This window comes from Impatiens glandulifera, chromosome 2, assembly GCF_907164915.1.
Source record: "Impatiens glandulifera chromosome 2, dImpGla2.1, whole genome shotgun sequence".
NCBI classification, from domain to species: Eukaryota; Viridiplantae; Streptophyta; class Magnoliopsida; order Ericales; family Balsaminaceae; genus Impatiens; species Impatiens glandulifera.
In genome coordinates this window covers 60,634,450-60,686,511 of record NC_061863.1, presented here as the reverse complement: position 1 = coordinate 60,686,511, position 52,062 = coordinate 60,634,450, and the positions used below count along the sequence as shown (strand labels likewise).

General features: G+C 28.3%; 7 protein-coding genes across 8 annotated transcripts; 4 read left to right on the top strand and 3 right to left on the bottom strand.

Moving 5' to 3' along the window:
• Positions 1 to 6,290: 6,290 nt before the first annotated feature.
• On the bottom strand, positions 6,291 to 7,202 carry LOC124925118 (zinc-finger homeodomain protein 10-like). Its single transcript, XM_047465090.1, has one exon. The coding sequence runs from the start codon at positions 7,200 to 7,202 to the stop codon at positions 6,291 to 6,293; it is 912 nt and encodes a 303-aa protein (XP_047321046.1).
• A 14,344-nt stretch (positions 7,203 to 21,546) lies between these two features.
• Positions 21,547 to 22,735, top strand: LOC124928060 (amino acid transporter AVT1I-like). The gene is made up of 2 exons (XM_047468592.1): positions 21,547 to 22,157; positions 22,220 to 22,735. Exons 1-2 carry the CDS (start codon positions 21,672 to 21,674, stop codon positions 22,733 to 22,735), a joined length of 1,002 nt encoding a protein of 333 aa, XP_047324548.1. The 5' UTR covers positions 21,547 to 21,671.
• Positions 22,710 to 24,336, bottom strand: LOC124928059 (pentatricopeptide repeat-containing protein At2g36730). Its single transcript, XM_047468591.1, has one exon. The coding sequence runs from the start codon at positions 24,322 to 24,324 to the stop codon at positions 22,798 to 22,800; it is 1,527 nt and encodes a 508-aa protein (XP_047324547.1). The 5' UTR covers positions 24,325 to 24,336; the 3' UTR covers positions 22,710 to 22,797.
• Positions 24,337 to 25,260: 924 nt separating this feature from the next.
• LOC124923680 lies at positions 25,261 to 26,233 on the bottom strand. Its single transcript, XM_047463646.1, has 2 exons — positions 25,510 to 26,233; positions 25,261 to 25,409 (listed from the first exon to the last, which is right to left on the bottom strand). Exons 1-2 carry the CDS (start codon positions 26,170 to 26,172, stop codon positions 25,335 to 25,337), a joined length of 738 nt encoding a protein of 245 aa, XP_047319602.1. The 5' UTR covers positions 26,173 to 26,233; the 3' UTR covers positions 25,261 to 25,334.
• A 13,018-nt stretch (positions 26,234 to 39,251) lies between these two features.
• On the top strand, positions 39,252 to 40,142 carry LOC124925117 (E3 ubiquitin-protein ligase MPSR1-like). Its single transcript, XM_047465089.1, has one exon. It carries the CDS (start codon positions 39,252 to 39,254, stop codon positions 39,873 to 39,875), a length of 624 nt encoding a protein of 207 aa, XP_047321045.1. The 3' UTR covers positions 39,876 to 40,142.
• A 1,376-nt stretch (positions 40,143 to 41,518) lies between these two features.
• Positions 41,519 to 42,915, top strand: LOC124925116 (amino acid transporter AVT1J-like). The gene is made up of 3 exons (XM_047465088.1): positions 41,519 to 41,669; positions 41,741 to 42,321; positions 42,400 to 42,915. Exons 1-3 carry the CDS (start codon positions 41,519 to 41,521, stop codon positions 42,913 to 42,915), a joined length of 1,248 nt encoding a protein of 415 aa, XP_047321044.1.
• A 2,057-nt stretch (positions 42,916 to 44,972) lies between these two features.
• On the top strand, positions 44,973 to 47,434 carry LOC124925953 (cyclic dof factor 1). Of its 2 annotated transcripts, XR_007098327.1 has the most exons (3): positions 44,973 to 45,186; positions 45,428 to 46,697; positions 47,285 to 47,434. XR_007098327.1 is itself a non-coding variant. In XM_047466101.1 (2 exons), exons 1-2 carry the CDS (start codon positions 44,977 to 44,979, stop codon positions 46,580 to 46,582), a joined length of 1,365 nt encoding a protein of 454 aa, XP_047322057.1. In that variant the 5' UTR covers positions 44,973 to 44,976; the 3' UTR covers positions 46,583 to 46,928. The 2 variants fall into 2 exon arrangements, 1 of the variants encoding a protein (XP_047322057.1); XM_047466101.1 differs by lacking the exon at positions 47,285 to 47,434 and having other exon boundaries at positions 45,428 to 46,928.
• The last annotated feature ends 4,628 nt before the right edge of the window (positions 47,435 to 52,062 follow it).

Genomic DNA, 52,062 nt, shown 5'->3' with positions numbered 1-52,062 from the left:
GCTCAAAATACCAGTCCTAGGTCTTGGTCTTGACTCAAGAACATCAGTCATTGGTCTCAGTCCTATATCAATTTTCTCGGTCCTCGGTCTTTGTCAAGACCGAGGATTTTTGTCATGTTTCTTGGTTTCAGTCCAAGAACCTCAGTCCTTTGTCTTGGTCCGAGGACCGGGTGTTCTTGAATTGATCAAGAATTGCAAGTACCATATCTTTTTATATAGATCATAAAATCACGATTTGTATGTTGCAATTAACTCATATGATTGTAATGATTAAAAGCCCTAACCCTAATCACGATCAATCGATCTCTACTAAGATCAATTTCTCAAGACCGTTTTTAGGTCAAAATTTGGAATCTTTTGAATATTTTTGGAAACATAATAAAAATTATATTTATTATTTTAATTTTTGGGTATTTTGGGATATTTATTTAATTATTTTAAAGCATAAATTATACATAATTTATGTTTAAAATTATATTTAAATAATTTTAACCATTTTTTGGATTAATTTGAATAAAATAAATACAATATTTTAATTTAAATTATTTTTGTATTTTTAATTAAGATTTCTAATTAAGATTTAATTAGCGTAATAATTAACTCATTTGATATATAATCTATTTTTGGGTTAGATTGAATTTAAAATTTTAAAAAATATTTATAATTTAATAGTATTATTTATAAATTATGTTTTGTCAAATTTTCATTTTTACGACCTTTTGAAATATATATATATATATATATATATATATATATATATATATATATATATATATATATATATATATATATATATATTAATTTAAGAAATTAACTTGTTAAAATAATATTTTTGTTTTTTAATTTTTGAAGTTAAAATGTCACGCTAATATTATTTTTTAATATATGAAGTTAACATGTTAACCGATATTTTTTTAATGAAAATCGAAATGTAAACAAATCTCTTAACTTTGATCGATTCTAATCAGTAGTGTCAAACCAATATTTTAATAAAATAGATAATATATATTAAAACTAGTTTTATTATATTTCATTTTATCAACATCTAATTGAATTACAATTCTATAGTTTTTTCAAACATAAAAAATAAATTATAATTAAATGTCAATTCTCATTGAATTAGAATTGGAATTTCATTGTCAATTTCAATTCCATTCATCCAAACATACCTTAAAAAAATAAATATATGAAAAATTACATATATTCCAATATCATTAATTTAAATGAAAAAAGAATTCTCATAATCATTTAAAAAAATGCAATTATTCCCTAGATGAGTGATTCAAATATGTAGATAAAGAATGAGATTTTGTCAATATAATAGTAAAATATTATTATAGCTTAGTTAGGTATATTTAAAAAAATATAAGTATTCATCCTATCATCAACATAATTAGCGAAAAAATTATCCGTTGCTATTCAATAAAATAAATGAATTATAGGGATAATGGGTATATTATTTCCTATACATTTAACTATGTTTTAAATATCCTCATTTACATAATTTTGTTTGAAATTGCTCCGTGTTTGAAATTACCCATTTTATATTTACTTTTGTTTGAAATAGTTAAAAAAAATTAAACACTACAAAATTAAAAAATATAAATTTGATTATAAAATTTATTATTCTATAATCTAAATTTAAATCTTCTTGATAACCAATTTAAAATCATCGACCGCCTAACTATATTGTGTTTTTTTAGAGTTTGATTAGAACATATTTTGTCTAATAAACTAATTTCATTTTCAAATTAAATTATATTCATTCTCATTAGAATCACTAGAAGATAACCGCAATTTTAGTGCAAGTCTTGTCTAGCTAACCGATTCAAATATATTACAAATTTTATATTATAATATAATATTTTATATTTTGTAATCTCTATCCTATTATTATTTATATTTTAACTATATGAGTATAGAACATTTTTTCTCTTTTTCAATGTCAATATTTTTATTTAGAGGTGATTTTGAAAGCACAACACTAACACAATATGTAAATTTTTTCATTGACTTGGTCTGAAACATCATTGTTTGGAAATGAACACAGCATATACGTCATCGTTTGAGAATAAAATTGAAGAAATCATCTCAAGACGAAGGTGAAAATTTTACTTGTTTTAAAACTTAAAAAATAAAAAATGGATATATCAAGTGGAATTTGTGTATATTTTAAACACAAATTAAGGAATTTCTAATATTTTAAAATATTTTAGATATTTATGATATAAATTCAAACAAAAATAAATGTATAAGAAGTAATTTAAAATAAAAATAAATGTATAAAAAGTAATTTTAATCAAAAATAAATATTGAAAGAATAATTTTAAACAATATCATTTACCAAAAAAATGTATTTCAAATTTAATTAAATGTATAATGAGCATTATACATATGACCCAAATTATTGTTTGGGAGGAATAGTGACAGAAACAAACGTTGTTATTACTATCATTACAGTCACTACATATTATAAGCGCGACAATTGGAGCAATCACTATATATTAGTTATTTGTTGTTACCAAAATTTTGATAAATATCATTTTCAAATTATATATTTGGTTGAGGTAGTAAGTGGTCATTGTGTTATAGAAGAGTTCATACACTTTAACAATATACTCAGTAAAATCTAAATAATTTCAGTAAAAAGTCAAATTAAAAGATTTATAAGCATTTTTTCAATTAATCAAACTTTGATATATATATATATATATATATATATATATATATATATATATATATATATATATATATATATATATTTATATATATATATATATATATATTGATAAATATATTTATTTATTTATTTATACAAGATATGAAATGTAGTTAAATTTTCCAATTATTTATTTATTTTTATATAAATTTTACATTTTGAGTTGTTAAAATATATTTGTTAAAGAGATTTTACAACTTTGTAATATAATATATATTATTAAATTTAATATATTTTGTATTAATCAATTAAGAGATTCATTCTCTAAATCTAATTTTGAAGTAGTTAGTGTAATAATGAAAATGCGATAAATGATTGATAAATTACTCAAATCACCACAATCATGGATATTTTAGTCTTTGATAATTAAATCAACTAATTTTTAAAACTTGTATGCAAAACTTGTTTTATGTTTCCATCATTATAAAAGTGAATCTCCTTTTATAAAAGTGATTATCTATACATTTAATATACACGACTAAATCGTTAAGTGGAGGGCGGATGGCGGATGTAATTTAATACAAAAATGTGCAAATCATTTATTAGAATACTTTGTCCATTCAAATTTAAGATAATTATAAATCCAAATTATTTATGAACTAATCCAATATTTTTTTAAATAATATATATGAACAACTCAAGTTAGAAATGTCTATGAATCATATTTTTATCTTAATGATTTTGTATATGTTTTACAAATAAATAAATTGAGTGTTTGACCTAAAAAATAATTTTGAATAGTGATTACACTCAAAAGATATATGATCAAAATGACATATATTCCCAATATCATTAATTTAAAAGAAAAAAAATGACTCACAATATCATTTGCAAAAGAATGCAATTATTTCCTTATGTGATAATGGAGGTTTAGATGAGTGATTCACCTATGTGGATAAAGAGTGAGATTTAAGAAAGAATGTTATATAAAAAAAAATACGTATCTCATATACACTTCAATATAAATTTAATTTATCCCACCACCAAGGGAATTAGCGATGTTGAGTAATCCGTGGCTATTCGATAAAATAATGAATAATAGGACAGAAGGAAATCATGACGAAATTAAAGGTCGCTAAAAGTAAAAAGCGTCGGTAATTGAACCGATTGTTATAAATTATGTGGCTTCTAATTTTCTTGTTGTTCCCTGTATTTGGATAATTATATTTTCTTCAGTCAATGTTCAATAACGACGTACATGAAGAAATGTTTCTATTAGCACTTTACCAATGAATAAGTATAAAATGACTAATAGTGACGATTCAATTACGATCGCTATTATACAAAACATATATATGGACGGGATTAGTGACAGACAAAAGCGTCACTTTTCTCAAATTACCCAATAAATGTTATTCAGAATATTTTTAAAATGAAAATGATTGTATTGTCATGAAAATACTTCTAGATCAATGGTTGCTAAAATGTTTGAGAAAATTATTATAACAAGGTCTTGTGTAAGGTGACAATTTGAAACCGTTCTACGGTAATCAAATCTAATTGTTTTGTTTGAAGCGGTTTTTTCCCGGTTTAACTGGTAGTTGATCGGGAATGATATTTGTGTTTCCTACCCAAATCTCACTCTAATTTTTCCCAAACACATAAATACAATTAAATATATGAAATCACAAATATATTTCTCTATTCATTATATTTTATAAAAATTTTAAGTTTATTTATTTATAATATAAATTTTTAATACATTACAATATATATTATATTAACAAATCTATTTATATTTTTTTTAGAGAATATATATTAATAAATCTATTAAAATAGTTGTATTACAGTTAATCGTTGTTGTATGTGTCACGAAAATGTTGAATCGACAATACACTTACTTTTGTATTATCGATGGATGACTAATATTTGGAGTCTTTTGTGCAGTATGACTAGTGTCGGCTCTATGTTTTAGGCTGCCCAAACGAAAATATAAAAGAGGTTAATATTTTTTTATAAGAATTTTAAGTTTATTTATTTATAATATAATTTTTTTAATACAATATAATAAATTATATTAACAAATTTGATTATATATTTTTTTTTTAGAGAATATCATATTAAAATAGTTGTATTATGGTTAATCGTTATCGTATGAGTCACGAAGAGGTTGTATCGACAACACACTTACTTTCGCATGGTCGAGGGTGACTAGTATTTGGAGTCTTTTGTGGAGAATGACTAGTGTCATCCCTATGTTTTAGGCTGCCCAGACGAAAATAGAAAAGAGGTTAATTATTTATTTATTTTTTGCTAAGAGTGAGATTTGAAACATGACTAAATAAAATTTAAAAATTTCCTTCTTTAAAAATCACTCTACTATACACTATAATGTTTGAAATGCCAAATACAATTTTTCTTTTTATTAAATGGGTTGCCCTGAGAACTGGGCTGTTTAGCCCGTGGGCTTGCTGGGCTTACCTAGTGTCGGCCCTGAGTATGACTGTCATTAACTGGGTGATGTCCGAGTCTTTGGGTAGTTGTTGAGAAGTTTTTGGATGTGACTGATATGACAGACCTACATATTTTTGTTATCATCCCAATTATTTTTTGGTAGACTGTCTAATTGGAGATAAATTATCGAACTTTTAATTATCGTAATCGATCGATGCGTATTATTCATATTGTTATTATTATAACACTTTTTGAAATTCGTTCAGGAAAGTTAGTAGAGTCTGTTAAGGAGTTGATCGTTTTTTTTTTTTTTTGAGGATTTACGTACGTACGAGCTCGATAATTGATTGGGTACCATTTTTTAATTTTTTTTCGAATTTTATTTTAATGTACATATACTTTTTAAAAAAAATATATAATTCAACCATAGAATGATACATATATCGGCGCGTGGAGACTCTTCACCAAAGACTCCCGCACTATGTAAGAAGACTGAAGAGTGACCTGGCTTCTATAGCCATTGTTTTCGACCACCTCACTTCAACAAACCACTTACTAACCTGGTTGCTCAAAGAACATGTGCTACAATCTACAGGGTCTTTCCATATTGATGGTATGATAATCGGATAGTGTATAATTTATTATTATTATTATTATGTATATATATATATTTATTTGATATTTAAGTGAATGTTTATATAAGTACTTAATAGAGAGGAAAATTTGTTGTCTCACAAACAGTCTTCATATGTGTTCCACACTTCAAAAACTTAATTCATTTTAGAATTAATTTAGGTCACATATCACATTTAATGAGTAATTTTTTTTAAGTTTTCAAAGTGTGGAATACATAAGGGACTGCTTCTCCGACAGCAAATCTGCTCCACAGAAAAAGTTGTTATTTTACAGAATTTGACCTCAAAAAATGTATATTTCCCTCAAATCATTCCTACTGGAGCAGATGAGCAGAGAAAAAAGGATATATCTGAAATCAAACACAACGTTTGGAGATTATCAAAATTCTCTTGTTCTAGATCAGATACATGAGATCCTACACTTGCATAGTAATTGGGAAAGACAAATGAGCAACTATTACATCTACTATTTCATTGTTTCTTTTTATTATTCCATTACTTCCTATTACCTAATATTGCTTATGCCATGATAATAATTTGTTTTAATGCTCAAACGAAGAAGACGAGGACCCATTAGCGACATTTTCATGATGAGGGCTAGTAATCTCATCATTGTTTCCCTCGATCATGAGGCTGTTGGTGATTTCAGTGCCCAAAGCCACACCATTTCCAGCTGCACCTCTCTTCCCCAATGTGGTCTTATTGTTATGCATCCAGACCTTAAACACACTCCTCTCCACACCAACATCACGACAGAAATTTTCGATCAGGTCCTCCTCACTCTTCTGCATCCTCCAGTCCAACTTCTCAGCAAGTTCCTGCATCTTCTCTTTCTGCTCACAGCTGAATTTCGTCCTGTGCCGCTTCCTGCTGCAACCGGCGGAGAAACTAACAACCTGCACGGGCACCGCCACTTCAGATGGGCGGTTATCAGTAGGACGAGCAGAGTTAAGAGACGGAGCAGTGTGAGGGGCCGGTGGGTGGTGGTAATAGGAGGATGAATTAAGCGGAGGAGGAGGAGAGTCAGGGTTGGGGTTCAGATGACTTCCGTGGCTACGCAGCGCCGCAGGCTGGTGGTGGCCAAGGAAAACATACTCCGGCGCCGGGAAGTCATCCTTTTCACATCGGTGGAAGTTACGGTGGCAGTCACAGACCATGCATTTCAGAGTGATGGGGTTTGATGGGTCAGCAGAGAGGGGTGCAATGTAACCACCGCAGCCGTCCAGGGAGAGGCCGCCCATGGCAGCGGCGTGGTTCTTCTGGCATTCCTTGTAGATGACTTCGTCGGCAGACCTGGGCAGCAGAGATGGCGACCGATGACGGAGAGAGATAGACGGGAGGCGTCTGAGGACGCCTCTGTTGATTGGAATTGACCTGCTTGGATGGGACCCGATCGGAGTCTCTGTTTCAGAATCAGGGGAATTGACAATGGTGGGGGTCCTGGAATTATCCATGGCTGAATGGTGAATGAAGAAGAAGAAGAAGAAAAGACTGGGTTTTTTCTTGTGATTGTGAATGTTTACCACTAGTAATTTTCTTTTATAACCAGAGATGTCAAGACTTGGGATAAATTCATGACCCCAATGAGCGTTGGGGGTTTACACTTTTACACCTTTATGTCTTTTACTCATATTTTAAGATTATAAAATATTAATAAACATGATCTTAATATTTAATGTAGTTATTAAAATATTTTTCTAGATCTATTTACATAATTTATAATTTTTTAATCACTTTTAGTTTATTTTCAAATATTATATTAATAGTTCTATACTCAAATTAGATAAGTATATAAAAAATATATATATATTTAAATGAATTTTATGTAATCTCATTAAGGAAGTACGTCATTCTTATGAGATTATGTTAATTTTTTTCCCTAAAAACAATATTATATTAAATAAAGAGAATTTAGTTGATACGTCTTATCTCTAAGCGTTGACGTATTTAACATAAATCTGTAAAATCTCAATAATCTCTATAAGAAAGTTACATATATCAATTTTAAAAAAAAAATCTTCATTTAATTCAACTTTTAAATATATTTATAAAATATATAAAATATTGTTAAACTTTCTAATTATTTAACTATTTATCTCTGAAATTTACATTTTAATTTTGATTTGTTAGAATATATTTATTAAAGAGATTTTACTATTTTGTAATATAATATATATTATTAAGTTTAAAAAATATATGACTATAAAGGGAAATTTGACGAAAGGACCCTACAAAGGAACTAAAATGAGCGGTAACCAACGCATAATTTTAAATGCGTTGGTGACCGCTTCATATTTTTTTGACGAAATTATTCCCAATATGAGACGCAATCGGCGGTTGCCCTATTAAAAGTCCATGATTCCCTGTGAAAATTCCACAATCGTGAGACGCAGCCAGCAATCGCGAGACGCAAAATATTTATTTTTTTTGAATTTTTTTTAAAAAAAATTGCGTCTCGCGATTGTCGTTGTTTCTCGCAATCGGGTTGTGTCTCGCGATTTGTGGACTTTTCACATGACATCCAGTTGCGTCTCGCGACAGGGACAATTTCGTCAAAAAATATAAAGTGGTCACCGGTGCATTTAAAATTATGCGTTGGTTAGCAACTCATTCACCCTATTATGAGAGTCATTTCGTCAAATTTCCTATTATAATTATAAAAAGTATAATATATAAGTATATTTTTTATATTAATCAATTTAGAGAATCAATTCACTCAATCTCGTCTTAAAGTAGTTTGTGTAATAATGAGAATGCGATAAATGAGAAATTACTTAAATAGCCTTCAAGAAGTTAACAATGTCCTATAAATCATGGATATTTTGGGCTTTTATCATTAAATCAGACAATTTTTAAAATTTGTATGCAAAACTTGTTTTGAGGGTGGTTTTATAAAAGTGACCCTTCTTTAATATGAGTGATTATCTATAAACATTTAACAAACACGTCTAAATTGTTGAGTGGAGGTGGAGGACGGTTTTAATTTAATACGAAAATATCCAAATCCTCACTTGGTTAGTTCAAATTAAAAATGTTTATATATCCAAATTATTTATGAACTAATCCCAACCTTTTTTAAAATAATATATATATACTATTCAAGTTAAAAATGTCTGTAAATCATATTTTTATCTCAATGATTTTGTATATGTTTCACAAATAAAATGAGTGTTTAGCCTAAAAATAAATCTTGGATGGTAATTAATTACACACTATATATATATATATATATGAAAAATGACATATGTTCCAATATAATTAATATAAAAGAAAAAAAAAAGAATTCTCAGTATCATTTCAAAAAAAATGCAATTATTTCCTTATATGATAGTGGAGATTCAGATGAGTGATTCAATTATATAGATAAAGAATGAGATTTAAGAAACAATTTAATTACAAAGATGGTCAATATCATAGTAAAATATTATTATAGCTTAATTATGCATATTTAAAAAAAATATTCATCTTATCAGCAACAGAATTAGCGACAGTGAATTATCCGTTGCTATTCGAAAAAATAAATAAAACTATAAGAATAATAGGTATAATACTCCCTATACATTTAACTATATTTTAAATATCTCCTTATATATTATTTTGTTTGAAATTGTTCCTTTTATATTTATTTTTATTTGAAATAGTTAAAAAAAATTCTAGCACTACAAAATTAAAAAAATAATTCCATGTATAAAAAAAAAATATTCTAAGATCGAAATTTAAGTTCTCATGATAACCAATTTAAAATTATCGACTGCATAAGATTCCAACAATATTTTGTTTCTTAGATTTTGATTAGAACATATTTTATATTAATTTCGTCTTCAAATTAAATTACATTCAGATAACCGTCTTTTTTTATAAGTGTTGTCTAGCTAATCGATTCAAATATATTACGAATTTTGTATTAAAATATAATATTTTATATTTCGTAATCTTTATCATATTATTTATATTTTAAATATAAAACTATCGAACATTTTTTCTCTCATTCAACGTCAATATTCTTTATTTAGAGATGATTTTGAAGTCACAACAACACTAACATAATATGTAAATATTGATGAGACGAATGAGTAACAACTTGGTCATCGCCTTAGTTTGAAACATTGTTGTTTGAAATTGGAACAAAACATATGTGTCGTCGTTTGAGAATAAAATTGAAAAAGTAATCTCAAGATGCATGTGAAAGTTTTGTCCGTAGTAGGATTTAGAAAAATAAAAAATAAATATATCATGCATAAGATGAATTTGTGTATATTTTCAACAAAAATTAACGAGTTTTTAAAATTTAAAATTATTTTAAATATTTGTGATATAAGATTAAACAAAAATAATGCAGAAACAAAATGTTGTTAATACTATAATTACAGTCGCTATAGATTAAAAGCGCGACAGTTGGACCAATCACTATATATTAGCTAGTTGTTGTTCCCAAAACTTTGATAAATATCATTTTCAAATTATATATTTTAAATGAATACTATGTAAACTGATTGAGGTAGGAAGTGGGGGTTTAAAATTAAACGAGGTAGTTTTATAATTAAATATTTATTTTTATTATATTTTTTAAGCCTATTTTGTCAAATGGTCATTGTGTTACTTTTCTTTCATAAATAAATTATTAGATTTGAAAAGAGACAAATAGTTCTTCATGTACTTTAATCTAAAAGATACATAAAAAGTTCACATTTTGACAATAGAATCGGTATAATCTTCAATAATTTCAGTAAAAAGTCAAATTAAAAGATTTATAAGCATTTTTTCAATTAATCCAACTTTGAAATATATGTTTATACAAGATATGAAATGTAGTTAAAATTTTCAGTTATTTATTTATTTATTTTTCTCTGAATTTTACATTTTTAGTTGTTACAATATATTTGTTAAAGAGATTTTACAACATTGTAATATAATATATATTATTAAATCTCAAAAATGTATGCATTATGAAAATTATAATATATATCTATATATTTTGTATTAATCAATTAAGAGGATTCATTCTCTCAATCTAATTTTGAAGTAGTTAGTAATAATGAAAGTGCGACAAATGATTGATAAATTACTCAAATGACCTAAATTGTGAATAATTTGTTCTTTGATCATTAAAAATCAACTAATTTTTAAAACTTGTTTTAAGTATCTGGTTTTATAAAAGTGATTATCTATACATTTAATATACACGACTAAATCGTTGAGTGAAAATGGATGGAAGTTGTAATTTAATACGAAAATATGCAAATCCTTTATTAGGAAAACTTTGTTCATTCAAATTAAAATTGTTTATATATCAAAATTATTTATGAACTAAACCAACATTTTTTTAAATAATCTATATGAACAACTCAAGTTAGAAATGTCTATTAATCATATTTTTATCTCTATGATTTTGGATAGTATTTGACCTAAAAATAATTTTGAATAGTGATTACACTCAAAAGATATACGATCAAAATGACTCTCAATATCATTTGCAAAAGAATGCAATTATTTCCTTATGGTGGAGATTTAGATGAGTGATTCATGTGTATATACTACCGCCCGGAATAAGCCCATCAAACACTCGAATTAGAGCAGCTTATTTATTAAAATTCTAAGATATTTAGTTAAAAAATATATTGATTTTTTAAATATAAAATATTAATATAATGAATCAAGATAAAAACTAAGAATTTTATTTGGTTTGGATTCAAATTAAAAAAATGATTTTGTATCAAATTTTTAAACAAGATATAAAAAAAATCCAACTTTTTTTTAATGAACTGGGACAGACTCTGCCTATATGGATAAAAAATGAGATTTAAGAAAGAATGTACTTACTCAAAGAAGGTCAATATCATAGTAAAATATCATTATATCTTAATTATGCATATAGAAAATTAGATATAAAAAACATATGTACTTTCTCATATCCACTTCAATATAAATTTCATTCATCCCACCAGCAAGGAAATTAGCGACGTTGAATTATCTGTGGCATGATATAATAGGACAGAAGGAAATCACGACGGAAATAAATGTTGCTAAAATTCAAAAACGTCGGTAGGTAACTGGACCAATCGCTATATATTTTGTCGCTTCTAATTTTCTTGTTGTTCCATGTACTTGGATAATTATATTTTCTTCAGTCAATAAAGACAACAATGAAAAAGAAGAAAATAACTAATAGTGACGATTAGATTACCCGTGGTATTTGACTAAACAAATATAAGGACATAATTAGTGACCGAGAAAAGCTACTGTCAATAAATGTTATTCAGATTATTTTTAAAATGAAAATGATTGTTATCATGTGCATATATATATACATTAGATCATTGGTTGCTAAAATTGTTGATTAGAGAGGTCTTATGTATGGACCAAAATTTGGAATTGTAACTTGGTAACTTAATCGAATTGTTTTTTTTTTTGCGATTTTCTACGGTTTGAAGTTTGAACAATAGTTGACCGGGATGGTATTTTTGTCCTTATTCCCGATCTGTCTCATTCTCACCAAAAACACTATAAACACAATTAAATATATAAAACTATTAATATATTTATCTATTCATTATATTTTATAAGATTTTTAAATTTATTTCATTATAATAATATAAAATTTTAATACATTACAATATATATTATATTAAAAAATTCGTTTATATAATTTTATTATATATATATATATATATTTATATTTAGATAATATTATATAAACGGTGCCACATGGGGATTCTCAAAACTGAACGGGCGAAGATGGTAATAAAAAAAACTCTAAAGCAAAACGAGACGGAAATGATAAATATATTCTCCGCCCCAAACTACCCATTGCAAACCCTAGTCAGATATCTGCAATTTTCTTTAAAAAATAATAATTTGAAAGTTAAAAATTAAAAAATAAAGTTAACGAACTAATTGAAAATATAATACATTGTTAATTTATCTTATTCATGAACAATTTATACACTACTATTATTAATTTAAAAAGATTGTGATACATAAAAGAAAATTGATAAGTAATAAATATTTTTTAGTCTGGATAAATCAAAAAAAATCTGTTCTTTTTGTCCTCACTCATAATAATGCAACAAATATGTTTGGATCCCTTGTTATAACAATTGAAAACCAAATTATAATTATTTAAAATATAACATCTTAACAAAACTTAAATTATCAAACAATTTTTTTATACAATATAATTTATTATCGGTAAATAATTAATCTATTTAAATTTATAAAATAAATAATTTTAAGAAAATATTTACAATATATTATTTGTAATATATATATATATATATGTTAGGTTATATTCTCAATATTAGGTGGTGATTACTTATTAGTGTTTGTTTAAGTTTATAAATATTACTTGTTTTATAAATATTATTTGTACATAGATATTGGTTTGTTTAAATTAAGAAAATGGACACTTAGTGTGGTGGTATATGTTTGGCAAAGGTTTTCTCCGAGCTTGCTTCTATCTCTATTTGTAGAGATTCATCGGTCAAATATATGTTTGACATTCGGTCTATTGGTTTTTCTAATCGTATCAAATATAGAAGAAGATTGAACAATGATGAAAACATGTCCAATGATAGACTTTTGTTAATGGTTAAAAATAAATGGTTAAACCCATCTTCTCGAGATTCTATGCGGTGGCGTGATTTGAATAACTTTCATGTGGGACATTGTTACACTTTGTTCAATAAGGTTAGCTCGGTTGTTCTTTGTTGGGAAAATTTATGGGAGTCTAAAATGCCTACTAAGATCTCATTTTTTGGTTAGAGTGTTATTCACGGCGAAATTCTCACTGACGATGGATGTATGAAAAAAGGCATGATTATTGTGAGTCGTATGTGCTTTAAAGAGGTTGAGACAGTTTCTCATCTACTTTTACATTGTCACGTTGTTGCAAGTATATAAAGTCTTTTGTGAAATTTGACTGGACTACAATGGGTTATGCCGGAAACTATTAATGGCTATTGGGAGGCATGGATTGGGGCGACTAAAAATGTGAGACTTAGAAGATGGGTCTCTATTCCTATAGTTTTCCGGTGGGTTATCTAGTTAGAAAAAAATCAGAGAACTTTTAACAACGAAAGTAAGCCGTTAAAGATTATTTACAATGACATTATCATAACAATGTCGGAAATTAGATCTGAAAAACTAGTGGATTTGTGTGAAAATCTTATTGCCCTTCTTAAAAATCTTCGAGTCAATTAATAATGTAATCAATTTGTACATAACTTTTTTTCATGTAATGTTGTTTTATCGTTGTGCTTAAACGATTTTTTATTAAATGGAACATTTTCAAAAAAAAAAAAAATTTAAATATTTAAAATATTTGAGAATTAATATTAAAATATTAGAAAATCAATAATAATATTATAAATAGTTCATTTGTAAGTCATCAATTATTAGTCATTCATATATATAATAAATTAAAACTCATAAAACAATCCTACTTTTATTTACCCTCACAAAACGGAGAACTTAAAACATTAATATATATATATACTTCAAGTTTTGAGAACGGGTCATAAGTAATCTAACAAGATGAGACTCATTATTCTAACAAAATAACATGATTTGAAATTGTGTACTAAAATACACAAAATAATAACTCGTCCCTCGATGCAAGAAAATTACAAATAACCTTATAAAAAGACGTGTGTTTTCTTAGTCCGACGCTTAAAATTTACTCGAATTCATATATGCAAAGGGCTCGGAAGGAACGAGTATTTTGTTGGTCTTTGTCAGCTTTTTATCTTTGGACAACATTAATGCTTTAGGGTTTAGACAATTCTTGTAAATCAAATTATTTTTAAAAAACACAAATAATAATTCAGAAGCTATGACTTATCTTAAGTTTAGTTCTATTGCTTTTTTTTTTTTTTAAAGACATGTTTAATCCCTAGTATAGTTATTTTCCTAACTAAATTAGATATAAATAGAGATTAAATATCATAAAGACTTCGTCCCATAATAAAGTTTACTTTTTATAGGACATAAGTAAATCTTCCCGTTTAAACACGTCATGGGTTGGCAAGATATGAATAATATTAATGTGACACATTCCTAAAAATATATTAATATAATATATATATTGTTAAAATTTAAATAACTTTTCAAATTTCAAGTCTTAACAACCATTATAATAAATATATTATTTATAAAAAATAAATTCACTTAGAATCGTATATACTAATAAAATGTCATTTAAATATATGTACTATCAAAAATTGACTCGCCTCTTTAATAAACATAATTAATTTTTATTTTTAAATTTATATATTTATTAATAAAATATTAATAAATTTTCTCTTTCTTTCACGTAATTAAACCAGGTAATTTATCTCATTCTTAAACTTTTTATTATTTTTATATTAGTTTCTCTTTTTTATTTCATCTTCCAGTTTCTATTTCTCATTATTCTTAAATTCACATTTTAAAAAAAAAAATTAGCAACTTGTTTATAAATTTTATGTTTTCCTGAAATATTTTTTAAAAGATTTTTATTTAATTTAATATAAACGAAAATAAAATTAATAATTTTTTATTTAATTTTTATTCATAACTTATAGTAATAGTAAGGAACATTATTTTGTCTAATATTTGATTATTAATCTTTTCTTTTGGTGTTTGATGAATGAGTTAATATTATTATCCAAATATTAATTAATTTATTTTTGTGTCGAAGAATTTTTATTGTTGAAAGTATAAGTCATTATTATATTTGAAGCCAAACAAATTTAAAATAATTAATAATAAATGTTAATATAAGAAAAAAACATAAAAATAAAAAAAAATATAAAGTTAAAATAATTAACGAGTAATGCTTATATATATATATATATATATATATATATATATATATATATATATATATATATATATATATATATATATATATATATATATATATATAAAAGGGCAAATTACATGGGCGGCCCTCGAACTATCTCGATCGATCACTTTTGGCCCTCAAACTAATTTTTGAAACAAATCGCCCTTCAACTTTTATAAAGGTCACCAGTGGCCCTTCCGTCAACTTTTTTAAAATAATTTTTATTGTTGAAAGTATAAGTCATTGTTATATTTGAAGCCAAACAAATTTAAAATAATTAATAATAAATGCTAATATAAGAAAAAAACATAAAAATAAGAATAAATATAAAGTTAAAATAATTAACGAGTAATGCTTATATATAGGCAAATTACCTGGGCGGCCCTCGAACTATCTCGATCGATCACTTTTGGCCCTCAAACTAATTTTTGAAACAAATCGCCCCTTCAACTTTTATAAAGGTCACCAGTGGCCCTTCCGTCAACTTTTTAGTTAAACCTAATAGTTTAAGTTTAAAATATTATTTTTTTATATATTATCTTTAATCTTATATTTTATATTTATATATATAATTATTAAATCGCTTATATAATATATATATATATATATATATTATTAAATTTTATATAATTATTAAATCTTTTATATAATAAATAAATAATATATATATTATTTATTTTTATCTATATATATATAATTTATATATATTATCATTAACTAATTTATATATAATATTTATATAATATATATTTTAAAAAATAATTTAAGTGTTAAAAGTATTTGAGTAGTTAGAAGGTTACAATTACTTTTAATAAATTATTTTTAATATATATAAAACAAAGTTTAAAAATAAATTATATGGATTATCCTAATCATTAATTATATATATATATATATATATAAATTTATATAATTTATAGAATATATATTTTACAAAATAATTTGAAAAATTAAAAGTAATTATAAACTTCTAACTACTCAAATACTTTTAACACTTAAATTATTTTTTAAAATATATATTATATAAATTAGTTAAAGATAATATATATAAATTATATATATAGATAAAAATAAATAATATATATTATTTATTTATTATATAAAAGATTTAATAATTATATAAAATTTAATAATAATATATATAATATTATATATAAGCGATTTAATAATTATATATATAAATATAAAATATAAAATTAAAGATAATATATAAAAAAATAATATTTTAAACTCAAACCGTTAGGTTTAACTAAAAAGTTGACGGAAGGGCCACGGGTGACCTTTATAAAAGTTGAAGGGGCGATTTGTTTCAAAAATTAGTTTGAGGGCTAAAAGTGAGCGATCGAGATAGTTCGAGGGCCGCCTAGGTAATTTGCCCTATTAAATACTCATATAAAAATAATAAAAATTTTTATGAAAAATATAAAAATAAAGAGTTCATTTATTAAATGAAAAAAAATGAGAGAGAAAATATATTAATATTTGATTAATAAATATATATATAAATTAAAAAATAAAAATTAACCATAGTTTACTAAAACAAGTTAAATAAGCCAATTTTTGATAGTTACGCATGTTTATTTGAACGTTTATTATTACATACATATTATTTAAACATATTTATTATCAAAAATTGGTTCACTTAGTTTCTTTTAACTAAATTTTTATTTTTATTTTTTATTTATATATTTATATATTTATTAATTAAATATTAATATATTTTATTCCTTATTTTTTTCATTAATTAAACTAGTTAAATTTATTTTATTCTTAAATTTTTTATTATTTTTATATTAGTTTCTCTTTAGTATTTCATTTTTCTTTTTTTATTAGTTTTTATTTCTAATAATTCTTAAATTTTCATTTTATTTTTCCAAAAAAAAAAATTATTTTTAAAAAAACAATTAACAATTTATTTATGAATTTTGTGTTTTACTTTAATATTTTTTTAATGATTTTTTTCTTATTTAATTTAATATAAATAAAAGTATAATTAATAATTTTTATTTAATTTTGATTCATGACTTATAGTAATAGTAAACAATGTTTTATATAATATTTGATTATTACTCTTTTTTTTGTTTGATGAATGAGTTGCTATTATTATCTAATTTTTTATTATTAATTTATTTATTTTGTGTTAAAGGGTTTTTATTATTTAGAAGATAAGTCATTGTTATATTAAGACCAAACAATTTTAAAATAATTAATGATCAATTTAATATAAAAAAATATAAAAAAAAAGAAGAAATATAAAATTAAAATAATTAATAATGAATGAATATATATATATAATATAAAATAATTAATAATAAATACTTATATATTAATAATAATTTTTTATATAAAAAGAAAATAAAAATAAAGAGTTGATTAATGAAAGAAAAGAGATAAAATATATTAATATTTAATTAAAAAATAAAAATTAATATTATTTTATTGAAAGAGGTTAAATGAGCCAATTTTTTATAATACTTATGTTTAAATGACATTTTATTAGTACATACGATTAAGTGAGTTGTATGTGAGTTTTACTCTCATATATATATATATAGATATATATATATATAGTGCAATTATATAAATAAATAATATTTTTTATTTGTGTTTTAAAATTTTGATATTCTTAGTTTTAATATTATTTATTATTTATAAAGTTATGAATGTTTTTCAACTTTTATAATTTTATAATTATTTAATAATTTATTATTCAGTTTTTATTTATTTTGTAGTTTTTCTTTCGTTTTCAACATAATAAAGTTGACATTTTTTTTATTTTTATAAGATTATTCAAGAAGGAGGTGTATTTATATTTTTATAGTATTAATGAATTTATATTATGTAGTATGAATAATTAATTGTCGGAAATTGGATACCCGGCGAATCATGATGGGCATATAAATATAGATACCCGTCGGGTTCGGGTCGGATAGTAAAATGAAGATCGGGTTCATATCCCTACTCTTATCTTGTGCTTAAATAAAAAAATAATAATAAACATGGATTTTTTTTTAAATATATATAATTCAGCCAACCAAGTCCTCCCGCGCTGTGTACAATTTATTATTATTATTATTATATATATATATATATATTTTATATTTAACAGAATATTTATATAAGTACCGAAATAGTTGTTATTTTTGGGAATTGGACCTCAAAGAAAAAGAAAAAGTATATTTCCCGCGAATCCTTCCTATTCGAGTAGATGAGCAGAGAAAAAACGATATATCTGAAATCAAACACGAATAATCAAAATTCTCTTCTTCTTCTTCTAGATCAGATACATGAGATCCTACACTGGCGGACAACATATCGTCACCTCTTACAGGCTCGTCTCTCTTTCTCTCTTTCTCTCTTGCATTATTAGGCTACCATAAGTCATCAATTCTTCGTTCATCACTTACGATGTTGCGTTTACCTGCTACGAAATTGAATCGGTGAAACTATTACAGTTCTCTCTGGCAACAAGAGCATTGCAATTATCGCTATGATCTTCCTATTTGAGAAGAGAGGGGAAATATGTAAGATCTTCCTTTCCTTTCGTTTAGGTTTGCCTTCATTTCTAAGCTTATGCTTCATTATTGTTACATCGATTATATACAAACGTGTTCACGTTGAATGCGCGTATAGAATATATCACAGGAAATCATTGTTTGTGCCTAAATTTGAAACCTCATTCATTAAGCTAAACAGAGTGATTGCAAGTATGTCGTGATATCTCACCGTCACAAACTGTATGGTAAATCAGTGAGATATCATATATACATCTGAGCATTTATAATATTTTCTCTTTTTCATGCATTTAACTCTGATGAAAGTAGAGAAAGGAGAAAAGGTTAGTTAGATCCTTAAAGGCCAATTTAGCATTTTAATGTTTCCGGAAATGGAGATCAGGCATGTGCCAAAATACTAACTATTAGCTATGTAGGAGAGCAATGGATCTATGAAAGAATGTCTTAATTTTAAATCCTCTGGTTGTCGAAAGTTTTCTTCATTCTCGAAAGGTGGTGATCATACATATAAAGTTTCCTATTAAATGATTTTGTCCGAAGTCTAGTAATTTGTTTTAGTGATTAGGCGCTAAGCAGGCGAGACCCGAGGGACAATTTGATTAGTTTTTCTGCACGATCTTTGAGTTTGTAGATGCTACAAAACATCTTTTATATGAAAGCTACTCCAAGGATTGCGTCTATCTCACATTCTGACTTAGCTTGATGGTAGAGATGTAGACGAACTTATATTTATTGGGATTTTACACACGAACTTGCAGCTAAGTTGAACTTTTCTAGAGCTAATGCAAATCCCTCAAGTGCAATTATTTTACCACCAAAGTAACTAAAGCCTCTCCCCTTCAAGAGACTTTATTGTCTAGGATATTCTAGCAGCCCAATTTTTGGCGTCATTGGCTTTGAAGGTAGAGACTAAGGCATTGAAAGGTCTTCTGTTTTGGATACTAGCAGGATCTGTGATAGGCTTATGATTGAGTCTCATTCATTTCAAGAATTGAAGTAATTTAAACTTTTTTCATTCTAGTATGCAACCAGTTGTAGATTAGGTTTTTTTGTGGTAATTTCCCTTTTATCTCCTTTTGTCTTCTATTGGTTTTATGTCGCATCCCGGTGAAACATCATAAAAGCCTGAACTTAGTTTGGATTTTTGCTGATTAAATTGATTTCGCTTAAAATAAATATTTGCTATTATCTGTTTTCTTTGTGGGGTTATCAGTAGCTTATCATGTTATTCTAATATACACCATATATATATATATTATAGTGCTATGATTCATCTGAATTTAATAGCTCAACCTGATAATCACCAGAAAATAGTAGATTGTCTAGTTTCTGTTCTTATTTCTTCTCCTGTTGCTAGACATTTCATTATAATGGACCAAGATCCCTTCAGTTTCAGACTAGATGAATCCATGCCACGGTTCAGTGCACAATACTAAAAGGTAAAGAAAATGTATCAGGTACGAATCTATCTGTTCATTCTGACCCTTTCATATATTTTGAACCTGTTTTTTCTAGTTCTAATGGATGAAGAATATAAAATATTCAATTCAATAGCTTCTCAAGTCACATGTTAGTAGAAGTCTTTCTTTTTAAGTTTTGATTTTTACTTTTATGTCAAATTCAAATTTAAAAAGTAATAGTAAAAATAAGACATGTCCTATTACAAGATAACTAGCTTTCACCAGCCATTTATGACTGCTATTTTAACTGCTCACAAGATAACTTAAAAAAAATAGATCATTAGAACCATATGGTAAAAAATGGACCAGTGAAATACAAAAGACATGTATAGCCATGAATTCAAAAGGGAAAATGAAACAAAACAAAGAGTAGCTTCATCCAGAGATCAAATTCTCTCCGGCAAAGCAGTTGAGGTGTTCAAAAAAGTTATTTCCTTGTTCCTTTCCTCTCCCCTTACATAAAAGTCCATAAAAAATAAGTTGCCGCCCTCCTTCCATTTTCGTTTTTCAATTGTTTCTTGTTTTCTCCTATGTTCTATTCCTTCATGGCTTCTTTGATGCGACTTGTCAACTTCTTCCACATTCTCAAGGTCCTCTATACCATAAGCCTAGACGAAGCTATGAAATGGAATTTTCTTACCTTTTTTATGATTTGAGAAAATCAAAAGGTTTAATTTGCTAATGGATTATTTAAATTTGCATGCATGTTTAATAACTAGCTTCACTAGTTTCCATCTTTACTCGACTAATTTGCCTCTTTCTCTCCCACTCTATAGTTGCCATGGAAGTACCATCAGCGGAGTATATTACAGTTCCTCTCTTGCATGAAGCTGGCGATGATGGAAAGCAGAGGAGGCTTTCTGGGTTTGTTGATAATGACATCTGCGGCAACACTTCCTTTTTGAAGACCTGTTTCAATGGCCTCAATGCCTTGTCTGGTTAGTGTCATTCCTTCATTTCATTACCTTAGTTTGAGTCATCACTAATATTCTCTCCTTTCGGCATGCAGGCATTGGAATACTATCTGTTCCCTATGCACTAGCATCAGGAGGTTGGTTAGGATTAGGACTCCTCTTTGCCCTAGCCAGTTCTACTTTCTACGCAGGACTACTAATCAAGAAATGTATGGATATGGACCGAAACATCAGAGCTTACCCTGACATTGGAGAGATGGCATTCGGTAACAGAGGGAGATGGGTTGTCTCAGTTTTCATGAACCTAGAGCTTTACTTGGTAGCCACTGGTTTCTTAATCCTGGAAGGCGATAACTTGCATAATTTGTTGCCCAATGTTGGTGTAAAGGTCGCTGGATCCACAATTGGGGGAAAGCAAACATTTGTCATATTGGTGGCTCTCATTATATTGCCTACTGTTTGGGTTAATAACTTGAGCATCCTTTCTTATATATCTGCGAGTGGCGTCTTAGCTTCAACCATCATCCTTGGCTCGATTGTTTGGACTGCTGATGGTGTTGGATTTCATAATAAGGGTGTTCTTCTCAACTGGAATGGCATCCCTACTGCTTTGAGCTTATATGCCTTCTGTTATTGTGCCCATCCAGTTTTCCCCACCTTATACACTTCCATGAGAGACAGAACACAATTTTCCAAGGTAAAAATCTCATATTATGTGTGCTTTAGACCTTGTTTGATGTTTACTTCATTTTTTTGCAGGTTTTATTCGTATGTTTTTCCCTCTGCACAATATGCTATGCGTCAATTGCAGTTCTCGGTTACCTAATGTTTGGTTCAAGCCTTCAGTCCCAGATTACATTAAACCTACCAACCAACAAAATTAGCTCAAGGATTGCTATATATACTACTTTAGTGAACCCAATATCAAAATATGCATTAATGGTAACCCCAATTGTAAGTGCTATTGAGAACCAGATTCCACCACATTACAGTAAAAGACTATCAAGGGTCTTAATACGAACCACCCTGGTTCTCAGCACCGTACTGGTTGCCATAGCAGTCCCCTTCTTCGGCGAACTCATGTCACTTGTCGGAGCCTTTTTAAGCGTTTCAGCCTCGATTATATTCCCTTGCTTATGTTACTTGAAGATTTCAGGGAGTTACAAGAGGAATGGATTCGAACGGGTAATTATCTCGGCTATTGTCCTAATGGGCATCTCCATTGCGGTTAGTGGTACTTATGTAGCTATTCAACAATTAATATCCCGCATGTAATTTTTTGCCAATATGGACATGGAAAGAAAGAATTTTGATTATTTATTCAACATTATTGTTAGTTAACCAAGCACAGCATCTGACTTCATGTGGATTTCTAATGAATCTAACAGAATACAGATGCCGAGATGAGAAACTTGACCATTATTCCCGGAAAAGAACCTGTGAGCAGACCCGTTTATCTCGATTAAACTGGTTCCAGACATCTTCTCCAAACCTTTCTCGGACATTCTATTCCTTATTCGCTTCGCCTTTTCCCACATCCCAACTTCGGCCCATTTGTTCGCCATCATCACGAAATTCCCGCCTCTTCTCGGCTCCAATTTAAGCAACCGCTTCTTCACCTTCTTCCCTATCCCGCTGCTGTCGTTGACGTCGTGAACATTACAGGCTTGCAGCAGAGTCCTCCACACAACCGCATCTGGTCTAATTACATGCATTTTCTTCCTCACGAAATCATAGGCTTCTCTAACTCGACCGGCTCGGCAAAAGACATCGACCATGGCCCCATGATGCATCATCGACGGTTTTATTCCGTGAAAATTCTCCATTTCATGGAAATAACGAATCCCTTCTTCCACCAACCCCGCGTGACTGCATGCACAGAGTACGCCGAGGAATGTTATTCCGTTTGGGCGTACTCTTTCATCCTTCATTTTATCGAATACTCTAAGTGCTTCGTTTCCTCGTCCGTGCTGTGCTAGCCCCATGATCAACGCACTCCATGTCCATACTGTTGTTATCGGCATTGTATCGAACACCTGTTCTGCGTAGTGTAAGTCCCCGCACTTGGAGTACATATCAACTAGAGAAGTACCTAGCTGACAATTCATATCGAGCTGCTTAGTTATAACCTGGGAATGAATCCATTTCCCAAAGCTCAAATTCCCGAGCTCTCCACTAGCGGATAGTAGAACCACCGCTGTTGTCTCGTTAGGCTCGAACCCACATCGTTGCATCTTACAAGAAAGCTCAATGGATTCACGGAAACACGAATTATCAACACAAACAGAGATGATAGAATTCCACGAGACAATACTTCTATAAGTCATTGAATCAAACACCTTACGTGCATCCATAATCAGTTGACATTGGCCATAAAAGTTAATCAAATTATTCTGAACATATAATTCGGAATCCAGACCATATTTGAGGACATCGACATGAATCATTTTCCCTTCTGTAGATACAGAAAGAGAAGCACATGCCTTGAAGAGGAATGAATAGGTGAGTTCGTCGGGTCGAATGGATGTAATAGCTCGCATTACGGAGAAGGCGGTTAAAGCTTGTCGTGAAGAACCGCGTGTGGCGTGGCCTCTGATTAGAGTGTTCCATGGGAAGATGAGGGAGGTATTGGTGTTCTGAATTAGGAGTTGAGCATAGTTTAGGCTTCCAGAAGGTTCCAAGGAGCAGAAGGTCACGATCTTGTTGATGACATCGTCGTCTTCGTGAAAACCGTTGATCTGGAGCTGGGAATGAATCTGGAGGAGTTGTTTCATGGAAGAACAACGCTTTAGTAATGATAGGCATTGAAGCTTTATGCTAACAAAGTTCAAAATTCTGTTGAAGGTTTTTGGCGATCCAACCATGCCAATTATCTCTCTCTATCTCCAAATAAGAAATTGATACGAAAAAACAATTTGCAAACACAAAATAATAGTTTTTATTTTTTTAAGAATCAATTCATATTTAAATATTAGATAGTACAAACAATTTACTTACTAGAAAAGATTTAACTATGGTTAAATTGGTTAAGTAAATACACGTTTGAAATAAATTAAAATGTGAATAAATCGATGAGTCATATTCCAATTATTTTATGTTGTATTATTTGGCTCGAAAGAAAATGTAGTAGGTTCTTTGATCTGAGTCAACTTTATTGTTACGATTAGGATAAGCTCGGCAAGCCTATTGGTTGGATTTTAGTTAAAATTATTAGATTTTTAAGATAATTGTGTATAATCTAGTGGTTCATGGTGAAAAAGATAAATTTTATTTAGTTGTGGTTCACATTTCACCAAAAATATTTTTTTAACAATTTATTTTTAATAAAATTAAGGCATAAAAAAAAGTTCCACATTTTTCTATGATGGAGTAATCCAATTCTCGTGACACTGATTACGATGATATGAGAGATTTATTTTAGAAAATTAGTAGGTAAACTTATTAATTTTCTTATGAATTTTTGAGTTCATTAACGTTAAGTTTTATGTTATGGTTATTCGTTTATGAATATTTTTTGTTTATATTTTTATCGTTATTTTTAAATGGTTATTCTGGTTGTGTTGAAATTAATTATCGAATTTTTGACTGTATAATAAAAAAAATGTTAAAAGAAACAACAATAATAGAAAAGGAACGATGAAGAGGAATATAATTTATTAAGTTTTATGAGATAACTTGCAGTGTAAAAATTTAATTAAAAAGTGTATTAAATTAATAGAATATCGTGTTAACTTTCCATATTAAAATAAAAGAATGAATTACAAGTTATTTTATTCATATAATCACAGTAGTATAATGAATATAATCAGAAATTCAGAACTAATAATAACAAAAGTTTTGATCTCGTCATCTTAGGGCTTGAATGAATCAGTAATCAGAAGTTACGAGGACCGGAAACTTTGTACTTGCCGGCTGTTACTTGTGCTAACCCTAGCCCCGGAAAAAGATCCTGCATGAATCATCAATGAACGAACAATGGAGTAATTAGATTTAAGATCATACAACAAGTGATAATTGATTGATTTTACTTTTACTTTTACTTTACTTACATCCAATTCCTTCTGCACAATCTTGCTTCGTTTCTTCGGCCTTTTGGGAGGCCGATGACCAACGATCGCCATGAAATCTTCTTCAATCTCACTATGTGATAAACTAATTGAGAATCTCTTCTTTCCTTTCTGTTTCTTCTCATCTTTGTTTACCTTTTTTACATCATCTTGAGACTTATTACATACATCTACTTTCTTCGACCGCAAATTCCACGGCCGCGACGAAGAACTCGCATCTAACTGCACCACCGCCGCCGCCGCCGGCTTCGAACATTCTTTCATAAACGCTAATTGCATCTCATTCGCAGCACACCTCAAATCAGACATTATTTTCTCCCTCTCCGCACCAATACCGCCGTCTCCATCATCGCCGCCGCTAGATCTCAAACCGGAATCCCCTGATCGCACCGCCGGCGACGACGCCTTCTCTAAACATTTCGTCGTCCTGCTCCTGCGCTCCGATTCCGATTCAGTCCCCCGACCAACGACGACGGATTGTATATTAGCGATTCGTTTCTCCTTGATACACCAAATATTAGGCCTCGAATTACCCCAAGTCAAACTCGGCGGAAGCATCATATTGTGAAGCTTCGATCTCGCCGGAGCCATCCGCACTTTTCCGTCCTCTGGTTGTTTCTGTTGAGTTTGATAACTTGTCACCATTTGCCCGCCGTTCGATCAGAGAAAACTTATTTAATGCTCAAATTAATGGGAACTTTTGGATGAAGAAGAAGAAGAAAGAAAGATATGTATGTATATATGTATATAGTATATACACCACCGCGATAGGGACGGAGAGGCAGTTTTAACGTCAAATCTCCATTACAGAACAAGAAAAACGAAAAGTAAACTGTTGTACCTGGGCCTAATCTTAAAACACCCTTCGGCCTTTTCAGGCCTGGGCCAGGCATTAAAAATAGGATAGCCCGTGGTCATTTAAGGATTATTTTATTTTTGAATTATATGTGTGAGATTATTTAGTATCTATTTATTAAAAATTGTCATTTAATAATTATCATTTTTTTTTCTTGCAAACTAATGATAATAGTTTTGAAATTTAGTCCGGTCAAACCGGTGAAGAGACTAGTCAAAGTAAACTAGTTCAACTAATCAGTTTCCTATAATAATAAAATAATACAAAAATATTAATAAAAATTCATCAAATTGTTTATACAATAATAATAAAATATTATTTAAAATTCAAAATATTATTTCGCAATTACAATTTGTTCATTACCTCTATTATTACCTCTATTATGGACGATACAATTAAAATAAACACAAACTCTTAAGTCATGTGTTCATATCTTTCGATTTTTGGATAACTATGTTTTTATCTGAAAAAGAAATTAGTTTTAAGTTATAACTTACAATGTCACCTTAAATTATTTTTTAGTCTGATAAAAACGAAATCAATTAGTTTATGTAGGAGGTGGAGCTTGAGGTGAATGAAATAGTGTCATTCTTAGTGTTTATAATTAGAAATCGGTAATTTACTCACATGGCACTAGAAATAGGTAAATCTAATGAGAACCAAACAACGGGGAGAGAAGAACTGAGAAAGTGATAAGTGAGAAAAAAATAAGTAATTTTTAAAAAAATAGAATAAACCCTTTGGGTTAACCCGGACGGTAGGATTTCCGGTGGTCCAATCGGCGGGTTGATTGGGTTTAACTGGGTTGGTTGTATTTCCGATTATTCCATCAACATAGTCCAGTTTGACGACCGGGCTTGTCGGTCTGACCAGCTGGCGGGATCGAGTTTCAAAACTATGATAATGATTAAAAATTATTAATATATTGTTTAATTAAAAAATAACATAAATCTTTTTAATAACTAATATCATTTTATATATTTGTCAAAATAATTATAAATAGACTTTAATTATGATTAAGTAAATGAGTAGAAGTTAAATCTTGTTAAATTATATAGAGAGAGCTTAGATGAGCCACTACATTTTCTAGAATACATTTTGCATTTAAGAAAGTGTGTAAATTAATTTTCGATCAATAATTTGTGCAATTTATTTTTTTACTTTTAAATAATGTAATATTTTAATTTAATGTTTATCTTTAAATTTGTTTATTTATTATCATAATCAAGTTTTTGCAAAATAATGTCTTGGTTCATTTGAATATTTGATGCAATAAATAATAAAAAGAAATGAATGTAGTATTTTTATTGATTAAAAAGAAAAGTGTAACTTAAGAGTAGAGTACAAAATTTATAATATCATTTTTTTTTTGTTTGTCTACACTTAGAAACCAACAATATCTCAAATAATTATATAATATTTCCATTTTAATTCAAAGATGCTTTTGTCACTTCAAATACCTAAATATGTTTTATTGATAAAAATAGTTGTTAGCTGGTTTAATTTATCTAATTTTGTTTGGTCGTATCTAAGGTTTCGTTTGGGTTAATTTTCCAAAAAAAATAATTATTTAAAAAAAAATAATTAGTGATTATTTTGAAGAGTTAGAATTTTATTTTTTATTTTAATTTTTTATTAAAAAAACTTAAAATATATTAAATATATAATAAAAAAATATAACATATTTTAGTTAATAATTGAGTTATCCAAGGTAATGAGTAAGATTATGTTTTTTGAGTTGGGATAAACCCAAAATCTTTTTTTTTCCTGGAACTAGTCAAACAAAGTATTTTTAGTTAATATATTTTTAAATAATTAAACAAAACACACCTGAATTTTGATTCACACTTTATATTTTCAATTTTACTTTCTATTAATATAGTTTTTATTTAACTTTTCAATCGCTGAAAATAAAATTGAAACCTTAGCATTTTAATTTGGAAGAACATAAAATAAAATAAAAAGTACCAAAAACATAAATAATAATGAATCATAATATACAATAGTCATAATTAGTGATTAATCACTTAGGCGGATTGTCCTTTGTCCAAACAAAATTAATTTTCTATTCAATCATTTCTTAACAATTACATTACTCATTTCATAATTAAAATATTAAAATAAGTTATATTTTAAATTATTAATTTTTAATTTATTTATATAAATTAATACATTTTAAATTTTTTTATTCAAAATCATCATTATTTCTTTAAAATCATCATAAATTATTATTTTTTCTCTAAATAGTTTTTAAAAACTTCAATTCCAACACAACACGGGCATTGCCTTGTAATTAGAAGTGGTTGGAACCGGAAACTACTCTGTACTTGTTGTTGCTTGTTATTTCAGTTAACTCTAAGCCGGGAAAAACATTCTGCAACAAAAATTGTACAATTAGTTAATAATTTGATGAAAGAATTCAGATTATTATAATGTTCTTTTTTGTTTACTTATGTCTAAATTATGTTGAACATTTTTGGGTCGTTTTGTCGGCCTAGGTGGAGGAAGGTTACCAACCATAGCAAAGAAATCGTCCTCAATTTTACTTGGTGACAAAGAAACAGAAAATATCTCCTTTTTTGATCCTATATCTTTATTTTCCTTCTTATTAACGTTCAACCCCTTATTACCAGCGAGTATATCATCATAGTCTCGAGGTATACATTTAGGCCTCGTTTTATCTTTGGGTTTTCAGGATATTATCTGGGTATTTTCTAAAAAAACCCATATTTGATCAAATTAGGTAAAAATCTAGATTTTTAAATTTTGTTCCTATTTTATCCCACTCTCCCTCTCTCACACCTCCTCTCTTTTTATATATATATATTTTATGATTAATAATATTTTTTAAATAAAATAATTTAATTTATATTAAAAAAATTTTAAAATATAAATTAATATTAAAAAACTATAAATATATTAATATTAACTTTTATTACTATATAAATAAAAAATTAAATAAATACTAATTTTATAAATAACTACTATTATAATTTAAATATTACATCAAATAATATAGTATATTATAATCTTATTTATATTGTGTATTTATTTTTATTTAATATAATTAATATAAAAATTTTACATGAAATTAATGTTATAAAATAATAACTAAAATTCAAACAAATTTATTAGAATATTTATTTAGAATAATAGTTTAAAGTTAGTTTATATTAAAAAAAATTAAATAAATTTATTTATAAATATTTAATTTAAATGAAATATATTTATAAATTAATTAATATTTTTATTTAAATATATTTCACTTTATTTTCTAATATAATTATTTATTTAAACTATTTAAAATTTAAATGGTATTTTAGATAATATAGTAGGTTATAATTTTATTTATATTTAATATAATTTTTTTAAATAAAATAATTTATTAATTTAATTTATATGAAAATAAATTTTATAATGTAATAAAATAATATAAGATATATATATATATTTATATATTATTTTTTATTAATATAAAATAAAATATTTAAGTAAGGGTAATTTTGATATTTTAATTAATAAAATGATTGATTTAATTTATGATGGGCTGACGGCTGCGTCGACATCTGCGGAACCTCATCGTCGTTGGCGACACCGGATTTCTTACCGGACATCACAAATCTTACCTCAATGAACGGTGCCTTCTCAAGATTTTTCTTTGTCATGTTTACGGATCTAATCTTCTTCTTTAGACCCTTAGCTTACAATGATCCGATTCTGTTTTTGCCCGAAAACTCAGTTTTAGGACCACCGAGATCAATTTCAAAGTTTCAAAATCGGAGGGAAGAAAAATTAAATTGTTTTTTTCCTAAGAAAGCTATGTATATAATATATACACCAAGAGAGAAAGAGAGATTGTTACATTGGCATTAAAATAGGACACTTTCTTGAATTTTCATTTTGTATTTAAAAAATCGTGAGTAAATTAATTAGTCAATATAATTTTTTTAACTTAAATAATGTTTTGTTCTATTTTAATCTTTATCTTAACAAAAATATTTTTTATCTCAATCAAGTTTTTGCAAAAATAATGTGTAGTCCATGTTCATTTTATACAATAGTTTACTTAATGGATTAAAAAATGTAATATTTTTATTAATAAAAATAAGGAAAACTTAAACTTAATAGTGTACAAAATTTATGACGTGAAGATTATATTTTCAAATCTTTTAAATTATTTTTATAAAAATTATTTATATATAAAATAAATAGTTGGAAGGTAACTTTATTTATCTAATTTTGATTGGTTATATTTTAATTTTTCTTTAATGTAGGATCACCTTTAATATCTATATTTAAATCTTATTTTACGGAAGTCTTTTTAGTTAATTTATTTCTAAATAATTAAATAAAACATAACTGAATTTTAATGTCTTTTTAGTTAATTTATTTTAAAATAATTAAATAAAACACACCTGGATTTTAATTCACATATCGCATTTAAAATTGAGGTTTATTTTTATATCATATTGAACATGAAAATTTGAAAGTCTAACATATTTTAATTTGCAAGAACATCAACAAAATAAAGAAGTGCAAGGAACATAAATAATTATCAATTATCATCAAATGGTAAATAATAATATACGGTTGATCATAATTTGCGATTGAATCATTTATCATCAGAAATTGTTTCATGGAAGAACAATACATCATAACGATAGGCATTAATGAAGCTTTATTGCAAACAAAGTTCAAAATTCTGTGAAGGTTTTTTCGATAAAACCAAGTCAATTATCTCTCTATCTCCAAATAAGAAATTGATACGAAAAATCAATTTGCAAACACAAAAAAACATTTAAAAAATGTAAAGAATCAAACAAATATTTAAATGATAGATAGTACAAACAATTTATTTAATCGGATTGATTTTGTTGAGAAAATTTGTAAAACACTAAGATGCATACTAAAATTATTTGTTTGATTAAAGTGTAATTCACGACAAAATTCTCATTGTTGATAGATGTATGCGAAAATGCATTATTATTGTGAGTCGTTCTCATATGTGTTATATGAAGGTTGAAACGACTTTTTATTTGCTTTTACATTTTCACGTTATTGAAAAATATATAAATTTATAGAGTTTTTGTGAAATTGATCGAAATTCAATGGATTATATCGGAGATTGTCGGTGACTATTGGGAGACATGGATCGAGGCGACTAAAAAAGCGAGACTTAGAAGATTGGTCTATATTCGTATAATTTTCTAATACACTATCTGATTGGAAAGTGATAAAGTATTAAATAAATAAGAGAAAGAATAACACGAATAGTAGTGGGTTTTGCCACAGGACTGAATGTCTCTTCATAATCAATACCTTGTTGTTGATGGAATCCTTTAGCCACGAGACGTGCTTTATGTCGATCAATAGACCCGTCAACTTTATGCTTGAGTTTGAAAACCCATTTACATCCAACAATATTATGAGATTGTGTACGAGGAATAAGAGACCATGTTTTATTCTGAATAAGAGCATTATATTCATTTGTCATGGCAAGACGCCATTGCGGATCCTTATTAGCTTTGGTAAAACATGTAGGTGTAGTAGCGGAAGAAGTAGCAATGAGAGCTGATGAGGACATAGACCGTGCTTTATTGCGTGTGATCATATGATGAGTAGAAGATGTAGGTGCATTAACTGTTGTGATAACTGGTTGTGTTGAAGGAACAGTAATAGTAGTAGAAGAAGATGTTATAGTGTTTGGTGATGTTGTTGAGGTCGAAGAGGGTGATGATGAAGACGGTGAAGTGATATGAGATAATAGAGGTGGTATTGGTAAATTAAGTATAGTTGTTGGAAGAGATGTCTCGTTATCTTCTTGTGGTTTAGACAAGCGCACAAGGTCCTTATTTTTGAAAGGAAAAGTGAGTTCGTCAAAAGTGACATGTCGAGAGATAAATATTCGTCCAGACGGAATGTGAAGACACTTATAACCTTTATGAGATGAGATGTAACCAAGGAAACTGCATTCAGTAGTATGAAAATCGAGTTTGTGTTGATTGTACGGCCGTGTGAGTGGATAACAAGAACACCCAAATGTCTTCAAAAAACCATAATCAGGAGAAGAGTTAAATATAGTCTCGAATGGTGAACGTTGATGTAATGTCGGAGTAGGAAGACGATTGATAAGATATGTGGCTGTTTCAAAAGCTTCACTCCAATAATGTAGTGGCATAGATGCATGAGCCAATAAAGTGAGACCAGTTTCCGTAATATGACGAATTTTTCGTTCAGCAATGCCATTTTGCTCACTAGTATGTGGGCAAGATAAACGATGTAAAATACCATGATTATCTGTTAATGATTTGAAATTTCTATATTCTCCTCCCCAATCAGTTTGCAATATTTTTATTTTACGACTAAATAAATTTTCAACAAGTCGAAGAAAGTTGATAAACGTATTCAAAACATCCGACTTTTTCTTTAGCGGATATATCCACGTGAATTTGCTAAAATCATCCACAAAATGTACGAAATAACGACAACCATTAGATGAAAATTCAGGAGCAGGTCCCCAAACATCTGAATGAATTAGGTCTAAAGGAGCCATAGATGTAGATTTTGAAGCTGAAAAAGGTAGTTTATGTGCTTTCCCATATTGACATGATCCACAAAAAGAAATAGTATTACTACCTGAAACTGGTAATTTAAAGTGTGATATAACTAAAGATGTAGTAGCGCTAGAAGGATGTCCAAGTCGTGAATGCCAAATTTGAGCCGGAGATCTAATACCAATAAATGCTTGTTTATTAGAACATGTTGAAAACGAACTTTCAGTAGGTTCAACGCAATAAAGTCCGTCCTTGAGTAATCCTTTAAGAAGCACTATCTTCGTATCTCGGTCTTTAATAAGACAAATATTTGGGTGAAATTCAAAAAATACGTTATTATCTGATGAAAATCTCGCGACACTCATCAAATTTTTAGTAATATTCGGAACGTGTAAGATATTACGTAAGTAGAGAGATTTTTGTTGATTTAAAATTTTAGTCGTACCAATATTATAAATATTCAGAGGCATACCGTTTCCGACTTTGATAGTTTGAGTACCTGTATAAGGAGCATGTACATGTAGATTATTAAGATCGGAAGTAATATGGTCGGTAGCACCTGAATCTGGACACCAAGTGGGATCTACAATAGTAGACGATGTAACTAACATTGTCGTAGGATTTGTAGAAGGATTAAAACGAGGGCACTCGAGAGCACTATGTCCTTGTACATTACATATTTGACAAGATGGATTATAAAAACAACTTTCGGAGCGATGACCAATTTTATGACAAAAATTACATTGCGGACGATTATTGTCTCGGTTCTGTCTTTGGTTCTTTCCGCCTCCATGCCTATAAATATAAGCAACATTCGCCGAAACGTTTGAGCGCGAAATATTTTCATAATGGAATTTTCTTTTCTTGAATATGAGTCGTTGTTCATAATTTAGAAGTATGTCTGTCATCTCATTAAACAATAGATCTTGTCCGGAAGTTAGAGCACATATCATCGGCTCGAACTCGTCTCCAAGCCCGTTGAGTAGAGTTAGTTGCAGATCTTGATCAGAAACATATTGTCCGGCAGCAATAAGTGCATCTGATAGGTTTTTGATGTGTTGAATGAAGTTAAGAAGAGAATCACTACCTTTGTGTGCGTTTAGGAGTTGACTCCGTAACTCAAATAGTCGGCTCTTTGATTGAGAAACATAGATTTTCTCTAAGGTTTTCCAAAGTTCTTGTGCCGAAGATGATTTTGAGACTTGTTGACGAATCTCGTCGGTCAATGTTGAAAAGAGCCATGCAAGTACCCTTTGATCTTGGATACGCCATTGTTTAAACTTTGGATTCTTGATTTGAATTGCATTATTTTGACCATCTGTTTCTTGAAGAAATTTGGGAGGAGTTTCAAGATTTCCTTCTACTATATCCATAAAATCATAACCTATCATGATTGGAGTAACTTGTGATTTCCAATAGATATAATTATATTTATCAAGCTTTACGCTTCCAGATATTATTGGTAGAACTGAAGAGTGATATTGTTCTTCCATTGAAATCGTTTTCGGGAGTTTTCCCTTATACGCTCTGATACCAAATTAAATTTCTTGAATTGATAAAATAAACAAGAACTATTTGATTGAGTTCTTGAAGAGAAAGATTGAAATAATATTATTGATTGAATGAATAATCTTTACAATAGTTTATCTATTTATAATAGTAATAGAGAAATAACTAAATTGAGAAAATATAGGATTTGGTTATTATATTTAGCCTAATTAATAGGAGATAAAATATAGGATTTGGTTATTATATTTAGCCTAATTAATAGGAGATAAATAAATAATTTCTCTTATTTATTTAATACTTTATCAGAAAGAAATCGGCAACCAAAATAAATTGTACAGTCTTCAATCCAACGGAATACACACCCATTTTGGGTTTGAAAGCCTTTAACCCACCATAAACTCATACACGTAATGAGTTTTTGATCAATTAATTTCTATTTTCTAGAAATGCAAATATTTGTTTCCACTATTCATCCATCACTATTCATTCATCCAGGCTATTTTATATATGTACCCGTACTTCTTAATGTATTTTAATATTTACAAATTAAGTTTAAAGTTTTAGGTTTAATTTTATTTTTTTTATATAATTTATTTATATATTAATCTTATTTATATAATTTATTTTATTTTTTGTATAATCTTTTAATATACTAATTTATATATTTATATATTAATTTTATTTATTTATATATATTTAATTATTTTTTTCTTATATTTTTTGTATCCTAAATTTAATTAAGATAATTAAAAAAAATTAACAAACAAAAAAAAGTTAAAAAATACATTAAAATAAAATAAAAAGTAGGAAAATAACATTACCAACTACAAATTAAAAATAAAAAGACATCTTAGACTACATTAATCGATAAAAATTTCAAAGATGAAAATAGTCTATTTCAAGATTTTTAATTAAATAGAAAAAATATTAGTTTAATTTGTAAAATTTATAAATATCTAGATACTAGATTTGAAAAAAAACGGAAAACCGGTAACCAAACCGAATCGATAGTTAACCGGTTTCATTTTAACGGTTTATTGGTTAATCGATTTTAACGGTTCTGGTTAACAGGTTTTTTATCGGTTAAACAGTTCGGTTTTTGGTTTACCTATTTTTCTAACGGTTTAACCGGTAATAATTTAATTATATATTTTTATATTTTATAATTTGTATTAGTTATTTTATAAATAATATTTACTAATTTATAAAAAAATTATTTTTAAATTTTAAATTCTAATTTTTATATAATTATTTTTAAAACACATTATAATTTATATAAAATTTTACAAAAATAAATTAAAAACAAACTGAAATAATTTCATTAAAATATGTAAATATGTTTTTATAACGTTATGTAACGTGGAATTATGAATTAACAAAATCAAAATAGTTAAATAAATTAAAAATTAATGTTTTCAACATTTACTTCATGTTTTAACTCTCTGTTTAACATTTGGTGGGTCAAAAACTAATGGACGTAATAAATTTAAATTTTTTTAAGAAACATATAAAAAAACTAACAAAAATAGCTATAAAATATATTATATTATTATAGTAAAATTATATATTATAATATATTCTTAAATATAATATAATATATTATATTATAATATATTATATTATATTATAAATAATTATTTACAATAGAGGAAAGGATAATAGAGAAAAGGATGGAAAATAATATAATAGGAAAGTGCAAACAATAATTTTAAAAAATATATTTTATAAATTTATTACTTAATTTAAAAAATTGAACTATCAGTTTCTGGTTAAACTCAGTTAACCGACTGAAACCGACCAAACTCGGTAAAACTAGAATCGGTAAAACCGATACCATTAACGGCTGGTTAACCGGTTTATAAAATAAGAGATAAAACTGGTCTTAACCGGAACCGTTTAATCGATTAATCGGCCGGTTAACACCCCTCGTAGTATTGAAAATGTTAAAAAATTAGTAAAAAATTTAATATTCTATGAATATTCTTTTGAGTTTGAAAATGAGTTTTGGGGTTGGAGATAAATTATTATTTGATGCGACGTTTACTGCATTTTGGTATGAGAATGAGATTAAAGGTTGGAGATGGCCTAAGAGTTCACAATGCCAATATAAGAGATTGGATCCATAAAATTTATGAATTTGTATAGAGATCTTATTGCTTTTTTTAAGACCTTCCAGTCCATTAATTGTTTTTATGTATTTTATTTTTACTCTATTTCTTTATAACTCTTTTTCATGTTATGTTTTTATCATTTTGTTTAAACAATCTTTTTTATTAAATTAATTATTTAAAAAAATATATACAAACAACTTACTTAATAGAAAATATTTTAAAATGATTAAATTGTTGAGTAAAGACACATTCAAAGTAAAGTAAAAATGAGCTCGATTGGATTGAGTCAATGGGTCATATCCCAATTATTTTTTGTTGAACTATTTGGCTCAAAAGGAACCGTAAAATGTTCAGTGATCGCGATCGACCAATGTGTTTACTCCAAAACGTTATTATTATTATTATATGAGATATTTCTTCTAGAAAATCGGTTGAGGTAGTCAATGAACTCATTAATCTTTTTTAGAATCTCTGAGCTCGTTAACATTAGATTTTATATTATGTTTGTTCGTTAGTGAACATTTTTTGTTTATATTTTCATTTTTGCTCTCAAATAGTTAATCTCTTTGTGTTTTAGGCGTGTTTAGTGACAAGGTGGACACTCATATTTTTATATTATTTTTGTTGTTACGCTTAAATGACTATCATCTATATCATATTTTATTACTTTTAAAAATAAAATCTAATTAATTCAAATTAAGAATAATTTATATTCAACCTTATAAAAGAAAATGAAAACATCTTGGTTGGGTCGACGATTAACATAAAAAATTTAGGTCCGGTAAAGTGTGAATTAACTATTTAGGTATATAGTTAAAATAATGAGAAGTTTATAAAAAAAATTATGAGAAAAATACTCTGCTGCTAATGAAAAATTATTAGTAAAGACTTTTTATTGAATAAATGAATTTCATATTTAATAATTATATAATATATATATATATATATATATATATATATATATATATATATATATATATATAAAATATTAATATGATGCTTAATTTTCAAAATTTCTGTATTGACGGATCTAGAGTTGTGGTTAATTTGGATATATATGTGAGTGTAAATGGATATTTGAGTCGGATTGTGGGTTGACTCGCCCATAAACTTAAAACGGTTGAAAATAGAGTAAAAAATATTATACGTATATTTCGAGTTTGCAACCTAACAAAACAAGTACAACATTTTAACCAGCAAGGCTAATAAAACTTTATATTTTAAATTCAATATCAGATTTGATAAATGTGGGACATTTTTAACAATATAAGTTTCAATTTTTTAAGTAACTATATATATAATGATGTTTAATTTTCAAAGTTTCCGGATTGTCGTGTCAAGAGTTGTGGTTAATTTGGATAAATATGTGAGAGTAAATGGATATTTGAGTTGGATTGTGGGTTGACCCGCCCATAAACTTAAAATGGTTAAAAATAAAATTAAAAATGCTATATGTATGTTTCAAACTTGGAACCTAACAAAACAAGTACAACTTTTTAACCAACTAGACTAATAAGACTTTAAATTTTAAATTCAACACCAAATTTGATGAACGCGAGACAATATTAACAATATAAGTTCAATTTTTTAACTAACTAATATATATATATATATATATATATATAAATATATATAATGATGCTTAATTTTCAAAATATCCAGATTGTTGGATCGAGAGCTGTGATTAATTTGAATATATATGTGAGAGTAAATGGATATTGGGGTCGGATTATGGGTTGATCCGCCCATAAACTTAAAACAGTTATGTATATTTTGAATTTATAACCTAACAAAAACAAGTACAACTTTTTAACCAATTGTGATTGGGATGTGGTTTGCCGATGGATAATTTGCCTGTAACAATTGAAAGTAGTTAACAAATATAAATCAAATATTTGATTGACCAAAGTGTGAGATCACGATGCTAAATATTTAAAAAATATGAATTAGATATTTGATAGACCAAAGTGAAAGTGTAAGGTCACGATATTAGATGTTCCTTGGAAAAAATGTGAAGAGATATATGAGAAAATGAGTTTTTTACCGAAGTGAATAAAATGTTAAATGAGAGTGTTGTATTTTTTTATTTTAAATATATTATTCATAATTTATTAAAAATTATAAATATTGAATATATATTATTATATATATTTTTTAAATTTATTTTCTTTATATTTTTATCAGTTAATTTTCCTAATTTGAATAAAAATAATTCTTAAAGACAAATTCAATTCAACATATATAATAGTATAGAGCACCAGAAAATACACTGAAGTCAACTATGAATAACACTCTTCACCTTTCTTAATTTTTTTTTTATTTAAGAAATACAAGTTTAACATTTAGTAATTTATTTATTTAATATAAATAATTTTATTATAAAATAACCAAGACAAAGGTAATGAAGCAAAATGTTGCGCGCCTATACCCCTATAAATCGTTAACCGCTAAATATTATTCTTTTGTTAACCGTTGTCGGCTTCTCAAAATATTAGAGGCAGCAAATGAATGTTCTAGTCTGAACAAAATTGCACATAAATCTGTCTGTCACCTTTTCAAGATTTTATAAAAAAATCTCTTCCTATTCCCATCATCAAGCTTAATTAACTCTTGCATAAATATATCTTTCCATCTTTCAATCCCCCAAATCATAACCGACCGGCATATTCTTTCTCATCAATCCACCCACAAACCATGACTTCCCCACAATCGGATATTGTCTCTTCAAACACAATTCCAGAAGACATCTACCCTTTCCTGTTCGGATTCACAGCGGCCGTTCAACCCACGCCGGAAACCGATCAAGAAAATGGAGAGATCAATCGACCGCCGATTGCAGGGGAAAGGTTTGTCATGATAAATCCCTTCGCTAACTCCTTGGTAATTATCCCCGATCCGGTTATGGTCAACATCGGCACCCTCTTTTCCCAAGTCACTTCCAAAAACGACCACCCGCCCGCCTCAAAAGCCTCCATCGAGGCCATGCCCGTTGTCAATGTCTCCGAAGAGGAGGAGGGTTCCGAATGTTCTATTTGCCTCACGGACTACGTCATCGGCGGGGTAGCAAAGGAAATGGGTTGCAAACATAGGTTCCATCCGGGTTGTATAGAGAGGTGGTTAGAGATAAACGGGTCGTGCCCAGTTTGTAGGTATACCGTGCCCACGGGTTTAGGACGGGTTGATGGGGGGGAAGACGAAGGAGGGAGAAGGGCCGGCGCCGGCGGCGGTGGAGGAATTACCATCACGTTTCATTTCGGTGGCCGGAGGGGAGAAGAATTAGATACGGGTCATGGAGAAAACGGGTCGGTTATGGTTTAACAAGAAGAATTTTATCAAAGATTGGAAGCTAATTGCATTTGCAAGAGACAAATTAATTAATCATCAAAAGATATATATTAATTAGATAGCTTGTAAATGATGGACATAATTATTTTTTATTTTTATTTTTTTTAGAACAAATGATGACTATTTCTTTTTATGTACAGATAATTTTGTATGCGCAAAAGGAATTTCTTGATTCTATTTATCACATTATAAGTTCTAAAACACAAGAAATGTTCTTTTTAATATGAGTTGATTTTCATACAAATCTTTATTGTTGTCTTAGAATACATTTTAATAAAAACTCACTTAGCTATTGTTATAATCTTTCTTTCTATGTTGAAATTAATATCAATTACTTCATGAGCAGTAAAAATTGAATCCTTATTTTTATGTTCTATATAGATAACGATGGTACCCACAGATATTATAAAACTTTTTACGGTAGAAAATTCCGACATTTATAATCATTAGCCACGGTGAAAACTCCGACATTTAATATTGTAGATAGATATCATAAAACTTCTTACGGTAGAAAATTCCGACATTTATAATCATTAGTCACGTTAAAAACTCCGACATTTATAATCATTAGCCACGGTGAAAACTCCGACATCTATAATCATTAGTCACGGTATTTTCACCTGACATTTATAATCATTAGCCACAGTAAAAACTATCTTTTTATTAATGTCAATACTAACAAATTAACACTTCATTCTATTAATATTGTATATTGGTTGTTGCTAATGTAGATTAAGAATAGGGAACTTTAGTTGCATTTGTGAACTAATTAAGGTAGGTAATTTCAAAGATTTGAGGTTAAAATCAATTTTCCAATTTTATTATGGTGGGATAAAAATTCTTTCATTTAACAAAATTTCAATTGCTTCACAAAAAAATGATGTATCTTAGTATTTATTGTCATATTCAAAGCATATGCTTTATTTTATACAAATATATTCAAAATTAAACTATTTGAAAGAAGTTTATATGCAAGAGAAACAATAAGAAAATAAAAAAAGTAAAACATTTTTTCAAGAAATATAAATATTTCAAACTTTGTAAAAAATTCAATTTTTGAAGATTAAATGTAAACAATTAAATACTCTAGGGGATCAAACTGTGAAGTATGGATAAATTCATGGGAAGTATTATTATATATTATACATATATAAACAATTAGGGTTCAAAGCTAGCTAAGCAATGTCAATGTACATCTAATCGTAATAAAATATCAATATTCTTATTAGTTTATCTTCCATGTCAAGTCCAAGTCGATAATCTTCACAAATTAATTAATTAAATAAGTGTTCCAGTTATTCACGTGTTATTATAAATGTTTAAATCCCAATATATATGTTTTATTATTTCAATATCACCTCTTGTTTTCCTTGATTTAGATTCTCTATAGAAATATAAATGAAATAATCAAATATAAGATTAATGAATATCAAATAAAAGACTACTAGCTTTCTTAAATAATTTCTTTCACTCATATAAATCTCTTCCAGCTAGATCATCTCTGGCTACCCGACCATCTAATCATTAATTAATTTACACTCTATACTATATATATTAGAAGAAATCTTTGTAAATTTATCCATTTATAATCTCATTAATTAATTAATTAATTTTCCATGGAAGCAGAGTATAGTATCACCGTTCCTATCTTGCAAGAAGTTTATGATACTAACCAGAAGCAGCAGCAGTTTGTTGACGACCAAACCAACAACACCGGCGAAACCTCCTTCATCAAAACCTGTCTTAATTGCATCAACGCCTTGTGTGGTTCGTCCCGTGTTATTTCTCTTTAGTTCTTCTTCGGTCTGTCAGTAATGTTTACAATTTTTGGCATGCAGGCATTGGAATACTATCCGTTCCTTATGCACTAGCATCGGGTGGATGGGTATGTTTGATCCTTCTTTTTGTCCTAGCCACTTGTACATTCTACGCAGGATTATTAATCAAGAAATGTATAGACATTGATCCAAAAAACATCACAACTTACACTGACATTGCCAAAATAGCATTTGGAAACAGGGGAAGATGGATCATCTCACTTTTCATGAATTTGGAGCTTTACTTCATCGCTACTGGATTCCTAATCCTAGAAGGCGACAACTTGCATAAACTGCTGCCCCATGTTCTTTCCCACACATTTGTCATCCTAGTTGCTCTTGTCATAATATTGCCTACTGTTTGGATTGATAACTTGACCATCCTTTCTTATATATCTGCAACCGGCATTTTAGCTTCAGGAATCATTCTAGCCTCGGTTCTTTGGACCGGCCTTGGTTTTCATGGCAGCGGTGGCGATCGTGTCATTCTTAATCCGAAAGGAATCCCAACCGCTTTGAGCTTGTACGTTTACTCTTACTGCGGTCATCCTGTTTTCCCAACCTTATACACTTCCATGAAAGACAGAACACAGTTTTCCAAGGTAATAATAAATTTGATGTTGCTCATGACATGGATTTGCTGGCTGTTTATGACATTTTTTGTTTTTGGTTTTTTACAGGTTTTATTCATAGCTTTTTCAATAAGTACAATATGTTATGCATCAATTGCAGTTCTGGGTTACCTAATGTTTGGTTCAAGTCTTCAGTCTCAGATTACTTTAAACCTACCAACAGACAGAATTAGCTCAAGGATTGCTATATATACTGCTTTGGTGAACCCTATATCAAAGTATGCATTAATGGTAACCCCAATTGTAACTGGTATTGAGAAGAAGATTTCATCACATTACAATAAAAGAACATGTCAGGTCTTAATAAGGACAGCCCTGGTGATCAGCACTGTTTTTGTGGCTGTGGCGGTTCCCTTCTTTGGGGAACTCATGTCACTTGTTGGGGCCTTTTTAAGTGTTTTTGTATCCATTGTTTTCCCATGTTTATGTTACTTAAAGCTTTCGGGGATTTACATGAAGAATGGATTTGAACGGGTGATTATCATGGTTATTGTGTTAATGGGCATAGTCACTGCAGTTTGTGGTACTTATGTAGCTATTCAACAATTAATATCCCACTTGTAATTTGGAAGGTGGATTTCAAGATTGGAAATCTATGTATTTTATCTTATTTTCTTCATTTTTTTTTCAATGTTGAATTGACTAGAACAAAATTAGCAAAAAAAAAGTTTGGGCAAAAGAAATGAAAACTGGAAACAATAATATAGGATGAAAAATAATCCTATTGTCATTAGTTCTGTAAGTTCAAAATTCTATTTCGAAATTCAAATAATTTTAGTTGGACAGAACAAACGGTTGTTTTGATTTTTAAATGAAATTAATCGATTATATTGAAATATTAAAAATAGTACATAAAATAAATTTAAGACCTTATATTGGTGAGGGTTATTTGAATGATCAATTGAATTATTTAAATAGTTTATTATCATATAATTTATATATATTTCATCAATTTAGCACTACAATACTATAATTTATTATCATACAAGGAATGAACCGTCGTTGATTTTTTTTAATTCGGTGTGACATTTAACGTGTAATTAGGCATCCGAATATGAAATAACATTGTTCATTTTATAAATATTAAGTTTATTAACAAAGATAATTATCTTCCCTTTAAGATATCTTAACTTTTATAAATGTTAATATTGATAAATAACGTAAACAAAAATATCATATGAAATCATAACTGACCATCTACCTTATAGTAGTAAGAAAATCTTATAATTTATGAGAAAGTATATATATAAGAAGATCTCAATATAAAAGATCAATTTTATTAACTCTTTATTAAACATGTTTAAAATAATTTTAAATTCTATTATGTTATCTCATTTGTTACTTAGAAAAATATGAATACAAACTCACTAACAACATATTAGAGTACGAGTACCAAAAAAGAATCATGGAAAAAATTATTTGGATTAATAAAAACTGTGACAACAAATTCAGATTAACAAAAATAATGTCATATTGAACCAGATATGAACTCAATCTAAGAACCGAAAGAGAAATAATTCACTCTCCTGTGTAAAAACTATTAAAGGGGTTAAAAAATACTTTCAAACTCTAATAAAAACAAATTATAAGAGAAAAGATAAAAATAATGATTGATTCCATTGTTTTTTATAAAATAAAAATTTATGTTATGTTTTATTTAATTGTGCTTAACCTCATTTTTAATATTTAATGAATCATTTTCCAAAAAAATGAAAATACAAATAAATACACTGTCCTCTCATTTTGAAACTTATAAGGCCGACATGAAAAGTGCCTTTTGACACGTGTAATGATCAAAGGACATGATCTGGTAATAAAAAAGCATATTTTTTTGCCTTTTGGAAGGACCTTTTATTAAGGTGGTCCAACTCCCTATAAAAGTATGGCATGACATGGACTGGGTGAATGCATTTGTCACTCCTCCGGGACACTGACGTGGATTTTGGTTTTGCCTTGTTAGTCCCGACACGTGTACAAGGAAAAGTACATGCTAGCTGTTTTCTAAATATATATATAGATAACAATTTTTTATATATATTGATTTGAAACCGAATTGTTTGATTTGTGACGATTTTTCTTTGATTTAATCCGTAGTTAATTAAGATAAAAGCGGGTATTTATGTTTCACGTTTCGACCCGTCTTAATTAAATCTTAAACGGTGTTACGTGGGGATTCCTTGAAATTAAATGAGTAAGAATAATAATAAAAATATTTTAAAAATAAAATAAAAGATAATAATAAATGTATTTCCTGTCCCAAACTCAAACGGTTCAAACTGGACATTATCATTCTTATTTTTATCAAATATATTTTATATTAAATTTTAATTTTAATTTTAATTTTAATGGTTTTATATATTATAATTAAAATTGAAAAGGAACAGTGAATAAATAAATAAATAATTTGAAATGGCACTTAAAACTCGTGGTCAGAGACGCTTCTCCCAAATGACGTGTCCGTCCATCCCAGCTTAGACGAAATATTTAACGATTTGACAGACGGCGTTAATCTGACGAAGTGACCCAATCCGAAAACTGTTGACAGAATCATTAACTCCGTCTCCGCTCTCATTTTCTTCTCCTCTTATAGACAGACACACCCTATCGTCGTGGAAAGTACACAAAATGTCGGGCTCCAAAGATCCTGTGATTAAGCTCTTTGGGAAGACGATTCCGTTGTCGGAGTCTCCGCCGCCCTCTGCCGCCGCCGTATCTATCTTCAACGCCGCTTCCCTTCCTCACTCTACCAATCTCGATCCTTCCTTGTCTCCTAATTCATCGTCTCGATGCCCTAACTCTAACCCCGACGATGATGCACAGAATCCACAATCTAAGGTAACAACTCTACAACCCTCTATCTAAATTTGCAATTATAATGGATTCATATCTTGTCTCGAGTTACATCAAGAGTAGAAAAGTAGGGTTCTTAGATACGAGATTCCTAATCTTTTTCGATGCCTTTGTTAATTGGTCTGGTGAATCGATATCATACATCAATTTTCAGATTGTTTGGATTTGTGTTTTGAATTAACTCTAGGTTTTTTTCTTTCTAACTGGTAATGATTTTTCAATCCAGAATTCATCTGCTGGAAAATCAGATAGCTCAAAACAGGGGGATGCATCTGAATCTGTTCATTCAGAAAGCATGAGACTGGTGTTAAATGGAAACACCAAAGTAGAATTTGATAGTAATGAAGATAAAACACAACAAATTTACAAAACTGAAGAACATAGTGATGTAGGTAACTCACAAGAGAAAACCCTAACAAAGCCGGACAAGCTACTTCCTTGCCCTCGCTGCAACAGCATGGATACTAAATTCTGTTACTACAATAACTACAGTGTTAACCAGCCCCGTCACTTCTGCAAGAACTGCCAAAGATACTGGACGGCAGGGGGGACAATGAGGAATGTGCGTATAGGTGCTGGCCGTCGAAAGAACAAAAGTTTAGTTTCTCATTGCGGAGTACACATAGCCTCTACAGAAACAGCTCTTCAGAGTTCTTGCCCAGACATATCAAATGGAACTATCCTCACCTTTGGCTCAGAGAATCCCCAAAGTGAATCTATATCTTCTGGGTTGAGCATTGTGGAAATGGCGGCTCAACATGAACATGAGGATGATGAACCACTTGGAGCTTCAGTTACAAGCAGTGCTGCAAACTCAACAAATGATGTTGGTACAGTTTTCACTCCGCATCCACTCGTTCAGAATTGTAATGGCTTCCCTCCGATAGCTTGGACTTATGTATGGAACACTCCACCCGGCTTCTGCCCTCCTGGATTTCCGATGCAATTCTATCCCCAGCCACCTTACTGGGGGGGTTGTGGAACTTTGAATGGCCCTTGGGTAACAAATCAATTTAGTTCTGGGTCTGGGTCTGGGTCTGGGTCTGATTCCCCAAACTTGGGAAAGCATTCAAGGGATGAGATAGAGTCTTATAAGGAAGAGAAGAGCCCGAAAAAGAGTCTTTGGATTCCTAAAACATTAAGAATAGATGATCCTGAGGAGGCAGCAAAGAGCTCAATATGGGCAACTTTGGGGATTAGTAAAAACGAGAAATTCAATTCCATAAGTGGGGGAGGGCTCTTTAAGCCTTTCCAATCTAAAGGTGATCATGAGAAGAACAACAGCAACAACAACAACAACGCATCTGAAGCCTCATCTTCAGTATTGCAAGCTAACCCTGCTGCATTGTCTAGGTCAGTCGATTTTCGTGAGAGTTCATAAGAGAGGGCAAAACAAAGAAGTTCATTATACAATTTTGTTACTTTTTGAGGCAACAACGATCAATCACAAGTTTGTTAAGCCAAAGAGGTAGCAGCAACCGATTCCCCCCCTTTGGGTACGTGATTCTTTTTCTTAGTCCTTTCCTTGTAAATACCAATATATTATTATGTTTATGTGGGATTAGAAATGTCACCAAGTCCCCCCACACAAATGTATTAAATAAGATTAGGGGAATGAAGAAACTGTAATATCTTCATTCCTTTGAATAGTGTTGTTACTTTATTATTGTCTTTAGACTGTTGCAGCAGCTGATAAATTGATTAGCATCTCTTTTGTTCTTGCCTAATTCTCTGTTTTTGTAGCATAATGAGAATCCTTGATTATGGAAGTTCAAACCTTTTATCTTATGATTCCTTGATCCGTAATTACAACCATCTTTCCAATTTTTTTGGGTATTTCTTCTACACAAAAGATGTTAATGAGTAGTTCATCACTTCACCATAGATGAGGATAGTTGATATTAGAAGATGAGGCCTTGTTTTGGGTTATTTGCATTCTATGTTACCTCTCATGTATTATGATATATTACATGCATAATATATGTAATTTAATATAATGTATATGTTTTAGACCTATTAAAGTAAGAATAATTGTTTTTTTTTTGTTAATACTAATGTTAATGTTTGTCTTTCTTTCTTTCAGTTATATAGACTTGGAGTTTATTATTGTTGTTGAGGCCATCTTCAATTGTTGGGCTTCTACTAGTGTTATTTAATCACTAAACTATTATATCAAAACTTGTCTCATTCAATAGTAGTTATTTAATCACTAAACTATAATATCAAGGGACCATTGTTAGATATTATGTCCAAGTTAATGTGGATTTTGTGGATTATGTGGATTATGCTAGTCTAATATATCTTCTCTTTTGCATATACTTTTTAATTGCGTCAGATTAATCAAACTTTTTTTGGTTACAAAATAGAGTTGTAAACTCATGTCAAATTATTGATTTTAGAAATCGGATCATATTAGTATATATATATATATTATAATATATATTTTTTTTTTAAGTAAACACATCTCAAATCTTGTTATATTAAAAAAAAAATTCTTTTATTCTCTCTTATTTTATAATTTATCTTTCAAATGTTAAAATATCTAATTTATAGACTATTTAATTCAATATTTTAATTTTTTTTTTTTTAAATCATTAATAAAAAATTTATATCAGACCTTCTCTGACCGATACTAAAAAAATGACGGATTAATAAACCGACACTTAGATTCACCCCTAAAATGGTTTTTCCACTCCAACACAAGGATAAAGGTATAAGTTGTTCGGTTTGATCGATTTATTGACCGAAATTAAGATTTAAATCGTTGACGCCGGTTTACTAAATTTCAAACCGACGGATTGATCGGTTCGATTTGAACGGTTAGAAAATCAGTTTGATCCAATGACAAATTTATTAAAATAGATTAAATATTTATCAATAACCGTCAATACATATTTTCATGAATATGAATAAGATCTGATAACATAATTCATGAATAATTTTCAAAACACAAATAGATTATAAGTAGATTATAAGTGTAGTATATTTACGTTTTTAATATTCTCTCATTATTATTATTACTTTAAAGGTGTGTTATGACTTAATAGTTATCACTACTTATCAGAGTCGGGCTCGAGTTTTGGGCTGCCCTAGCCCCAGATAGAAAAAAGATCAATATTTTTTTTGTTGCTCTATGTCTAATTTAAAAAAATTAATTAAAAAAAATAGTTTTTGGTAAGATTTGAACTCATAACCCAAATAAAAAATCTAAGTTTTAATCTTGAACTATTAAGCCATAACGCCGGTTTAAAATGACAGTAAATTTAACTAAATATCTTAGCATTTTTAATTAATGAGTTGTCATAGGGATAGGGAGTGGGATGCGTCCTAGCCCGAGGGTTTGTCAGGCTTACCCTAGGGCCAACCTTGATAGTTATAATACATTACTCATCATTATCGGTTTAAAATTTGATTATGTTCTCGTCTTATTTGAAAATAATTTTTTAAACATTTGATCGATTTGAACGGTTTGAACGATTTTAGTAACGTTGAACCGACAAATCGAACTGTTGGAATTGATTTGATAAAAATGAAACCATAATGAATTCGGTTTGGTTGATTTGATATTCGATTTGGTTTGAGTGATTTCGATTCGATTCACTACAAAAATAAGGTGGATTTGTGACGAAAATTACTCACGTCTTTTGCGCCGTCAGAAATTTCTGACGATTTTGCCCATAAAATTTGAGACGAAATTAATAAACGTCACAAAAATCAATTATTGAAGGAAAAAACGTAAAAAAAAAAAAAGGAAATTTAGCTTCATTTATATCCATCGCTATTATAAAAAGTAAACATAGATTATAAATTCCGTAAAAAATTTCTTACAATTGCTCTAGGTTTAATTTTAAAAAATTAATTAAAAAAATTAATTAAAAAAATAGTTTTTGGTAAGATTTGAACTCATAACCAAATAAAAAATCTAAGTTTTAATCTTGAACTATTAAGCCATAACGCCTTATTTTTTAAAATGACAATAAATTTAACTAAATATCTTACCATTTTTAATAAATGGGTTGTCATAGGGAGTGGGATGCGCCCTAGCCCGAGGGTATGTCAGGCTTACCCTAGGGCCGACCCTGATAGTTATAATACATTACTCATCATTATCGGTTTAAAATTTGATTCTCTTCTCGTCTTATTTGAAAATAATTTTTTAAACATTTGATCGATTTGAACGGTTTGAGCGATTTTAGTAACGTTGAACTGACAAATCGAACTGTTGGAATTGATTTGATAAAAATGAAACCATAATGAATTCGGTTTGGTTGATTCGATTTGATATTCGATTTGGTTTAAGTGATTTCGATTCGGTTCACTACAAAAATAAGGTGGATTTGTGACGAAAATTACTCACGTCTTTTGTGCCGTCAAAAATTTCCGACGATTTTGCCCATAAAATTTGAGACGAAATTAATAAACGTCACAAAAATCAATTATAGAAAAAAAAACATAAAATAAAAGGAAATTTAACTTCATTTATATCCATCGCTAACATAGATTATAAATTCCGTAAAAAAATTCCTACAATTTCCCTAGGTCTAATTTAAAAAAATTAATTACAAAAATAGTTTTTGGTAAGATTTGAATTCATAACCAAATTAAAAATCTAAGTTTTAATCTTGAACTATTAAGCCATAACGCCTTAGGTTTAAAATGACAATAAATTTAACTAAATATCTTACCATTTTTAATAAATGGGTTGTCATAGGGAGTGGGATGCGCCCTAGCCCGAGGGTATGTCAGGCTTACCCTAGGGCCGACCCTGATAGTTATAATACATTACTCATCATTATCGATTTAAGATTTGATTATGTTCTCGTCGTATTTAAATATTATTTTTAAACATTTGATCGATTTGAACGATTTGAGCGGTTTTAGTAACGTTGAACCGACAAATCGAACTGTTGGAATTGATTTGATAAAAATGAAACCATAATGAATTCGGTTTGGTTGATTCAGTTTGATATTCGATTTGGTTTGAGTGATTTCAATTCGGTTCACTACAAAAATAAGGTGAATTTGTGACGAAAATTACTCACGTCTTTTGCGCCGTCAGAAATTTCCCACGATTTTGCCCATAAAATTTGAGACGAAATTAATAAACGTCACAAAAATCAATTATAGAAGGAAAAGATGTAAAAAAAAAATTAAGGAAATTTAGCTTCATTTATATCCATCGCTATTATATAAAGTAAACATAGATTATAAATTCCGTAAAAAAATTTCTACAATTGCCCTAGGTCTAATTTTAAAAAAAAAATTTTAAAAATAGTTTTTGGTAAAATTTAAACTCATAACTAAATAAAAAATCTAAGTTTTTAATCTTGAACTATTAAGCCATAACGCCTTAGGTTTAAAATGACAATAAATTTAATTAAATATCTTACCATTTTCAATAAATGGGTTGTCATAGGGAGTTGGATGCGCCCTAGCCCGAGGGTTTGTTAGGCTTACCCTAGAGACGACCGTGATAGTTATAATACATTACTCATTATTATCGGTTTAAGATTTGATTATGTTCTCGTCTTATTTAAATATTATTTTTTAAACATTTGATCGATTTGAACGGTTTTAGTAACGTTGAACCGATAAATCGAACTGTTGGAATTGATTTGATAAAAATGAAACCATAATGAATTCGGTTTTGTTGATTCGGTTTGATATTCGATTTGGTTTGAGTGATTTCGATTGGGTTAATTGAACGATTTAGTCGCCTCCCTTACTCCAACCTAGGGTGTAAAAGAGTCGAGCCGAGCTCGAACTAGCTTTGGCTCGAGTTTGGCTCGATTCGTTTTTTATTGGCTCGGCTCGAGTTCGAGCTTTCAATATTAAGTTCGAACTTCGCTCGATCATATAATCATAGGCTCAAATTCGGCTCGAAAGGCTCAAATTTAAATATATTTATATATTAATTTCTTATATTAAAAAAAAACATATTGAAAGTCGAATGTCCATTCATTGGATCGTATAACCCTCTACATATTTTTTTGTTTTACGCTCTGTAATTCTTCCTCAGTCAGGACTTAGTTCACGCAAGAATGAACATATTGGTTCACGTAAGAAGGATGGTTTTCTAAAGTAACCTGGTTTGACGATTAACTTCTCAAACTAACCTAGTTTGTTTATTCATTTCCAAACTAACCTAGTTTACTATTCAAACTCAGTGTTTTATTTTTATTTTTATTTTTATTTTTTTATTACATTTAAAATTCATTATTTATATATATATATATATATAAACTATTATTTTATAAATTTGATATAAATTATTATTTGTATAAACTAAATTATTTATATTTTGATATATATTTTAAATTTTATTTTTATAAATTTAATTACTTATATTTTTATATATAATTTAAATTTAATTATTTTTTATAAATTTAATTATTTATATTTTAATATATATATATTTATATTTACATTTCAATTATTATTTATATAATGTAATAAATATTCCTTTAAACAATAAATTGATTATAACAAGGTCAAAGTCAGCATATTCGAACCGAAATGAATAACTCACGAAGAACCATCATTTGTGGGAGGTGTGGCCAAGAAGGTTATACGAGACGTAGCCAACGCTGTCCTGAGCAAAATAGTCAATAACTTACATAAATAATTATTTTAATAGTTTTTATGAATAATTAATTATTATATTGTTATGGTTAAAATATTTTAAATTTATTAGTATTTATCAATTATTTATTAGGGAATATTTATTACATTATATAAATAATAATTTAAATATAAATATATATATATATATATTAAAATATAAATAATTAAATTTATAAAAAATAATAATTTAAATTATATATGAAATATAAATAATCAAATTTATAAAAATAAAATTTA

Excerpts from the sequence above, each read along its gene's own strand:
- LOC124928059 (XM_047468591.1), bottom strand. The coding sequence starts at position 24,324 with ATGGTTGGATCGCCAAAAACCTTCAACAGAATTTTGAACTTTGTTAGC.
- LOC124925116 (XM_047465088.1), top strand. The coding sequence starts at position 41,519 with ATGGAAGCAGAGTATAGTATCACCGTTCCTATCTTGCAAGAAGTTTAT. Across the intron at positions 41,670-41,740 it reads TTGCATCAACGCCTTGTGTG|GCATTGGAATACTATCCGTT; the intron begins GTTCGTCCCGTG and ends TTTGGCATGCAG. Across the intron at positions 42,322-42,399 it reads ACAGAACACAGTTTTCCAAG|GTTTTATTCATAGCTTTTTC; the intron begins GTAATAATAAAT and ends GGTTTTTTACAG.
- LOC124925117 (XM_047465089.1), top strand. The coding sequence starts at position 39,252 with ATGACTTCCCCACAATCGGATATTGTCTCTTCAAACACAATTCCAGAA.
- LOC124923680 (XM_047463646.1), bottom strand. The coding sequence starts at position 26,172 with ATGGTGACAAGTTATCAAACTCAACAGAAACAACCAGAGGACGGAAAA. Across the intron at positions 25,410-25,509 it reads TTGTGCAGAAGGAATTGGAT|GATCTTTTTCCGGGGCTAGG; the intron begins GTAAGTAAAGTA and ends TGATTCATGCAG.
- LOC124925118 (XM_047465090.1), bottom strand. The coding sequence starts at position 7,202 with ATGGATAATTCCAGGACCCCCACCATTGTCAATTCCCCTGATTCTGAA.
- LOC124928060 (XM_047468592.1), top strand. The coding sequence starts at position 21,672 with ATGGATATGGACCGAAACATCAGAGCTTACCCTGACATTGGAGAGATG. Across the intron at positions 22,158-22,219 it reads ACAGAACACAATTTTCCAAG|GTTTTATTCGTATGTTTTTC; the intron begins GTAAAAATCTCA and ends ATTTTTTTGCAG.
- LOC124925953 (XM_047466101.1), top strand. The coding sequence starts at position 44,977 with ATGTCGGGCTCCAAAGATCCTGTGATTAAGCTCTTTGGGAAGACGATT. Across the intron at positions 45,187-45,427 it reads CACAGAATCCACAATCTAAG|AATTCATCTGCTGGAAAATC; the intron begins GTAACAACTCTA and ends TTTTCAATCCAG.